Source organism: Mesoplodon densirostris, chromosome 2 (assembly GCF_025265405.1).
Source record: "Mesoplodon densirostris isolate mMesDen1 chromosome 2, mMesDen1 primary haplotype, whole genome shotgun sequence".
Classification (NCBI taxonomy): domain Eukaryota; kingdom Metazoa; phylum Chordata; class Mammalia; order Artiodactyla; family Ziphiidae; genus Mesoplodon; species Mesoplodon densirostris.
The window spans coordinates 133,314,573-133,386,661 of NC_082662.1; positions in this window are offsets into that span (position 1 = coordinate 133,314,573).

Consider the following 72,089-nt stretch of genomic DNA (forward strand, 5'->3'; position numbering starts at 1 on the left):
CTCTAAGAAATCCAAAGATGAGAAAGAGGCAACCAGCCACCCCTCCCCTGGTTGTTCTTTACTGCAGAAAATTTGATGGCCTGATCTGATCATTCATATGTAGGTATATCTTGGGCTCTTGGACCCACGCTAGGCATTGCGAGAGTCCTTGTGGACACTGAAATAGTACAGTCAACACTCAGATCCAAGAGGAATTCCCAGCAAGGGACCCACTTGTAGACAGAGGTGAAGGGCATGGCCCAGTACACCTGTATTAGACATAATCAGAGTGTAGGTGCAGAGGGGAGGGAGGGATTTCACTCTCTCCATGAGTACATCCTTCTCACCCCTGACTCTAGAAGACCTGAGGAAGGCTGTAGAAAAGGCCGCATAGGAGGTAAAAAATTTGTATACTGAAAACTACAGGACATTGCGGAAAGAAATTAAAGAAGAGACAAGTAATTGCAATGACATACCATGTTCATAGACTGGATTATTAAATACTGTTGGCTTTTCTATACTACATAAAGTGATGTACACATATATCGCAACAATCCACAAAATTCCATGTCATTATTATAGAAGGGGACAGAATCCTAAAATACTTGTGGAACTACCTCAAGGAGATAAAACAATCTTGAGAGCATAGAGCAATGATGGAGATTATCACTTCCTGAACTCAAAACACATAACAATTCCACAGTAGTCAAAACAGTCTGCTACGGGCATCAAGACAGTGAGATAGACCAATGAAATATAATAGAGAGACCCCAAATAAACACATATATATATTGCCAACTGATCTTGGCCAAGTTTCTAAGATTACCAAGTGAAGAAAGGATGGTCTCTTCAACAATCAACAGAATGAAAAGGCAACCTAAAGGATGGGAGGACATATGTGTAAACCTTGAATCTGAATAAGGGACCAATATCCAGATTATAAAAGAAACTACTACAAGGCAATTTCAGAAAAACAGCGGGCAAATAACTGGGTTTAAAAATGTGTAAAAAGCTTCACTAGACATTTCTCCATAAGGACATATAAGTGGTCAATCTACATATGAAAATTTGCTCAACATCACTAAGCATCAGGAAAATGGAAATCAAGCCACAAGGAGATATCACTCAAACCTCTTAGAATGTATATTATAAAAAGACAACTAGGGCTTCCCTGGTGGCACAGTGGTTGAGAGTCCGCCTGCCGATGCAGGGGACACATGTTCGTGCCCAGGTCTGGGAGGATCCCACATGCCACTGAGCGGCTTGACCCATGAGCCATGGCCGCTGAGCCTGTGCGTTTGGAGCCTGTGCTCCGCAACGGGAGACCTCACAACAATGAGAGGCCCGTGTACTGCAAAAAAAAAAAAAAAAAAAGAAAGAAAGAAAGAAGAAAAGAAAGAAAATAAATGGATGCTGGAAAAGATGAGAAGAGGTGGAAATTCTGTACCCTGTTTTGTACCCTGTAGTAATGTAAAATGTTGTAGCCAGTATGGAAAACAGAATGGAGGTCCCCCAAAAATTATTAAGAGAACTCTCAGAAAATCCAGCAATCACTCATTTAGGTTTATATACAAAGGAAATAAAACAAGAATGTCTAAGAGATATCTACAATCTCATGTCCATTCCAGCATTATACACAATACACAACATAGGAAAACTGCCTAGTGTCCATGGGAAGATGAATTAATAAAGAAAATGTGGTGTATACATACAGTGGAATGTCATTCAGTCTTTGAAAAAGAAGGAAATCCTGCCATTTGCAGCAACACGGAAGAACTTGGAGGACATTTGTAAGAGTGAAATAAGCCAGTCACAGAAGGTCAAAAACTGAAAGAAAACTCCGAGAAGCAGAGAGTAGAAGGGTGGTTCCAAGAGCTGGCAGGAGGTTGACATGGGAAGTCTCTGTTCAATGGTTAGAATGTGTTATTTGCAAAATGGAAAAGTTCTACACACATGCTGTACAACAAGGTGCATGTAGTCAACAGGACTGACTGGACATTTCAAAACTTGTTAAGAAGTTGGATTTCATCGTATGTGTACCTTTACAACAATAAACTATAAATATGTAAAACAAAAACAAAGTTGAAAAAGGGGAAAAAAGAAGAAAAATAAGGAAAGGGAGTCAACAGAGGGAAAGAAGAAAGGAGGAAGGGTCTCGAATGTACACAGGTATCAGGAGATAATGGGAGAGAAGCTCCTCTCCCCAGGCTTTAAAGAAGACATCTCTCCAGAGTTCACTCCAGCAAGAGGGGGATGTCCTTTCTCTTCCCCATTCAACCAGAAGTGCCAATAGCATCCTAAGTGTGGCCCAGGCTGTGCTCAGGTGTACACTTTTCCTTGATCTCTAAACCAGCCAACCCTGACTCCCCATGGCTCAGGTGCCCTTCCTGTACCTCCTTCCACTTCTCTAAAGCATTTCCCTCTTCAAGTCCATCCCGAGGCTCCAATTCTGTCCTCACACGTGGGGTCCACGGAGTGGGTCTCTGAGTTCTTAAAAGCCTCCCTGTGAGTAGCAGGCACTGAATCGCACACCAAGGTTCCCCTCAGCACCCTCAGGAAACTACGACCTAGGGATTGAGGATTTCTAGAACAACCTTACTCATAGACAGTCTCTTGGGTAAACAAGTGACATTTTACAATCAAGTATTTTCAGTTTTTTCTTTGCTGGGGAAAATATTGACACATATAAGGCAATCATATTCTATTAAAGAATGTATTTCTCAAAGGACTCACTATCGAAAAAAATTGTTAAGTATACATTTCCATGTTTTAATTGACTTTACTCCCAGACTTGTTTGCTTGCAAAAGCCTTCAGAAAATACCAAGAACCTACTTCATCTGGCAGTTTGCACAGCAACATGAGTGGAGATGCTCTTGTCACACTGCTTGGTTTCTCTGTCCCACCTTGCAAAGCACAACGTCTTGTCCGCCCTCCTGGGAAGGGAGTCAGCGCCCACCTTGAGCTCAATCCCTGGGGTAGATCTCTTGGTTCTGTCTTCACTGTATGCAGTGTTTCTTGCCCAGCACACAGAAACAGGACCGGCACAAGTGATGGAACACAGACTTTCCACAGGAGAAGGATATTTTGTTTCCTTAGCAGAGAATCCGATAGTGAATATTAGCCTCAACGGAGAAAGGTGGAGTGAATTTCCTCCATCTACTCCTGGAGGCTCCTTCTTTCTCGGACTCCTCCTGAACTGGGTGTGGCATGTGGGTACAAGCTTGGGCTCCCTGCAAAAGGAAGGAGGCCTGCCTAGCACTAGGTGCTTCAGGTAAGGGGGGAGGACTCATCCCGAGGCTCTAATAGGAAACAGTTAGAATGACGGAAGTGGCAGAGAGATGTATCATAACCATTCAGAATGCTATGAGACCTACTAAGAGATGAGATTTCTTATTAAATGAAGTTGTAGTGGACCCAGTAGTAGGCATGCTGAAAACCCAGTTTTGTTCACTAAGAATCCAGCCATGGAGCAACTAAGCCTGTGCACCACAACTACTAAGCCTGTGCTCTAGAGCCCACAAGTCAAGGCCAAGATGTGGGGTATTGGAAAATTTGTACACTGCCTGTGGGAATGTAAAATGGTGCAGCTATTATGAACAAGAGTATGGGGATTCCTTATAAAATTATAAACAGAAATATCCTATGATTCAGCAATCACAGTTCTGGGTATATATCCAAAGGAAATTAAATCAGTATCACAATGAGTTGAAATGAGGTTCATTGCAGCATTCTCCACAATAGCCTAGATATGCAACCAACTTCACAAAACAAGTAAGTGTCCTGTGCCTGAGCTAATCTTAGGTACTTCAAAACAACTCCGTAAGTCTCTTATCCCCTTAGAGAGGATGAAAACAATATTAGAGTTAAAAGTAACTTGTCCCAATTCCCTTAGTCTGGAATACTGAAACAAAAGTTCTACAGCAGGGGAAGCCTCATAAACACACAGCACCTGCCAGGGTTTACCCCAGCCTTGGAAGAACTGGGAAGGATAAGACCAAGGCAGGCCTGAGGAATGGTCAGAGTGTAGGCAGGACGGGAGTGTGGGGAGCAGGGGCTGGGCTGTCCGGATGGAGCAGTGGGTTGTAAGAAGAGCAGTGACCCTGGGTCCTGCTGCCCTGAGTCTTTGTCCTGGGCCTGGTGAATTCCAGGAGACCAGGTTAGCAGGGCTGTGAGAGCCAGTGTGTGAAGTGAGCCCAGCAGCCCCTTCACACAGTCCTCTAGAATTCCTGCCGGCCATGAAGGGTCTGTAGGGGCAGCTGGACGTGGAGCCCTCTCAAATGGAAGCATGTCAGCACATCAGCCTTGGGAGGTGCTGAGGCTGAAATGAGGAGACTGAGCACATGCAGTGATCCCAAAGCATGTGTTCTCTGACGCATCCACCTCTGGGAGCGCCCTTTCCATGAGGAATAAACAGTGAGGACAAACCTAAGGTGAAGCTACAAGTCCTGAAAGTGTAGAGGGAGAGAGATCAAGTCTCAACCAGCACCTGACACTCACTATAAGAACTTGTTCTCCAGTGTCAAGTGATTATGAGAGTTTTGTTCCCACTAGGATATGGCCATCAAACGTGAATGTAAAAAGGAAACCAAAATTCCTGGTGCAAAATACCCAGCAGATACCAAAGAGAAACGAACCTTTCATCTTTGGCAGTGAAAAAACAATGAAAGAGTAGTCTTGTGACAAAGAAAATTTCTGAATGGCAAAGCAAGAAAAGATGACTATAAGCACAGTACAGTCAAAAGACATGGACAAAATAACTCTATTATATCATTACTTTGGAAAGAACAAATCAGAATTCTACACATATTTCCTTCTGCTTCCTGATTTCATATTCACCTTCCTTAGTTTCTAAAGAACCGGGTGGAACCCAAGTGTTCTAGCAATTGTCTCGCTTTAGATCCTACCTGAGAGTTGTTCGCTACGTGAATCGTCATCAGCATCGCTGCTATGTATGCTCTCCACGATCCATTCTGTACAAACACAACCATGAGCATAAAGTTATTATACAAGTTGACCCACCCATTTCTCCTACTCGACTTGCTGGCTCACACAGAATACCCCTGGTCATCCCTCCAGGTTCTCAGACCTCCCCTGTGCTCTGTGCAGACAGAGTCCTTCAAAAAGATATTGATCACAGTTGAAAATTACAAATGAGGGAGAGATGCTGAGAAAATCACCTTTCGACCCCTCCCTTGTATAGACCCATTTATAGCTTTCACCGTCAACCTTACCAACCTGAAATTCCAGATGTTACAGGCACACTTGAAACATGGCTAGTGTGACCAAGCAATTGTGTGTTTTTTGCATTTTTTAATAGAATGAGTTAATTATTGTTTGAACTAAATTAATTATAAATAGACACATTTGCTTAGTGGCTACCACACTGGAAAGCTCAGCTCTAAGAAATCCAAAGATGAGAAAGAGGCAACCAACCACCCCTCCCCTGGTTGTTCTTTACTGCAGAAAATTTGATGGCCAGATCTGATCATTCGTATGTAGGTATATCTTGGGCTCTTGGACCCATGCCAGGCATGGGGAGATTCCTTATGGACACTGAAATAGTACAGTCAACACTCAGATCCAAGACGTATTCCCAGCAAGGGGCCCACTTGTGGACAGAGGTGAAGGGCATGGCCCAGTACACCTGAATTAGACATAATCCGAGAGTAGGTGGAGAGGGTAGGGAGGGATTTCACTCTCTGCATGAGTCCACCCTTCTCACCCCTCACTCTAGAAGACCTGAGGAAGGCAGTGGAAAAGGCCCCGTTGGAGGTGAAAAATTTGTATACTGAAAACTACAGGACATTGCTGAAAGAAATTAAAGAAGAGACAAGTAATTGGAATGACATACCATGTTCGTAGACTGGATTATTAAATACTGTTGGCATTTCTATACTACATAAAGTGCTGTACACATGTATTGCAACAACCCACAAAATTCCATGTAATTATTATAGAAGTGGTCACAATACTAAAATACATATGGAACCCCACCCAAGTAGATAAAATAATCTTGAGAGCAAAGAGCAATGATGGAGATTAACACTTCCTGAACACAAAACACATAAGAATGCCACAGTAGTCAAAACAGTCTGCTACTGGCATCAAGACAGTGTGATAGACCAATGCAATATAATAGAGAGATCCCAATTAAACGCACATATATATGGCCAACTGACCTTGGCCAAAGTTCTAAGATTACCAAGTGAAGAAAGGATAGTCTTTTCAACAATCAACAGAATGAAAAGGCAACCTATAGGATGGGAGGAAATATGTGTAAACCTTGTATCTGAATAAGGGACCAATATCCAGAATATATAAGAAATTATGACAAGTCAATTTCAAACAAACAGAGGGCAAATAACTGAGTTTCAAAATGGGTAAAAAGCTTCACTAGACATTTCTCCATAAAGACATACAAGTGGTCAATCTACATATGAAAATTTGCTCAACATCGCTAAGCATCAGGGAAAAGGAAATCAAGCCACAACGAGATAACACTCACACCTATTAGGATGTGTATTATAAAAAGACAATTAGGGCTTCCCCAGTGTCACAGTGGTTGAGAGTCTGCCTGCCGATGCAGGGGATACGTGTTTGTGCCCTGGTGTGGGAGGATTCCACATGCCACTGAGCGGCTGGGCCCATGAGCCATGGCCGCTGAGTCTTTTCGTTTGGAGCCTGTGCTCCGCAATGGGAGAGCCCACAAAAATGAGAGGCCCATGTACAGCAAAAAAAAAAAAAAAAAAAAAAAAAAAAGTAAGAAAATTACTTGATGCTGGCAAAGATGGGAAGAAGGGGAACTTCTGTACCCTGTTTTATACCCTGTAATAATGTAAAGTGGTGTAGCCATTATGGAAAACAGAATGGATGTCCCCCAAAAATTATTAAGAGAACTCTCATAAAATCCACCAGTCACTCATTTAGGTTTATATACAAAGGAGATAAAACAAGAATGTCCAAGAGATATCTACAATCTCATGTCCATTGCAGCATTATACACAATACACAACAAAGGAAAACTGCCTAGTGTCCATGGGAAGATGAATTAATAAAGAAAATGTAGTGTATACATACAGTGGAATGTCATTCAGTCTTTGAAAAAGAAGGAAATCCTGCCATTTGCAGCAACACGGAAGAACTTGGAGGACATTTTTAAGAGTGAAATAAGCCAGTCACAGAAGGTCAAAACTGAAAGAAAACTCCGAGAAGAAGAGAGTAGAATGGTGGTTCCAAGAGCTGCCAGGAGGTTGACATGGGAAGTCTCTGTTCAATGGTTAGAATGTGTTATTTGCAAAATGGAAAAGTTGTAGACACATGCTGTACAACAAGGTGCATGTAGTCAACAGGACTGCCTGGACATTTCAAAACTTGTTAAGAAGTTGGATTTCATCGTATGTGTACCTTTACAACAATTAAATATACATATGTAAAATAAATACACAGTGGAAAAAGGGGAAAAAAGAAGAAAAATAAGGAAAGGGAGTCAACAGAGGGAAAGAAGAAAGGAGGAAGGGTCTCGAAGGTACACAGGTATCAGGAGATAAAGGGAGAGAAACTCCTCTCCCCAGGCTTTAAAGAAGACATCTCTCCAGAGTTCACTCCAGCAAGAGGGGTATGTCCTTTCTCTTCCCCATTCAACCAGAAGTGCCAATAGCATCCTAAGTGTGGCCCAGGCTGTGCTCTGGTGTACACTTTTCCTTGATCTCTAAACCAGCCAACCCTGACTCCCCATGGCTCAGGTGCCCTTCCTGTATCTCCTTCCACTTCTCTAAAGCATTTCCCTCTTCAAGTCCAGCCCGAGGGTCCAATCCTGTCCTCACACGTGGGGTCCACTGGGCAGGTCTCTGAGTTCTTAAGAGCCTCCCTGTGAGTAGCAGGCACTGAATCGCACACCAGGGTTCCCCTCAGCACCATCAGCAAACTACGACCTAGGGATTGAGTATTTCTAGAACAACTTTACTCATACACAGTCTCTTGGGTAAACAAGTGACATTTTACAATCAAGCATTTTCAGTTTTTTCTTTGGTGGGGAAAATATTGACACGTATAAGGCAATCATAGTGTATTAAAGTATGTATTTCTCAAAGGACTCACTATCGAAAAAGAATTTTTAAGTATAACTTTACATGTTTTAATTGACTTTACTCCCATACTTGTTTGCTTGCAAAAGCCTTCAGAAAATACCAAGAACCTACTTCATCTGGCAGTTTGCACAGTAACATGAGTGGAGATGCTCGTGTCACCCTGCTTGGTTTCTCTGTCCCACCTTGCAAAGCACAACCTCCTCTCCGCCCTCCTGGGAAGGGAGCCAGTGCCCACCCTGAGCACAATCCCTGGGGTAGATGTCTTTGTTCTGTCTTCACTGTATGCAGTGTTCCTTTCCCAGCACACAGAAAGACGTCCGGCACAAATGATGGAAGACTGATTTTCCACAGGAGAAGGACATTTCATTTCCTTAGCACAGAATCCGATAGTGAATATTAGCCTCAAAGGAGAAAGGTGGAGTGAATTTCCTCCATCTACTCCTTGAGTCCCCTTCTTTCTCGGACTCCTCCAGAACTCGGTGTGGCATGTGGGTACATACATGGGCTCCCTGCAGAAAGAAGAGTTCTGCCTAGCACTAGGTGCTTCAGGTAAGGGGGGAGGACTCATCCTGAGGCTCTAATAGGAAACAGTTAGAATGAGGGAAGTGGCAGAGAGATGTATCATAACCATTCAGAATGCTATGAGACCTACTAAGAGACGAGATTTCTTATTAAATGAAGTTGTGATTGACCCAGTACTAGGGATGCTGAAACCCAGTTTGTTCACTAAGAATCCAGCCATGGAGCAACTAAGTCCGTGCACCCCAACTACTAAGCCTGTGCTCTGGAGCCCACAAGTCACAACTACTAAGCCCACGTGCCACAGCTATTGAAGCCCATGCACCTAGAGCCTGTGCTCTGGAACAACAGAAGCCACCAAAATGAGAACCCCGCACATTGCAAAGAAGACCCAACACAGCCAAAAGAAAAAAAAAAAAGAATCCAGTAAACATTTGCCTGGGTTGTGATAGGATTTGTTTTCCTGGTTAAATGAGGCTCACTTGGTATAAAATCAATGCACACACTGAAAGTGTACAGTTTATTTACTTTTATATCCATACCCATTCATGATGCAGTGGTAATGGGAATATTTTTTAGACTGTTGGCACCAGTAACAGTGATGTTTAGGGGAATATAAATCAAGGGAAAAACAACACAAAAAGTGCACATACATACACAGAATCATACCACTCATTTCACATACAGACACACCCAGTCTCATGCACACAAACCTACACCACCTAACCGTAATACAGCTTCTTCCTGGGACTATAGTAATTGCTTACATTATTTGTAAATTACTTTCTATCACCAGGACACCTACTCTCATTCCCAGCATAAATTTGGAATCAGTTTGCCCTCTACACTAAAACCAGCAAGAATGTCCCACTTTCTCATCGTCAAAGTTCTTTCTCCCCAAGTGACTGATTCCAGAATACATACTGTTTTCACGTTCTGTGAAGGCCACCTGCAATTACAGAAGAGAAAACCCTATGAGGATAAGATCACAGTGATGCTCAGGTCTTTTGTTCATTTACTGACAGTAGAAAACCTCATAAGAAACAGTGGTCCAGGGAACCCAGCAAGGGTTATCAGAGCAAACCTACTCAGGCTGAAAGGCAAGAACTTTGCTGGGAGGATGGAACTTCCAAGTCCCTTTAGGTTGGAAATTACAGAATTCTTTTCCTAGAGGAAAACTCACTGCAGGACAGAGAGCTCCATACTCTACAGGCTGTAATGGATGCTGTCAATTTTAATGTCCTGTGGAATCAGGCACCATGAGTTGGTCATAGACTCTCACTCCACATTCTCCCAACCAAGGGAACTGTATGTATCTGGAAGGAATACCCTGAAATATACATAACTCAATTCTATTGAAAGAGAATAAAGCAATATTTATATCTCAGGCCAGAAAAATTCCAGCTTACCTTGATTTTCCACGGAGGCTTTTCTTCTGTCCTATCACGGAACAGGTCATCCGCCACAACCTCAGAGAGACCTGGAGGGACACAGAGTAACTGTCAGGACACTGGTGATGCGGCTCAGGAATTACTCAGGGGCTTTCTTCTCGATGAGGACATGGGGTGGGGTGTATGGATGTGGGAGGTTAGTAAGTTTGGGCTGAGCTGGTGTTGGGCCATCCTCTTTTGGGGGATGAAGGAAGGCAAAGGACAAGAGGAAGGAAATGAAAACAGAGCTTTGGATTTCTAGCTAAGGGGAGCCTCATCAGAAGGGAAGGGTCGATCTAAAAAATGGTAAACACTAAAATGCATGCTCTGTTTCAATGACACAGACCCATGACCCATCCTGCCTCTTTTGAGTTTCTGCTAAATTGCCACTGTCTCTTGATTTTTCCCAGATCACTCTTTCCCCAGCATCCACAATGCAAGCTACTGCATTTGTCATGTCTTCTATTGTATAATATTTTATACTTGATTAACAGCAACCTCCATTAAAGGACTGAATTCAGTCCTAGACAAAATATGTTATATTTATTCACTAATCACTTGTCTTAAAGAAAATCAAATACACAAGATTTGGCAAAACTGAAATCCTACCATTTAGATACAGCCACTATCAATCGTATCATATTTTTCTCCCAGTCTTTGTTTTCTATACAATGTCTGTATGCCCACTGAGTCAGGGGCTGCCCATACTCTAGGGAGCTCTTCCATATGTGGGACACTTCGTTATGAAGAGGGAGCAAAGACTGAGCACAGCCTGTCTCTAACCCAGCTGTGCAGGAGAAGTGTACAGGCTAACAGTCAGGTTCCACTTTGAGTCCTTGGGTGTGGGCTACAAGAATTGACCAATGCTAAGGCTTATGTTAATGTTATCCAATACAATTAAATAGCTCCCTGATTCTTATCTGCTTTTGGCCTTGTTTAAGCAATGACACCAGCACTGACCGATATGACCTATACTGTATATATGGGGTCTCACACCTCTCAGAATCTGTGAGCTGACCAGGAGAATGCAGGTCCTGAGGTGAATTTCACATTAATGACTGTGCCAAAGTCAACTGATAAGCCCACCCATAGATGCCCTGGATTCTGTGACCACTAAGGCCACCTGATGGGCAAGGTCTGGACCTTTGGAGTTGCTAGGACTTCCAGCCATGGATACGGATGCAGGGACTCCCTTGCTCCATGACTGAGGATCCCTTAGCTGAGTGGTAAGTGCAGGTCAGGGATCCAGAGCATCCAAATTGGGGCCTACCCGTGGGTTCTCAGTTTGGCTTTTCCACTTAGGAGGTCAAGAGCTTAGAACATTTATCTCTGCAACATCTCCTTCTGAGGAAAAGGAATATTAAACAAATTTGGACAACAGCTGTGTTGAGGGAAGAACATGCAAACAACTTCACAAAACAACTAAGAGTCCTGTGCCTGCGCTAACCTTAGGTACTTCAAAACAACTCCATAAGTCCCTTAGCCCCTTAGAGAGGATGAAAGCCATATTAGAGTTAAAAGTAACTTGTCCCAATTCCCTTTGTCTGGAATACTGCAACAAAATTCGACAGCAGAAGAAGCCTCATAAACACACAGCACCTGCCAGAGTTTACCCCAGCCTTGGAAGAACTGGGAAGGATAAGACCAAGGCAGGCCTGAGGAAAGGTCAGAGGGTAGGCAGGACTGAGGTTTGGGCAGCATGGGCAGGGCTGTCCGGATGGAGCAGTGGGTTGTAAGAAGAGCAGTGACCCTGGGTCCTGCAGCCCTGAGTCTCTGTCCTGGGCCTGGTCAACCCCAGGAGACCAGGTCAGCAGGGCTGTGAAAGCAAGTGTGTGAAGCGAGCCCAGCAGCCCATTCACACAGTCCTCTAGAATTCCTGCCAGCCATGAAGGGTCTTTAGGGGCAGGTGGAAGTGGACCCCTCTCAAATGGAAGCATGAGAACACATCAGCCTTGGCGAAGTTCAGAGTCTGAGATGAGCTCAAGGAGACTGAACACATGCAGTGATCCCAGAGCACGTGTTCTGTGACTCATCCATCTCTGGGACTGTCCTTTACAAGAGGAACAAACAGTGAGGACAAAACATGAGGTGAAGCCACAAGTCCTAAAAGTGCAGAGGGAGACTGTTCACTTCTCAACCACCACCTCACCCTTTCTAGAAGAACTTGGTCTCAAGTTTCAAGGGCCCATGAGAGTTTTGACCCACAGGTTCTGTCCATCATAGGTCAATATGCAAAAGAAAACAAACTCTCCTGTGCACAATACCCTAGGTGTGCTAACCAGAAATCAAACTTCCATATTAGGCAGTGACAAGCTCAAGAAAGAGCAGCTCATGTGCAAAAGATCGTTTTTCATGAGCAAACCAAGAAAAGGTTATTATAGGGCACTGTCACGTCTAAGGATATAATTTCTCTCTATTGTATCATTAAAATATGAAAAAAACATGCCAGAACTCTACACATATTTTATTCTTCTTTCTAATTTCATATCCACCTTCCTCAGTCTCCAAAGCAGGAGATATAACCCTAAAGTTCCAGGCACCCTCTGCCATTAGATCCTACCTAAGTGTTGTTCTTACCTGTATCCTTTTCCTTATCACGGCCACAAATGCTATCCAAAGTCGATACTGTAGAAACACGAACATGAATTTACAAGTCTTATGGATACAGTAAAATGTGACTAATGTGACTGAGTAATTGGATATTTTATTGGTTTTCTTTTAATACACTGAGTAAATCATTGATTGAATTAAATAAATTATAACAGGCACAACTAGCTAGTTGCTACCACACTGTAATACACATCTCTCTCTCTCTCTCTCTCTCTCTCTCTCTCTCTCTCTCTCTCTCTCTCCATATATATACAAATATATATATATATATATATATATATATATATATATAAAATATATGGAGGATGTTACCACTGATCCCCTTGTTATTCTGCTCTGTATGGTCTACCCATTCAAGATGGCTGTTTGCTGATGGTTTATGAAATGAAAAACTTCTGCCCTGTGCAGGTGCATAGCCCAAGGGGTAAGAGGTATGTGTCCCTCTGCTGGTTTCCCTGGTAACCAATGAGCCCATCTGCTGTCAATTCCCCCTTTAACTGGTAGCCTGCCTATTCCGCCCAGAGTGAAGAATGCTGCTACTGCTGCTGCTGCCTTCTCCCTGCCATCGCCTATCTACACTGGGATGTCTCTCCAGGACTACTTTGCTTCTGATGTGAAAGATCTCCCATCTATTAAACCGTGAATGTCTCTGTCCCTGACTCCGGGCTCTTTATTTAGCCCTGAGGCTGAGCAAGTACAGGGCTTGCAGGCATGAGAGGTGCAGCCCAACACCTTCTGCAGGGCAGTTTGCTGGCCAGGTGTGAAGATTCATTTGTAGGTGTTTCCTAGGCTCATGCACACTTGCCAGGCACTCATGAGACCTTGGGGACACTGAAACAGTAATGTCAACACCCAGATCCTAGAGGAATTCCAGACAAGTGTTCCACGTGACGGGAGAGGTAATGAGCATGGCCCAGTGCACCTGTGCTAGACATAATCAGTGAGCAGGTGCAGAAGGGAGGGAGGGACATTCACTCCCTTAATGAGGCCATCCTTCTCACCACTGCCTCTGAACCATCCAGGGAAGGAAGGGACAAAATGCCCTTAGAAGGTAAATGGCCTGTACACTTAAAACTACAAACCACTGCTGAAAGTATTAAACAAGGAACAAATAATTGAAATGATATATCATATTCATAGACTGGAGACATATTATTGTTGACATTTCTACACTACCCAAAGGTAAGTATAAATTCATTTTAATACCTATCAAGATCCCAATGTCATTTTCAAAGAAATAAAAAAAAAAGATCCTAAAATACATATGGAACCACTAAGGACTCCAAACAGACAAAACAATCCTGAGAACAAAGAACATAGACTGAGGCTTCTCACTTCCTGACTTCAAAACACATTACAAAGCCACAGGAATCAAAACTGTATGGTACTGACATAGAAACAGATACATTGCCCTAAAGACCAGAATAAACAACCCCCAAGAAAACTCATAGATACATGGCCAAATGAAATTCACCAAGCTTCTAAGACAACAAATAGGGAAAGTATAGTTTTTTCAACAGTCAATAGGATGAAAATATAACTTACAGAAAGATTACAAACATATAACCGAAAAGGAGCTAATGTCCAAAACACCTAAGAAAAACACTACAACTCAAATGCAAAGTAAGTTAAAAAATTAAAAAGGGCAAATAACTGGGTTCAGAAATGTGCAAAGACTTAAATAAGACATTTCCTGAAAAAGACATACAAATGGCTAACAAATATAGGAAAAGGTTCTCAACCTCACTAATCATCAGGGCAATGCAAACCAACACCTCATACCTGTTAGGCTGTGTATTATAAACAAAAAAAATTAACAGTTTAAGGCCAAGATGTGGGGAATTGGAAACTTTGTACACTGCTGGTGGGAATGTAAAATGGTGCCGCTATTATGAAAAAGAGTATGGGGGTTCCTTTTAAAATTATAAACAGAAATATCATATGATTCAGCAATCACAGTTCTGGGTATATAGCCAAAGGAAATTAAATCAGTATCACAATGAGATGAACTTAGGTTCATTGCGGCATTCTCCACAATAGCCTAGATATGCAACCAACTTCACAAAAGAAGTAAGTGTCCTGTGCCTGAGCTAACCTTAGGTACTTCAAAACAACTCTGTAAGTCTCTTAGCCCCTTAGAGAGGATGAAAGCAATATTAGAGCTAACAGTAACTTGTCCCAATTCCCTTAGTCTGGAATACTGAAACAAAAGTTCTACAGCAGGGGAAGCCTCCTAAACACACAGCACCTGCCAGGGTTTGCCCCAGCCTTGGAAGAACTGGGAAGGATAAGACCAAGGCAGGCCTGAGGAAAGGTGAGAGGACTGGAGCAGGACTGGAGTGTGGGGAGCAGTGGCAGGGATGTCCAGGATGAAGCAGTGGGTTTTAAGAAGAGCAGTGACCCTGGACCCTGCTGCCCTGAGTCTCTGTCCTGGGCCTGGTGAATTCCAGGAGACCAGGTTAGCAGGGCTGTGAGAGCAAGTGTGTGAAGCGAGCCCAGCAGCCCCTTAACACAGCCCCCTAGAATTCCTTCCGGGCATGAAGGGTCTTCAGGGGCAGCTGGACGTGGAGCCCTCTCAAATGGAAGCATGTCAGCACATCAGCCTTGGGAGGTGCTGAGGCTGAAATGAGGAGACTGAGCACATGCAGTGATCCCAAGGCACGTGTTCTGTGACTCATCCACCTCTGAGAGTGCACTTTCCATGAGGAATAAACAGTGAGGACAAAAGTAAGGTGAAGCTACAAGTCCTGAAAGTGTAGAGGGAGAGAGTTCAAGTCTCATCCACCACCTGACACTCACTATAAGAACTTGTTCTCTAGTGTCAAGTGACTATGAGAGTTTTGTTCCCACTAGGATATGGCCATCATACGTGAATGTAAAAAGGAAACCAAAATCCTGGTGCAAAATACCCTCCCGGTATCAAACAGAAATGAACCTTTCATCTTTGGCAGTGAAAAAGCAATGAAAGAGTTGTCTTGTGAGAAAGACAATTTCTGAATGGCAAAGCAAGAAAAGATGACTATAAGCACAGTACAGTCAAAGGACATGGACACCATAACTCTATTATATCATTAAAATTTGGAAAGAACAAATCAGAATTCTACACATATTTCCTTCTTCTTCCTGATTTCATACTCACCTTCCTTAGTTTCTAAAGAACCGGGTGGAACCCAAGTGTTCTAGGAATTGTCTCGCTTTAGATCCTACCTGAGAGTTCTTCCCTACCTGAATCGTCATCAAAATCGCTGCTATGTATGCTCTCCACGATCCATTCTGTACAAACACAACCATGAGCATAAAGTTATTATACAAGTTGACCCACCCATTTATCCTACTCGAATTGCTGGCTCACACAGAAATGCCCTGGTCTTCTCTCCATGTTCTCAGAACTCCCCTATGCTCTGTGTAGACAGAGTCCTTCAATAAGATATTGATCACAGTTGAAAATTTCAAATGAGGGAGAGATGCTGAGAAAATCACCTTTCGACCCCTCCCTTCTATAGACCCATTTAGAGCTTTCACCGTCAACCTTACCAACCTGAAATTCCAGATGTTACAGACACACTTGAAACATGGCTAGTGTGACCAAGCAATTGTGTGTTTTTTGCATTTTTTAATAGAATGAGTTAATTATTGTTTGAACTAACTTAATTATAAATAGACACATTTGGTTAGTGGCTACCACACGGGAAAGCTCAGCTCTAAGAAATCCAAAGATGAGAAAGAGGCAACCAGCCACCCCTCCCCTGGTTGTTCTTTTTTTTTTTTTTTTTTTTTTTTTTTTTTTTTTTTTTTTTTTCAGTACGCGGGCCTCTCACTGCTGTGGCCTCTCCCGTTGCAGAGCACAGGCTCCGGACACACAGGCTCCGCAGCCATGGCTCGTGGGCCCAGCCGCTCCGCGGCATGTGGGATCTTCCGGGATCGGGGCATGAACCCGTGTCCCCTGCATCGGCAGGCGGACCCTCAACCACTGCGCCACCAGGGAAGCCCCCTGGTTGTTCTTTACTGCAGAAAATTTGATGGCCTGATCTGATCATTCGTATGTAGGTATATCTTGGGCTCCTGGACCCACACCAGGCATTGTGAGAGACCTTGTGGACACTGAATTAGTACAGTCAACACTCAGATCCAAGAGGAATTCCCAGCAAGGGGCCCACTTGTAGACAGAGGTGAAGGGCATGGCCCAGTACACCTGTATTAGACATAATCAGAGTGTAGGTGCAGAGGGGAGGGAGGGATTTCACTCTCTCCATGAGTACATCCTTCTCACCCCTGACTCTAGAAGACCTGAGGAAGGCAGTAGAAAAGGCCCCATAGGAGGTGAAAAATTTGTATACTGAAAACTACAGGACATTGCGGATAGAAATTAAAGAAGACACAAGTAATTGGAATAACATACCATGTTCATAGACTGGATTATTAAATACTGTTGGCATTTCTATACTACATAAAGGGATATACACATATATCGCAACAACCCACAAAATTCCATGTCATTATTATAGAAGTGGACAGAATCCTAAAATACATGTGGAACCACCTCAAGTAGATAAAACAATCTTGAGAGCAAAGAGCAATGAAGGAGATTATCACTTCCTGAACGCAAAACACATAACAATGCCACAGTAGTCAAAACAGTCTGCTACTGGCATCAAGACAGTGAGATAAACCAATGATATATAATAGAGAGACCCCAAATAAACACACATATATATGGCCAACTGATCTTTGCCAAGGTTCTAAGATAACCAAGTGAAGAAAGGATAGTCTCTTCAACAATCAACAGAATGAAAAGGCAACCTAAAGGATGGGAGGAAATATGTGTAAACCTTGTATCTGAATAAGGGACCAATATCCAGAATATATGAGACTAATACAAGTCAATTTCAGAAAAACTGCAGGCAAATAATTGAGCTTAAATATGGGTAAAAAAGTGCTTCCCTGGTGGCGCAGTGGTTGGGAGTCCGCCTGCCGATGCAGGGTACGTGAGTTCGTCCCCCAGCCCGGGAGGATCCCGCATGCCGCGGAGCGGCTGGGCCCGTGAGCCATGGCCAATGGCCCTGCATGTCCGGAGCCTTTTCTCCGCAATGGGAGAGACCACAACAGTGAGAAGCCCGCGTACCACCAAAAAACATAAAAAAACAAAAAAAATGTAAATATCTTCACTAGGCATTTTTCCATAAAGACATACAAGTGGTCAATCTACATATGAAAATTTGCTCAACATTGCTAAGCATCAGGGAAATGGCCATCAAGCCACAAGGAGGTATCGCTCACACCTCTTAGGATGTGTATTATAAAAAGACAATTAAGGGGCCTCCCTGGTGGCGCAGTGGTTAAGAGTCCGCCTGCCGATGCAGGGGATACGAGTTCGTGCCCCGGTCTGGGAGGATCCCATATGCCGCGGAGCGGCTGGGCCCGTGAGCCATGGCCGCTGAGCCTGTGCCTTTGGAGCCTGTGCTATGCAACGGGAGAGGCCACAACAGTGAGAGGCCCACATACCGCAAAAAGAAAAAAAAAAAAGACAATTAGGGCTTCCCTGGTGGCACAGTGGTTGAGAGTCCGCCTGCCAAAGCAAGGGACACATGTTCGTGCCCCGGTCTGGGAGGATCCCACATGCCGCTGCGTGGCTGGACCCATGAGCTATGGCCACTGAACCTGTGCGTTTGGAGCCTGTGCTCCACAACGGGAGAGCCCACAACAATGAGAGGCCCGTGTACTGCCAAAAAAAAAAAAAAAAAAAAAAAAGAAAAGAAAAGAAAGAAAATTAATGAATGTGCCAAAGATGTGAAGAAGTGGAACTTCTGTACCCTGTAGTAATGTGAAATGGTGTAGCCATTATGGAAAACAGAATGGAGGTCCCCCAAATATTATTAAGAGAACTCTCATAAAATCCAGCAATCACTCATTTAGGTTTATATACAAAGGAGATAAAACAAGAATGTCCAAGAGATATCTACAGTCTCATGTCCATTGCAGCATTATACACAATACACAACATAGGAAAACTGCCTAGTGTCCATGGGAAGATGAATTAATAAAGAAAATGTGGTGTATACATACAGTGGAATGTCATTCAGTCTTTGAAAAAGAAGGAAATCCTGCCATTTGCAGAAACACGAAAGAACTTGGGGACATTTGTAAGAGTGAAATAAGCCAGTCACAGAAGGTCAAAAACTGAAAGCAAACTCCGAGAAGCAGAGAGTAGAAGGGTGGTTCCAAGAGCTGCCAGGAGGTTGACATGGGAAGTCTCTGTTCAATGGTTACAATGTGTTATTTGCAAAATGGAAAAGTTCTACACACATGCTGTACAACAAGGTGCATGTAGTCAACAGGACTGACTGGACATTTCAAAACTTGTTAAGACGTTGGATTTCATTGTATGAGTACTTTTACAACAATAAAATATACATATGTAAAATAAATACAAAGTGGAAAAAGGGGAAAAAAGAAGAAAAATAAGGAAAGGGAGTCAACAGAGGGAAAGAAGAAAGGAGGAAGGGTCTCGAATGTACACAGGTATCAGGAGATATTGGGAGAGAAGCTCCTCTCCCTAGGCTTTAAAGAACACATCTCTCCAGAGTTCACTCCAGCAGGAGGGGGATGTCCTTCCTCTTCCCCATTCAACTAGAAGTGCCAATAGCATCCTAAGTGTGGCCCAGGCTGTGCTCAGGTGTACACTTTTCCTTGATCTCTAAACCAACCACCCCTGACTCCCCATGGCTCAGGTGCCCTTTCTGTATCTCCTTCCACTTCTCTAAAGCATTTCCCTCTTCAAGTCCAGCCCGAGTCTCCCATCCTGTCCTCACACGGGGGATCCACTGGGCAGGTCTCTGATTTCTTAAGAGCCTCCCTGTGAGTAGCAGGCACTGAATCGCACACCAGGGTTCCCCTCAGCACCATCAGCAAACTACGACCTAGGGATTGAGGATTTCTAGAATAACTTTACTCATACACAGTCTCTTGGGTAAACAAGTGACATTTTACAATCAAGCATTTTCAGTTTTTTCTTTGGTGGGGAAAATATTGACACATATAAGGCAATCATATTCTATTAAAGTATGTATTTCTCAAAGGACTCACTATCGAAAAAGAATTTTTAAGTATAACTTTCCATGTTTTAATTGACTTTACTCCCATACTTGTTTGCTTGCAAAAGCCTTCAGAAAATACCAAGAACCTAATTCATCTGGCAGTTTGCACAGCAACATGTGTGGAGATCCTCTTGTCACAGTGCTTGGTTTCTCTGTCCCACCTTGCAAAGCACAACCTCCTGTCCGCCCTCCTGGGAAGGGAGTCAGTGCCGACCCTGAGCTCAATCCCTGGGGTAGATCTCTTGGTTATGTCTTCACTGTATGCAATGTTTCTTGCCCAGCACACAGAAACAGGGCTGGCACAAGTGATGGAAGACAGACTTTCCACAGGAGAAGGACATTTCATTTCCTAGGCACAGAATCCGATAGTGAATATTAGCCTCAAAGGAGAAAGGTGGAGTGAATTTCCTCCATCTACTCCTGGAGGCTCTTTCTTTCTCGGAATCCTCCAGAACTGGGTGTGGCATGTGGGTACAAGCATGGGCTCCCTGCAAAAGGAAGGAGGCCTGCCTAGCACTAGGTGCTTCAGGTAAGGGGGGAGGACTCATCCCGAGGCTCTAATAGGAAACAGTTAGAAAGAGGGAAGTGGCAGAGAGATGTATCATAACCATTCAGAATGCTATGAGACCTACTAAGAGATGAGATTTCTTATTAAATGAAGTTGTAATTGACCCAGTAGTAGGGATGCTGAAACCCAGTTTTGTTCATTAAGAATCCAGCCATGGAGCAACTAAGTCCGTGCACCACAACTACTAAGCCTGTGCTCTAGAGCCTGCAAGTCACAACTACTGAGCCCACGTGCCACAACTATTGAAGCCCATGCACCTAGAGCCCATGCTCTGGAACAACAGAAGCCACCGAAATGAGAAGCCCATGCACTGCAACGAAGACCCAACACAGCCAAAAAATAATAATAATAATAATAATCCAGTACACATTTGCCTGGGTGGTGATAGGATTTGTTTTCCAGGTTAAATGAGGCTCACTTGGTATAAAATCAAAGCACACACTGAAAGTGTACAGTTTATTTACTTTTATATCCATACCCATTCATGATGCAGTGGTGATGGGAATATTGTCTAGAAAGTTGGCACCCGTAACAGTGATGTTTAGGGGAACATAAATCAAGGGAAACACAACACAAAAAGTTCACATACACACACAGAATCATACCACTCATTTCACATACAGACACACCCAGTCTCATGCACACAAACCTACACCACCTAACCGTAATACAGCTTCTTCCTGGGACTATAGTAATTGGTCACATTACTTGTAAATCACTTTCTATCACCAGGATTCCTACACTCATTCCCAGCACAAATTTGCAATCAAGTTGCCCTCTACACTAAAACCAGCAAGAATGTCCCACTTTCTCATCTTCAAAGTTCTTCCTCCCCAAGTGACTGATTCCAGAATACATACCGTTTTCACGTTCTGGGAAGGCCACCTGCAATTACAGAAGAGAAAACACTATGAGGATAAGATCACAGTGATGCTCAGGTCATTTGTTCATTTGCTGACAGTAGAAAACCTGATAAGAAACAGTGGTCCAGGGAACCCAGCAAGGGTTATCAGAGCAAACCTACTCAGGCTGAAAGGCAAGAACTTTGCTGGGAGGATGGAACTTCCAAGTCCATTTAGGTTGGAAATTACAGAATTCTTTGCCTAGAAGAAAAATTGCTGCAGGAGAGAGAGCTCCATACTCTACAGGCTGTAATGGATGCTGTCAATTTTAATGTCCTGTGGAATCAGGCACCATGAGTTGGTCATAGACTCTCACTCCACATTCTCCCAACCAAGGGAATTGTATGTATCTGGAAGGAATACCCTCAAATATACATAACTCAATTCTATTGAAAGAAAAATAAAGCAATATTTCTATCTCAGGCCAGAAAAAATCCAGCTTACCTTGATTTTCCATGGAGGCTTTTCTTCTGTCCTATCACGGTGCAGGTCATCCGCCACATCCTCAGGGAGACCTGGAGGGACACAGAGTAACTGTCAGGACACTGGTGATGCGGCTCAGGAATTACTCAGGGGCTTTCTTCTCGATGAGGACATGGGGTGGGGTGTATGGATGTGGGAGGTTAGTAAGTGTGGGCTGAGCTGGTGTTGGGCCATCCTCTTTTGGGGGAAGAAGGAAGGCAAAGGACAAGAGGAAGGAAATGAAAACAGAGCTTTGGCTTTCTAGCTAACGGGAGCCTCATCAGAAGGGAAGGGTCGATCTAAAAAATGGTAAACACTACAATGCATGCTCTGTTTCAATGACACAGACCCATGACCCATCCTGCCTCTTTTGAGCTTCTGCTAAATTGCCACTGTCTCTTGATTTTTCCCAGATCACTCTTTCCCCAGCATCCACAATGCCAGCTACTGCATTTGTCATGTCTTCTATTGTATAATATTTTATACTTGATTAACAGCAACCTCCATTACGGGACTGAATTCAGTCCTAGACAAAATATGCTATATTTATTCACTAATCACTTGTCTTAAAGAAAATCAAATACACAAGATTTGGCAAAACTGAAATCCTACCATTTAGATACAGCCACTATCAATCGTATCATATTTTTCTCCCAGTCTTTGTTTTCTATACAATGTACGTATGCCCACTGAGTCAGGGGCTGTCCATACTCTAGGGAGCTGTTCCCTAAGTGGGACACTTCGTTATGAAGAGGGAGCCCGGACTGAGCACAGCCTGTCTCTAACCCAGCTGTGCAGGAGAATTGTACAGGCTAACATTCAGGTTCCACTTTGAGTCCTTGGGTGTGGGCTACAGGAATTGACCAATTCTAAGGCTTATGGTAATGTTATCCAATACAATAAAATAGCTCCCTGATTCTTATCTGCTTTTGGCCTTGTTTAAGCAATGACACCAGCACTGACTGATCTGACCTGTACTGTATATATGGGGTCTCACACCTCTCAGAATCTGTGAGCTGACCAGGAGAATGCAGGAGATAACCTTAGGTACTTCAAAACTTCTCTGTAAGTGTCTTAGCCCCTTAGAGCAGATGAAAGTAATATTAGAGTTAAAAGTAACTTGTCCCCGCCGCCGCCGCCGCGGCCCGCCGCCGCAGCCGCGGGGCCTGTGTGCGAGCGCGGGTCACTGTCCGCCCCGCCTTCCGGGGGACCTGTGCACCCCGCCACTGCCGGGGTCCCGAGACCCGGGGACGGCTTTCCCGGGAAAGCGCACGGAGCGCCATGGGCTGCTGCAACGTCACGCCGGCCTCTGCCGCCGCAGGCCCGCCACACACTGCGCGCCCCTCCCTTCCCTCTGCCTGAGTGAGCCAGAGCCCCCGCATCAGCGGCTCCTTTAAACCCGTCCTGTCTGAGCGAAGAACGGACGCCCTCCGGCGACCTACGCACAGAGGCGGGGCCAGGTCCAAGGCTGTGACCCGGGAGCTGTGAGAGCAGAGTCAGGGAAATCTCTCTGTGCAGCCTCGGAGGCAGCGGATTCAAGCTCCACGGTCCATTTGATGTGCCCTGCGTCTGTGGAGTGCATGAATGGACAGCGAATCATCCCAAATTGAGGAAGTGGACTTTGAGGACAAGATTTAAGACTTTCCCCCCTTTTCCTCTTTTTACAACGAATTATTCCAAAGTAAGGAGGTGGACTTAGAGAGCAAGATTTCAGACTTCTTGCCCTTTTCCTCTTTTTACAACGAATTATCCCAAATTGAGGAGGTGGGCTTGGAGAGCAAGATTTTTGATTTTTCCCCCTGCTCTCTTTTTGTGAATGTGTATGTGTAATCTTCTGTGTAAGATTCTCTCTGTATAGCTTTGCTTCCACCATATGTCCCAGGGTTCTATCGGTCCGTTTTTTTTTTCCAATAATTACTTTCTAATTTTAATAACGCTACTATATTTCATACTTTATTCTATTTTACTTTACCTGCTCTTTCTTTTTTTCCTACCTTCCCTTCCTCCCTCCCTCCCTCTGCTCTTCCTTTCCTTCTTTCTTTTTCTTTCCTCCCTCCCTCCCACCCTTCTTCTTTCCACTTTCTTTTTCTTTCCTTCCTCCCTCCCTCCCTCCTGTCTTTCTTTCTTTCTTTCCTTCCTCCCTCCCTCCCTCCCTTCTTCCATTCACTCTTCCTTTTGCTTTCATTCCTCCCTCCCTCCCTCCTTTCTTTCCTTCTTTCTTTCCATCCTTCCTCACTCCCTCCCTCCTTTCTTTCTTTCTTCCTTCCTTCCTTCCTTTCTTCCCTTCTTCCTTTCTTTCCCTCTCTCTTTCTTTCTTCTACTAATTATTTCTTTCTGCTTTTTCTCCCTGTTATTCTGAGCTGGGTGGATGAAAGGCTCTTGGTGCTACAGCCAGGAGCCAGTGCTGTGCCTCTGAAGTGGGAGAGCCAACTTCAGGACACGGGTCCACAAGAGACCTCCCAGCTCCACATAATATCAAGCAGCGAAAATCTCCCAGAGATCTCCATCCCAACACCAGCACCCAGCTTCAGTCAACGACCAGCAAGCTACAGTGCTGGTCACCCTATGCCAAGCAACTAGCAAGGCAGGAACACAACCCCACCCATTAGCAGAGAAGCTACCTAAAAACATAATAAGGCCATAGGCACCCCAAAACACACCACCAGACGTGGACCTGTCCACAAGAAAGACAAGATCGAGCCTCAACCACCAGAACACAGGCATTAGTCCCCCCCCACCAGGAAGCCTACACAACCTACTGAAACAACCTTAGCCACTGGGGTCAGACACGAAAAACAACAGGAACTACGAATCTGCAGCCTGCAAAAAGGAGACCCCAAACACAGTAACATAAGCAAAATGAGAAGGCAGAAAAACACACAGAAGGTGAAGGAGCAAGATAAAAACCTACCAGACCTAACAAATGAAGAGGTAATAGGCAGTCTACATGAAAAAGAATTCAGAATAATGATGGTAAAGATGATCCAAAATCTTGGAAATATAATAGACAAAATGCAAGAAACAGTTAACAAGGACCTAGAAGAACTAAAGATGAATCAAGCATCGATTAAAAACACAATACATGAAATAAAAAATACTCTAGATGGGATCAATAGTAGAATAACTGAGGCAGAAGAACGGATAAGTAAGGTGGAAGATAAAATAGTGGAAATAACTGGTGCAGAGCAAAATAAAGAAAAAAGAATGAAAAGAACAGAGGACAGTCTCAGAGACCTCTGGGACAACATTAAACGCACCAACATTTGAATTATAGGGGTTCCAGAAGAAGAAGAGAAAAAGAAAGGGACTGAGAAAATATTTGAAGAGATTATAGTTGAAAACTTCCCTAATATGGGAAAGGAAATAGTTAATCAAGTCCAGGAGGCACAGAGAGTCCCATACAGAATAAATCCAAGGAGAAATACACCAAGACACATATTAATCAAACTGTCAAAAATTAAACACAAAGAAATCATATTAAAAGCAGCAAGGGAAAAGCAACAAATAACACACAAGGGAATCCCCATCAGGATAACAGCTGATCTCTCAGCAGAAACTCTACAAGCCAGAAGGGAGTGGCAGGACATAATTAAAGTGATGAAGGAGAGAAACCTGCAGCCAAGATTACTCTACCCAGCAAGGATCTCATTCAGATTTGATGGAGAAATTAAAACGTTTACAGACAATCAAAAGCTGAGAGAGTTCAGCACCACCAAACCAGCTTTACAACAAATGCTAAAGGAACTTCTCTAGGCAAGAAACACAACAGAAGGAATATACCTACAATAACGAACCCAAAGCAATTAAGGAAATGGGAATAGGAACATACATATCAATAATTACCTTAAATGTAAATGGACTAAATGCTCCCACCAAAAGACACAGAGTGCCTGAATGGATCCAAAAACAAGACCCATATATATGCTGTCTACAAGAGACCCACTTCAGACCTAAAGACACATACAGATTGAAAGTAAGGGGATGGAAAAAGATATTCCATGCAAATGGAAATCAAAAGAAAGCTGGAGTAGCAATTCTTATATCAGACAAAATAGACTTTAAAATAAAGACTATTAGAAGAGACAAAGAAGGACACTACATAATGATCAAGGGATCAATCCAAGAAGAAGATATAACAATTGTAAATATTTATGCACCCAACATAGGAGCACCTCAATACATAAGGCAAATACTAACAGCCATAAAAGGGGAAATCGACAGTAACACAATCATAGTAGGGGACTTTAACACCCCACTTTCACCAATGGACAGATCGTCCAAAATGAAAATAAATAAGGAAACACAAGCTTTAAATGATACATTAAACAAGATGGACTTAGTTGATATTTATAGGACATTTCATCCAAAAACAACAGAATACATATTTTTCTCAAGTGCTCCTGGAACATTCTCCAGGATAGATCATATCTTGGGTCACAAATCAAGCCTTGGTAAATTTAAGAAAATTGAAATTGTGTCAAGTATCTTTTCCGACCACAATGCTATCAGACTAGACATCAATTACAGGAAAAGATCTGTAAAAAATACAAACACATGGAGGCTAAACAATACACTACTCAATAACGAAGTGATCACTGAAGAAATCAAAGAGGAAATTAAAAAATACCTAGAAACAAATGACAATGGAGAGACAACGACCCAAAAGCTATGGGATGAAGCAAAAGCAGTTCTAAGGGGGAAGTTTATAGCAATACAATCCCACCTTAAGAAACAGGAAACATTTCGAGTAAACAACCTGACCCTGCACCTAAAGCAATTAGAGAAAGAAGAACAACAGACCCCCAAAGTTAGCAGAAGGAAAGAAATCATAAAGATCAGATCAGAAATAAATGAAAATGAAATGAAGGAAACGATAGCAAAGATCAACCAAACTAAAAGCTGGTTCTTTGAGAAGATAAACAAAATTGACAAACCATTAGCCAGACTCATCAAGAAAAGAAGGGAGAAGACTCAAATCAATAGAATTAGAAATGAAAAAGGAGAAGTAACAACTGACACTGCAGAAATACAAAAGATCATGAGAGATTACTACAAGCAACTCTATGCCAATAAAATGGACAACCTGGAAGAAATGGACAAATTCTTAGAAATGCACAACCTGCCAAGACTGACTCAGAAAGAAATAGAAAATATGACTAGACCAATCACAAGCACTGAAATTGAAACTGTGATTAAAAATCTTCCATCAAACAAAAGCCCAGGACCAGATGGCTTCACAGGCGAATTCTATCAAACATTTAGAGAAGAGCTAACACCCATCCTTCTCAAACTCTTCCAAAATATAGCAGAGGGAGGAACACTCCCAAACTCATTCTACGAGACCACCATCACCTTGATACCAAAACCAGGCAAGGATGTCACAAAGAAAGAAAACTACAGGCCAATATCACTGATGAACATAGATGCAAAAATCCTCAACAAAATACTAGCAAACAGAATCCAACAGCACATTAAAAGGATCATACACCATGATCAAGTGGGGTTTATTCCAGGAATGCAAGGATTCTTCAATATACGCAAATCAATCAATGTGATACACCATATTAACAAGTTGAAGGAGAAAAACCATATGATCATCTCAATAGATGCAGAGAAAGCTTTTGACAAAATTCAACACCCATTTATGATAAAAACCCTGCAGAAAGTAGGCATAGAGGGATCTTTCCTCAACATAATAAAGGCCATATATGACAAACCCACAGCCAACATTGTCCTCAATGGTGAGAAACTGAAACCATTTCCACTAAGATCAGGAACAAGACAAGGCTGCCCACTCTCACCACTCTTATTCAACCTAGTTTTGGAAGTTTTAGCCACAGCAATCAGAGAAGAAAAGGAAATTAAAGGAATCCAAATCGGAAAAGAAGAAGTAAAGCTGTCATTGTTTGCAGATGACATGATACTATACATAGAGAATCCTAAAGATGCTACCGAAAAACTACTAGAGCTAATCAATGAATTTGGTAAAGTAGCAGGTTACAAAATTAATTCACAGAAATCTCTGGCATTCCTGTACACTAATGATGAAAAATCTGAAAATGAAATCAAGAAAACACTCCCATTTACCATTGCAACAAAAAGAATAAAATATCTAGGGATAAACCTACCTAAGGAGACAAAAGACCTGTATGCAGAAAATTATAAGACACTGATGAAAGAAATTAAAGATGATACAAACAGATGGAGAGATATACCATGCTCCTGGATTGGAAGAATCAATATTGTGAAAATGACTCTACTACCCAAAGCAATCTACAGATTCAATGCAATCCCTATCAAACTACCACTGGCATTTTTCACAGAACTAGAACAAAAAATTTCAAAATTTGTTTGGAAAAACAAAAGACCCCGAATAGCCAAAGCAATCTTGAGAACGAAAAAAGGAGCTGGAGGAATCAGGCTCCCTGACTTCAGACTATACTACAAAGCTACAGTAATTAAGACAGTGTGGTACTGGCATAAAAACAGAAAGATAGATCAGTGGATCAGGATAGAAAGCCCAGAGATAAACCCACGCACATATGGCCAACTTATCTTTGATAAAGGAGGCAGGAATGTACAGTGGAGAAAGGACAGCCTCTTCAATAAGTGGTGCTGGGAAAACTGGACAGGGACATGTAAAAGTATGAGATTAGATCATTCCCTAACACCATACACAAAAATAAGCTCAAAATGGATTAAAGACTTAAATGTAAGGCCAGACACTATCAAACTCTTAGAAGAAAACATAGGTAGAACACTCTATGACATAAATCACAGCAAGATCCTTTTGGACCCACCTCCTAGAGAAATGGAAATAAAAACAAAGATAAACACATGGGACCTAATGAAACTTCAAAGCTTTTGCACAGCAAAGGAAACCATAAACAAGACCAAAAGACAACCCTCAGAATGGGAGAAAATATTTGCAAATGAAGCAACTGACAAAGGATTAATCTCCAAAATTTATAAACAGCTCATGCAGCTCAATAGCAAAAAAACAAACAACCCAATCCAAAAATGGGCAGAAGACTTAAATAGGCATTTCTCCAAAGAAGATATACAGACTGCCAACAAACACATGAAAGAATGCTCAACATCATTAATCATTAGAGAAATGCAAATCAAAACTACAATGAGATATCATCTCACACCAGTCAGAATGGCCATCATCAAGAAATCTAGAAACAATAAATGCTGGAGAGGGTGTGGAGAAAAGGGAACACTCTTGCACTGCTGGTGGGAATGTGAATTGGTACAGCCACTATGGAGAACAGTATGGAGGTTCCTTAAAAAACTAAAAATAGTACTACCATATGATCCAGCAATCCCACTACTAGGCATATACCCTGAGAAAACCATAATTCAAAAAGAGACATGTACCAAAATGTTCATTGCAGCTCTATTCACAATAGCCCGGAGCTGGAAACAACCTAAGTGTCCATCATCGGATGAATGGATAAAGAAGATGTGGCACATATATACAATGGAGTATTACTCAGCCATAAAAAGAAACGAAACTGAGCTATTTGTAATGAGGTGGATAGACCTAGAGTCTGTCATAGAGAGTGAAGTAATTCAGAAAGAGAAAGACAAATACCGTATGCTAACACATATATATGGAATATAAGAAAAAAATGTCATGAAGAACCTAGGGGTAAAACGGGAATAAAGACACAGACCTACTTGAGAATGGACTTGAGGATATGGGGAGGGGGAAGGGTAAGCTGTGACAAAGCGAAAGAGAGGCATGGACATATATACACTACCAAACGTAGGGTAGATAGATAGTGGGAAGCAGCCGCAGAGCACAGGGAGATCAGCTCGGTGCTTTGTGACTGCCTGGATGGGAGGGATGGGGAGGGTGGGAGGGAGGGAGATGCATGAGGGAGGGGATGTGGGAACAGATGTATATGTATGACTGATTCACTTTGTTATAAAGCAGAAACTAATAAAAAATAGAAAAAAAATCCTAAAAAAAAAAAAAGTAAATTGTCCCAATTCCCTTATTCTGGAATCCTGAAACAAAATGCTACAGCAGAGGAAGCCTCATAAACACACAGCACCTGCCACGGTTTACCCCAGCCTTGGAAGAACTGGGAAGGATAAGACCAAGGCAGGCCTGAGGAAAGGTCAGAGGGTAGGCAGGACTCGGGTGTGGGGAGCAGGGGCAGGGCTGTCTGGACGGAGCAGTGGGTTGTAAGAAGAGCAGTGACCCTGGGTCCTGCTGCCCTGAGTCCGTGTCCTGGTCCTGGTCAACTACAGGAGACCAGGTCAGCAGGGCTGTGAAAGCAAGTGTGTGAAGAAGCCCAGCAAACCCTTCACATAGCCCTCTAGAATTTCTGCTGCCCATGGAGGGTGTCTAGGGCAGCTGGAGGTGGACCCCTCTCAAATGGAAGCATGTCAGCACATCAGCCTTGGGGAAGTGCAGTGGCTGAGATGAGCTCAAGGAGCCTGAACACATGCAATGATCCCAGAGCACGTGTTCTGTGATGCATCCATCTCTGGGTCTGTCCTTTATAAGAGGAACAAACAGTGAGCACAAAACATGAGGTGAAGCCACAAGTCCTGAAAGTGCAGAGGGAGACCGTTCACTTCTCATCCACCAACTCACCCTTTCTAGAAGAACTTGGTTTCAAGTTTCAAGGGCCCATGGGAGTTTTGACGCACAGGTTCTGTCCATCATAGGTCAATATGCAAAAGAAAACAAACTCTCCTGTGCACAATACCCTAGATGTGCTAAGCAGAAAACCAACTTCCATATTAGGCAGTGACAAGCACAAGAAAGAGCAGCTCATGTGCAAAAGATCAGTTTTGATGAGCAAATCAAGAAAAGGTGATTATAGAGCACAGTCACATCTAAGGACACAATTTCTCTCTATTGTATCATTAAAATGTGAAAAAAACAAGTCAGAACTCTACACATATTTCATTCTTCTTTCTGATTTCATATCCACCTTCCTCAGTCTCCAAAGCAGGAGATATAACCCTAAAGTTCCAGGAACCCTCTGCCATTAGATCCTACCTAAGTGTTGTTCCTACCTGTATCATTTTCTTTATCATGGCCACAAATGCTATTCAAAGTCAATTCTATAGAAACACGAACATGAATTTACAAGTCTTATGGATACAGTAAAATGTGACTAATGTGACTGAGTAATTGGATATTTTATTGATTTTCTTTTAATACACTGAGTTAATCATTGATTGAATTAAATAAATTATAACAGGCACAACTATCTAGTGGCTACCACACTGTAATACACATCCCTCTCTCTCTCTCTCTCTCTCTCTCTCCATATATATACATATATATATATATATATATATATATATATATATATATATATATATATATATAATATATGGAGGATGTTACCACTGATCCCCTTGTTATTCCGCTCTGTATGGTCTACCCATTCAAGATGGCTGTTTGCTGATGGTTTACGAAATGAAAATCTTCTGCCCTGTGAAGGTACATAGCCCAAGGGGTAAGAGGTATGTGTCCCTCTGCTGGTTTCCCTGGTAACCGATGAGCCCATCTGCTGTCAATTCCCCCTTTAACTGGTAGCCTGCCTATTCCGCCCAGAGTGAAGAATGCTGCTACTGCTGCTGCTGCGTTCTGCCTGCCATCGCCTATCTACAGTGGGATGTCTCTCCAGGACTACTTTGCTTCTGATGTGAAAGGTCTCCCATCTATTAAACCATGAATGTCTCTGTACCTGACTCCGGGCTCTTTCTTTAGCCCTGAGCCTGAGCAAGTACAGGGCTTGCAGGCGTAAGAGGTGCAGCTAAACACCTTCTGCAGGGCAGTTTGCTGGCCAGGTGTGAAGATTCATTTGTAGGTGTTTCCTAGGCTCATGCACACTTGCCAGGCACTCATGAGACCTTGGGGACACTGAAACAGTAATGTCAACACCCAGATCCTAGAGGAATTCCAGACAAGTGTTCCACGTGACGGGAGAGGTAATGAGCATGGCACAGTGCACCTGTGCTAGACATAATCAGTGAGCAGGTGCAGAAGGGAGGGAGGGACATTCACTCACTTCATGAGGCCATCCTTCTCACCACTGCCTCTGAACCATCCAGGGAAGGAAGGGACAAAATGCCCTTAGAAGGTAAATGGCTTGTACACTGAAAACTACAAACCACTGCTGAAAGTATTAAACAAGGAACAAATAATTGAAATGATATATCATATTCATAGACTGGAGACTTATTATTGTTGACATTTCTACACTACCCAAAGGTAAGTATAAATTCATTTTAATACCTATCAAGATCCCAATGTCATTTTCAAAGAAAAAAAAAAAAAAACGATCCTAAAATACATATGGAACCACTAAGGACTCCAAACAGACAAAACAATCCTGAGAACAAAGAACATAGACTGAGGCTTCTCACTTCCTGACTTCAAATCACATTACAAAGCCACAGGAATCAAAACTGTATGGTACTGACATAGAAACAGATACATTGCCCTAAAGACCAGAATAAACAACCCCCAAGAAAACTCATAGATACATGGCCAAATGAAATTCACCAAGCTTCTAAGACAACAAATAGGGAAAGTATAGTTTTTTCAACAGTCAATAGGATGAAAATATAACTTACAGGAAGATTACAAACATATAACCGAAAAGGAGCTAATGTCCAAAACACCTAAGAAAAACACTACAAATCAAATGCAAACTAAGTTAAAAAATTAAAAAGGGCAAATAACTGGGTTCAGAAATGTGCAAAGACTTAAATAAGACATTTCCTGAAAAAGACATACAAATGGCTAACAAATATAGGAAAAGGTTCTCAACCTCACTAATCATCAGGGCAATGCAAAACAACACCTCATACCTGTTAGGCTGTGTATTATAAACAAAAAAATTAACAGTTTAAGGCCAAGATGTGGTGAATTGGAAACTTTGTACACTGCTGGTGGGAATGTAAAATGGTGCCGCTATTATGAAAAAGAGTATGGGGGTTCCTTTTAAAATTATAAACAGAAATATCATATGATTCAGCAATCACAGTTCTGGGTATATAGCCAAAGGAAATTAAATCAGTATCACAATGAGATGAACTTAGGTTCATTGCGGCATACTCCAGAATAGCCTAGATATGCAACCAACTTCACAAAAGAAGTAAGTGTCCTGTGCCTGAGCTAACCTTAGGTACTTCAAAACAACTCTGTAAGTCTCTTAGCCCCTTAGAGAGGATGAAAGCAATATTAGAGCTAACAGTAACTTGTCCCAATTCCCTTAGTCTGGAATACTGAAACAAAAGTTCTACAGCAGGGGAAGCCTCCTAAACACACAGCACCTGCCAGGGTTTGCCCCAGCCTTGGAAGAACTGGGAAGGATAAGACCAAGGCAGGCCTGAGGAAAGGTGAGAGGACTGGAGCAGGACTGGAGTGAGGGGAGCAGGGGCAGGGATGTCCGGATGGAGCAGTGGGTTTTAAGAAGAGCAGTGACCCTGGGTCCTGCTGCCCTGAGTCTCTGTCCTGGGCCTGGTGAATTCCAGGAGACCAGGTTAGCAGGGCTGTGAGAGCCAGTGTGTGAAGCGAGCCCAGCAGCTCCTTCACACAGCCCTCTAGAATTCCTTCCGGGCATGAAGGGTCTTTAGGGGCAGCTGGACGTGGAGCCCTCTCAAATGGAAGCATGTCAGCACATCAGCCTTGGGAGGTGCTGAGGCTGAAATGAGGAGACTAAGCACAAGCAGTGATCCCAAGGAACATGTTCTGTGACTCATCCACCTCTGGGAGTGCACTTTCCATGATGAATACAGAGTGAGGACAAAAGTAAGGTGAAGCTACAAGTCCTGAAAGTGTAGAGGGAGAGAGTTCAAGTCTCATCCACCACCTGACACTCACTATAAGAACTTGTTCTCTAGTGTCAAGTGACTATGAGAATTTTGTTCCCACTAGGATATGGCCCTCATATGTGAATGTAAAAAGGAAACCAAAATCCTGGTGAAAAATACCCTCCCAGTATCAAACAGAAATGAACCTTTCATCTTTGGCAGTGAAAAATCAATGAAAGAGTTGTCTTGTGAGAAAGACAATTTCTGAATTGCAAAGCAAGAAAAGATGACTATAAGCACAGTACAGTCAAAGGACATGGACACCATAACTCTATTATATCATTAAAATTTGGAAAGGACAAATCAGAATTCTACACATATTTCCTTCTTCTTCCTGATTTCATACTCACCTTCCTTAGTTTCTAAAGAACCGGGTGGAACCCAAGTGTTCTAGGAATTGTCTCGCTTTAGATCCTACCTGAGAGTTCTTCCCTACCTGAATCGTCATCAAAATCGCTGCTATGTATGCTCTCCACGATCCATTCTGTACAAACACAACCATGAGCATAAAGTTATTATACAAGTTGACACACGCATTTCTCCTACTCGACGTGCTGGCTCACACAGCATTGCCCTGGTCTTCCCTCCATGTTCTCAGACCTCCCCTGTGCTCTGTGCAGAGTCCTTCAATAAGATATTGATCACAGTTGAAAATTTCAAATGAGGGAGAGATGCTGAGAAAATCACTTTTCGACCCCTCCCTTCTATAGACCCATTTAGAGCTTTCACCGTCAACCTTACCAACCTGAAATTCCAGATGTTACAGACACACTTGAAACATGGCTAGTGTGACCAAGCAATTGTGTGTTTTTTGCATTTTTTAATAGAATGAGTTAATTGTTGTTTGAACTAAATTAATTATAAATAGACACATTTGGTTAGTGGCTACCACACTGGAAAGCTCAGCTCTAAGTAATCCAAAGATGAGAAAGAGGCAACCAGCCACCCCTCCCATGGTTGTTCTTTAGTGCAGATAATTTGATGGCCAGATCTGATCATTCGTATGTAGGTATATCTTGGGCTCTTGGACCCACACCAGGCATTGCGAGAGACCTTGTGGACACTGAAATAGTACAGTCAACACTCAGATCCAAGAGGAATTCCCAGCAAGGGGCCCACTTGTAGACAGAGGTGAAGGGCATGGCCCAGTACACCTGTATTAGACATAATCAGAGAGTAGGTGCAGAGGGAAGGGAGGGATTTCACTCTCTCCATGAGTACATCCTTCTCACCCCTGACTCTAGAAGACCTGAGGAAGGCAGTAGAAAAGGCCCCATAGGAGGTGAAAAATTTGTATACTGAAAACTACAGGACATTGCGGAAAGAAATTAAAGAAGAGACAAGTAATTGGAATGACATACCATGATCATAGACTGGATTATTAAATACTGTTGGCATTTCTATACTACATAAAGGGATGTACACATATATCACAACAACCCACAAAATTCCATGTCATTATTATAGAAGTGGACAGAATTCTAAAATACATGTGGAACCACCCCAAGTAGATAAAACAATCTTGAGAGCAAAGAGCAATGATGGAGATTATCACTTCCTGAACTCAAAACACATAACAATGCCACAGTAGTCAAAAGAGTCTGCTACTGGCATCAAGACAGTGAGATAGACCAATGAAATATAATAGAGAGACCCCAAATAAACACACATATATATGGCCAACTGATCTTTGCCAAGGTTCTAAGATAACCAAGTGAAGAAAGGATAGTTCTTCAACAATCAACAGAATGAAAAGGCAACCTAAAGGATGGGTGGAAATATGTGTAAACCTTGTATCTGAATAAGGGGCCAATATCCAGAATATATGAGACTAAAACAAGTCAATGTCAGAAAAACTGCAGGGAAATAATTGAGCTTAAATATGGGTAAAAAAGTGCTTCCCTGGTGGCACAGTGGTTGGGAGTCCGCCTGCCGATGCAGGGTACGTGGGTTCGTCCCCCAGCCCGGGAGGATCCCGCATGCCGCAGAGCGGCTGGGACCATGAGCCATGGCCGATGGGCCTGCACGTCCGGAGCCTTTTCTCCGCAATGGGAGAAACCACAACAGTGAGAGGCCAGCGTATCACCAAAAAAAAAAAGGGTAAAAATCTTCACTAGGCATTTTTCCATAAAGACATACAAGTGGTCAATCTACATATGAAAATTTGCTCAACATTGCTAAGCATCAGGGAAATGGAAATCAAGCCACAAGGAGATATCACTCACACCTCTTAGGATGTGTATTATAAAAAGACAATTAGGGCTTCACTGGTGGCACAGAGGTTGAGAGTCCGCCTGCCGATGCAAGGGACACATATTCGTGCCCCGGTCTGGGAGGATCCCACATGCCGCTGCGCGGCTGGGCCCATGAGCCATGTCCGCTGAGCCTGTGCCTTTGGAGACTGTGCTCCACAACGGGAGAGCCCACAACAATGAGAGGTCCGTGTACTGCAAAAAAAAAAAAAAAAAAGAAAAAAGAAAAGAAAAGAAAAGAAAGAAAATTAATGGATGTGCCAAAGATGTGAAGAAGTGGAACTTCTGTACCCTGTAGCAATGTAAAATGGTGTAGCCATTATGGAAAACAGAATGGAGGTCCCCCAAATATTATTAAGAGAACTCTCATAAAATCCAGCAATCACTCATTTAGGTTTATATACAAAGGAGATAAAACAAGAATGTCCAAGAGATATCTACAGTCTCATGTCCATTGCAGCATTATACACAATACACAACATAGGAAAACTGCCTAGTGTCCATGGGAAGATGAATTAATAAAGAAAATGTGGTGTATACATACAGTGGAATGTCATTCAGTCTTTGAAAAAGAAGGAAATCCTGCCATTTGCAGAAACACGAAAGAACTTGGAGGACATTTGTAAGAGTGAAATAAGCCAGTCACAGAAGGTCAAAAACTGAAAGAAAACTCCGAGAAGCAGAGAGTAGAAGGGTGGTTCCAAGAGCTGGCAGGATGTTGACATGGGAAGTCTCTGTTCAATGGTTAGAATGTGTTATTTGCAAAATGGAAAAGTTCTAGACACATGCTGTACAACAAGGTGCATGTAGTCAACAGGACTCACTGGAGATTTCAAAACTTGTTAAGACGTTGGATTTCATTGTATGAGTACTTTTACAACAATAAAATATACATATGTAAAATAAATACAAAGTGGAAAAAGGGGGAAAAAGAAGAAAAATAAGGAAAGGGAGTCAACAGAAGGAAAGAAGAAAGGAGGAAGGGTCTCGTATGTACACAGGTATCAAGAGATAATGGGAGAGGGCCTCCCTGGTGGCGCAGTGGTTGAGAGTCCGCCTGCCGATGCAGGGGACACGGGTTCGTGCCCCGATCCCGGAGGATCCCACATGCCGCGGAGCGGCTGGGCCCGCGAGCCATGGCCGCGGGGCCTGTGTGTCCGGAGCCTGTGCTCCGCAGCGGGAGAGGCCACAGCAGTGAGAGGCCCGCGTACAGCAAAAAAATTAAAAAAAAAAAAAAAAAAAAAAAAAAAAAAAAAGAGATAATGGGAGAGAAGGTTCTCTCCCTAGGCTTTAAAGAAGACATCTCTCCAGAGTTCACTCCAGCAGGAGGGGGATGTCCTTTCTCTTCCCCATTCAACCAGAAGTGCCAATAGCATCCTAAATGTGGCCCAGGCTGTTCTCAGGTGTACAATTTTCCTTGATTTCTAAACCAACCACCCCTGACTCCCCATGGCTCAGGTGCCCTTCCTGTATCTCCTTCCACTTCTCTAAAGCATTTCCCTCTTCAAGTCCAGCCCGAGGCTCCAATCCTGTCCTCACACGTGGGGTCCACTGGGCGGGTCTCTGAGTTCTTAAGAGCCTCCCTGTGAGTAGCAGGCACTGAATCGCACACCAGGGTTCCCCTCAGCACCATCAGCAAACTACGACCTAGGGATTGAGGATTTCTAGAACAACTTTACTCATACACAGTCTCTTGGGTAAACAAGTGACATTTTACAATCAAGCATTTTCAGTTTTTTCTTTGGTGGGGAAAATATTGACACATATAAGGCAATCATATTCTATTAAAGTATGTATTTCTCAAAGGACTCACTATCGAAAAAGAATTTTTAAGTATAACTTTGCATGTTTTAATTGACTTTACTCCCATACTTGTTTGCTTGCAAAAGCCTTCAGAAAATACCAAGAACCTACTTCATCTGGCAGTTTGCACAGCAACATGTGTGGAGATCCTCTTCTCACAGTGCTTGGTTTCTCTGTACCACCTTGCAAAGCACAACCTCCTCTCCGCCCTCCTGGGAAGGGAGCCAGTGCCCACCCTGAGCTCAATCCCTGGGGTAGATCTCTTGGTTCTGTCTTCACTGTATGCAGTGTTTCTTGCCCAGCACACAGAAACAGGGCCGGCACAAGTGATGGAAGACAGACTTTCCACAGGAGAACGACATTTCATTTCCTTAGCACAGAATCCGATAGTGAATATTAGCCTCAAAGGAGAAAGGTGGAGTGAATTTCCTCCATCTACTCCTGGAGGCTCCTTCTTTCTCGGATTCCTCCAGAACTGGGTGTGGCATGTGGGTACAAGCATGGGCTCCCTGCAAAAGGAAGGAGGCCTGCCTAGCACTAGGTGCTTCAGGTAAGAGGGGAGGACTCATCTCGAGGCTCTAATAGGAAACAGTTAGAAGGAGGGAAGTGGCAGAGAGATGTATCATAACCATTCAGAATGCTATGAGACCTACTAAGAGATGAGATTTCTTATTAAATGAAGTTGTAATTGACCCAGTAGTAGGCATGCTGAAACCCAGTTTTGTTCATTAAGAATCCAGCCATGGAGCAACTGAGTCCGTGCACCACAACTACTAAGCCTGTGCTCTAGAGCCCGCAAGTCACAACTACTGAGCTCAAGTGCCACAACTATTGAACCCCATGCACCTAGAGCCCATGCTCTGGAACAACAGAAGCCACCGAAATGAGAAGCCCGTGCACTGCAACGAAGACCCAACACAGCCAAAAAATAATAATAATAATAGTAATCCAGTAAACATTTGCCTGGGTGGTGATAGGATTTGTTTTCCAGGTTAAATGAGGCTCACTTGGTATAAAATCAAAGCACACACTGAAAGTGTACAGTTTATTTACTTTTATATCCATACCCATTCAACATGCAGTGGTGATGGGAATATTTTCTAGAAAGTTGGCACCACTAACAGTGATGTTTAGGGGAAGATAAATCAAGGGAAACACAACACAAAAAGTTCACATACACACACAGAATCATACCACTCATTTCCCATACAGACACACCCAGTCTCATGCACACAAACCTACACCACCTAACCGTAATACAGCTTCTTCCTGGGATTATAGTAATTGGTCACGTTACTTGTAAATCACTTTCTATCACCAGGACCCCTACTCTCATTCCCAGTACAAATTTGGAATCAGTTTGCCCTCTACACTAAAACAAGCAAGAATGTCCCACTTTCTCATCTTCAAAGTTCTTCCTCCCCAAGTGACTGATTCCAGAATACATACCATTTTCACGTTCTGGGAAGGCCACCTGCAATTACAGAAGAGAAAACACTATGAGGATAAGATCACAGTGATGCTCAGGTCTTTTGTTCATTTGCTGACAGTAGAAAACCTCATAAGAAACAGTGGTCCAGGGAACCCAGCAAGAGTAATCAGAGCAAACCTACTCAGTCTGAAAGGCAAGAACTTTGCTGGGAGGATGGAACTTCCAAGTCCATTTAGGTTGGAAATTACAGAATTCTTTTCCTAGACGAAAAATCGCTGCAGGAGAGAGAGCTCCATACTCTACAGGCTGTAATGGATGCTGTCAATTTTAATATCCGGTGGAATCAGGCACCATGAGTTGGTAATAGACTCTCACTCCACATTCTCCCAACCAAGGGAATTGTATGTATCTGGAAGGAATACCCTCAAATATACATAACTCAATTCTATTGAAAGAGAAATAAAGCAATATTTCTATCTCAGGCCAGAAAAAATCCAGCTTACCTTGATTTTCCACGGAGGCTTTTCTTCTGTCCTATCACGGTGCAGGTCATCCGCCACAACCTCAGGGAGACCTGGAGGGACACAGAGTAACTGTCAGGACACTGGTGATGCGGCTCAGGAATTACTCAGGGGCTTTCTTCTCGATGAGGACATGGGGTGGTGTGTATGGATGTGGGAGGTTAGTAAGTGTGGGCTGAGCTGGTGTTGGGCCGTCCTCTTTGGGGGATGAAGGAAGGCAAAGGACAAGAGGAAGGAAATGAAAACAGAGTTTTGGCTTTCTAGCTAATGGGAGCCTCATCAGAAGGGAAGGGTCGATCTAAAAAATGGTAAACACTAAATTGCATGCTCTGTTTCAATGACCCAGACCCATGACCCATCCTGCCTCTTTTGAGTTTCTGCTAAATTGCCACTGTCTCTTGATTTTTCCCAGATCACTCTTTCCCCAGCATCCACAATGCCAGCTACTGCATTTGTCATGTCTTCTATTGTATAATATTTTATACTTGATTAACAGCAACCTCCATTAAAGGACTGAATTCAGTCCTAGATAAAATATGCTATATTTATTCACTAATCACTTGTCTTAAGGAAAATCAAATACACAAGATTTGACAAAACTGAAATCCTACCATTTAGATACAGCCACTATCAATCGTATCATATTTTTCTCCCAGTCTTTGTTTTCTATACAATGTATGTATGCCCACTGAGTCAGGGGCTGCCCATACTCTAGGGAGCTCTTCCATATGTGGGACAGTTCGTTATGAAGAGTCAGCAAAGACTGAGTACAGCCTGTCTCTAACCCAGCTGTGCAGGAGAAGTGTACAGGCTAACAGTCAGGTTCCACTTTGAATCCTTGGGTGTGGGCTACAGGAATTGACCAATGCTAAGGCTTATGGTAACGTTATCCAATACAATAAAATAGCTCCCTGATTCTTATCTGCTTTTGGCCTTGTTTAAGCAGTGATACCAGCACTGACAGATATGACCTGTACTGTATACATGGAGTCTCACACCTCTCAGAATCTGTGAGCTGACCAGGAGAATGCAGGTCCTGAGGTGAATTTCACATTAATGACTGTGCCAAAGTCAACTGATAAGCCCACCCATAGCTGCCCTGGATTCTGTGACCACTAAGGCCACCTGATGGGCAAGGTCTGGACCTTTGGAGATGCTAGGACTTCCAGCCCAGGATACGGATGCAGGGACTCCCTTGCTCCATGACTGAGGACACCTTGGCTAAGTGGTAAGTGCAGGTCAGTGATCAAGTGCATCCACATTGGGACCCACCCCTGGGTTCTCAGTATGGCTTTTCCACATAGGAGGTCAAGAGCTTAGAACATTTATCTCTGCACCATCTCCTTCCGAGGAAAAGAAGTATTAACCAAACCTGGGCAACAGCTGTGTTGAGGGAAGAACATGCAAACAACTTCACAAAACAAGTTACGGTCCTGTGCCTCAGCTAACCTTAGGTACTTCAAAACTACTCCGTAAGTATCTTAGCTCCTTAGAGCAGATGAAAGTAATATTAGAGTTAAAAGTAACTTTTCCCAATTCCCTTATTCTGGAATACTGAAACAAAATGCTACAGCAGAGGAAGCCTCATAAACACACAGCACCTGCCAGGGTTTACCCCAGCCTTGGAAGAACTGGGAAGGATAAGACCAAGGCAGGCCTGAGGAAAGGTCAGAGGGTAGGCAGGACTGGGGTGTGGGGAGCAGGGGCAGGGCTGTCTGGACGGAGCAGTGGGTTGTAAGAAGAGCAGTGACCCTGGGTCCTGCTGCCCTGAGTCTGTGTCCTGGGCCTGGTCAACTACAGGAGACCAGGTCAGCAGGGCTGTGAAAGCAAGTGTGTGAAGAAGCCCAGCAGCCCATTCACACAGCCCTCTAGAATTTCTGCTGCCCATGGAGGGTGTCTAGGGCAGCTGGAGGTGGACCCCTCTCAAATAGAAGCATGTCAGCACATCAGCCTTGGGGAAGTCCAGTGGCTGAGATGAGCTCAAGGAGACTGAGCACATGCAATGATCCCAGAGCACGTGTTCTGTGACTCATCCATCTGTGGGTCTGTCCTTTATAAGAGGAACAAACAGTGAGCACAAAACATGAGGTGAAGCCACAAGTCCTGAAAGTGCAGAGGGAGACAGTTCACTTCTCATCACCCACCTCACCCTTTCTAGAAGAACTTGGTCTCAAGTTTCAAGGGCCCATGAGAGTTTTGACCCACAGGTTCTGTCCATCATAGGTCAATATGCAAAAGAAAACAAACTCTCCTGTGCACAATACCCTAGATGTGCTAAGCAGAAAACAAACTTCCATATTGGGCAGTGACAAGCACAAGAAAGAGCAGCTCATGTGCAAAAGATCAGTTTTGATGAGCAAATCAAGAAAAGGTGATTATAGAGCACAGTCACATCTAAGGACACAATTTCTCTCTATTGTATCATTAAAATGTGAAAAAACAAGTCAGAACTCTACACATATTTCATTCTTCTTTCTGATTTCATATCCACTTTCCTCAGTTTCCAAAGCAGGAGATATAACCCTAAAGTTCCAGGAACCCTCTGCCATTAGATCCTACCTAAGTGTTGTTCCTACCTGTATCCTTTTCTTTATCATGGCCACAAATGCTATTCAAAGTCAATTCTGTAGAAACACGAACATGAATTTACAAGTCTTATGGATACAGTAAAATGTGACTAATGTGACTGAGTAATTGGATATTTTATTGGTTTTCTTTTAATACACTGAGTTAATCATTGACTGAATTAAAAAATTATAACAAGCACAACTAGCTAGTGGCTACCACACTGTAATACACATCTCTCTCTCTCTCTCTCTCTCTCTCTCTCTCTCTCTCTCTCTCTCTCCATATATATACATATATATATATATATATATATATATATATATATATGTATATATATGTATATATATATAATATATGGAGGATGTTACCACGGCTCCCCTGGTTATTCCCCTCTGTATGGTCTACCCATTCAAGATGGCTGTTTGCTGATGTTTTACCAAAGGAAAAACTTCTGCCCCGTGAAGGTACTTAGCCCAAGGGGTAAGAGGGATGCCTCCCTCTGCTGATTTCCCTGGTAACCGATAAGCCCATCTGCTGTCAATTCCCCCTTTAACTGGTAGCCTGCCTATTCCGCCCAGAGAGAAGCATGCTGCTACTGCTGCTGCTGCCTTCTGCCTGCCATCGCCTATCTACAGTGGGATGTCTCTCCAGGACCACTTTGCTTCTGACGTGAAAGATCTCCCATCTATTAAATCATGAATATCTCTGTCCCTGACTCCGGGCTCTTTCCTTAGCCCTGAGGCTGAGCAAGTACAGGGCTTGCAGGCGTGAGAGGTGCAGCCCAACATCTTCTGCAGGGCAGTTTGCTGGCCACATTTGATGATTCCTTTGTAGGTGTTTCCTAGGCTCATGCACACTTGCCAGACACTCATGAGACCTTGGGGACACTGAAACAGTAATGTCAACACCCAGATCCTAGAGGAATTCCCGACAGGTGTTCCACTTGAGGGGAGAGGTAATGAGCATGGCCCAGTGCACCTGTGCTAGACATAATCAGCGAGCAGGTGCAGAAGGGAGGGAGGGACATTCACTCACTTCATGAGGCCATCCTTCTCACCACTGCCTCTGAAAAATCCAGGGAAGGAAGGGACAAAATGCCCTTAGAAGGTAAATGGCCTGTACACTGAAAACTACAAACCACTGCCGAAAGAATTAAAAAAGGAACAAATCATTGAAATGACATATCATAATCATAGACTGGGGACTTATTATTGTTGACATTTCTACACTACCCGAAGGTAAGTATTAATTCATCGTAATACCTATCAAAATCCCAATGTCATTTTCAAAGTAAAAGAAAAAAAACGATCCTAAAATACATATGGAACCACTAAGGACTCCAAACAGAGAAAACAATCCTGAGTACAAAGAACATAGATGGAGGCTTCTCACTTCCTGACTTCAAAACACATTACAAAGCCACAGGAATCAAAACTGTATGGTACTGGCATAGAAACAGATATACAGGCCTAAAGACCAGAATAAATAATCCCCAAGAAAACTCATAGATACATGGCCAAATGAAATTCACCAAGCTTCTAAGACAACAAATAGGGAAAGTATAGTTTTTTCAACAGTCAATAGGATGAAAATATAACTTACAGAAAGTTTACAAACATATATCAGAAAAGGAGCTAATGTCCAAAACATCTAAGAAAAACAGTACAACTCAAATCCAAACTAAGTTAAAAAATTAAAAAGGGCAAATAACTGGGTTCAGAAATGTGCAAAGATTTAAATAAGACATTTCCCAAAAAAGACATACAAATGGCTAACAAATAGAGGAAAAGGTTCTCAACCTCACTAATCATCAGGGCAATGAAAATCAACACCTCATACCTGTTAGGCTTTGTATTATAAAGAAAAAAATTAACAGTTTAAGGCCAAGATGTGGGGAATTGGAAACTTTGTACACTGCTGGTGGGAATGTAAAATGGTGCCGCTATTATGAAAAAGAGTATGGGGGTTCCTTATAAAATTATAAACAGAAATATCATATGATTCAGCAATCACAGTTCTGGGTATATAGCCAAAGGAAATTAAATCAGTATCACAATGAGATGAACATAGGTTCATTGCAGCATTCTCCACAATAGCCTAGATATGCAACCAACTTCACAAAAGAAGTAAGTGTCCTGTGCCGGAGCTAACCTTAGGTACTTCAAAACAACTCCGTAAGTCTCTTAGCCCCTTAGAGAGGATGAAAGCAATATTAGAGTTAAAAGTAACTTGTACCAATTCCCTTAGTCTGGAATACTGAAACAAATGTTCTACAGCAGGGGAAGCCTCATAAACTCACAGCACCTGCCAGTGTTTACCCCAGCCTTGGAAGAAGTGGGAAGGATAAGACCAAGGCAGGCCTGAGGAAAGGTCCAAGGGTAGGCAGGACTGGAGTGTGGGGAGCAGGGACAGGGCTGTCCGGATAGAGCAGTCGGTTGTTAGAAGAGCAGTGACCCTGGGTCCTGCTGCCCTGAGTCTCTGTCTTGGGCCTCTTCAATTCCAGGAGACCAGGTTAGCAGGGCTATGAGAGCCAGTGTGTGAAGCGAGCCCAGCAGCCCCTTCACACAGTCCTCTAGAATTCCTGCTGGCCATGAAGCGTCTGTAGGGGCAGCTGGAAGTGGAACCCTCTCAAATGGAAGCATGTCAGCACATCAGCCTTGGGAGGTGCTGAGGCTGAAATGAGGAGACTGAGCACATGCTGTGATCCCAAAGCATGTGTTCTGTGACTCTTCCACCTCTGGGAGTGCAGTTTCCTTGAGGAATAAACAGTGAGGACAAAAGTAAGGTGAAGCTACAAGTCCTGAAAGTGTAGAGGGAGAGAGTTCAAGTCTCATCCACCACCTGACACTCACTATAAGAACTTGTTCTCCAGTGTCAAGTGACTATGAGAGCTTTGTTCCCACTAGGATATGGCCATCATACGTGAATGTAAAAAGGAAACCAAAACCCCTGGTGCAAATACCCTCCAGGTACCAAACAGAAACGAAGCGTTCATCTTTTTCAGTGAAAAAGCAATGAAAGAGTAGTCTTGTTAGAAAGCAAATTTCTGAATGGCAAAGCAAGAAAAGAAGCACAGTACAGTCAAAGGTCATGAATACAATAACTCTATTATATCATTAAAATGTGGAAAGAACAAATCAGAATTCTACACATATTTTCTTCTGCTTCCTGATTTCATATTCACCTTCCTTAGTTTCTAAAGAAGTGGGTGGAACCCAAGTGTTCTAGGAAGTGTCTCGCTTTAGATCCTATCTGAGAGTTGTTCGCTATGTGAATCGTCATCAGCATCGCTGTTGTGTATGCTCTCCAAGATCCATTCTGTACAAACACAACCATGAGCATAAAGTTTTTATACAAGGTGACCCACCCATTTATTCTACTCGACTTGCTGGCTCACACAGCATCACCCTGGTCTTCCCTCCAGGTTCTGAGAACTCCCCTGTGCTCTGTGCAGACAGAGTCCTTCAATGAGATATTGATCACAGAGGAAAATTGCAAATGACGGAGAGATGCCGAGAAAATCACCTTTCGACCCCTCACTTCTATAGACCCATTTATAGCTTTCACCGTCAACCTTACCAACCGGAAATTCCAGATGTTACAGACACACTTGAAACATGGCTAGTGTGACCAAGCAGTTGTGTGGTTTTAGCATTTTTTAATAGAATGACTTAATTATTGTTTGAACTAAATTAATTATAAATATACACATTTGGTTCGTGGGTACCACACTGGAAAGCTCAGCTGTAAGATATCCAAAGATGCGAAAGAGGCAACCAGCCACCCTTCCCCTGGTTGTTCTTTACTGCAGAAAATTTGATGGCCTGATCTAATCATTTGTATGTAGGTATATATTGGGCTCTTGGACCCAAGCCACCCATTGGGAGAGTCCTTGTGGACACTGACATATTACAGTCAACACTCAGATCCAAGAGGAATTCCCAGCAAGGGGCCCACTCGTAGACAGAGGTGAAGGGCATGGCCCAGTACACCTGTATTAGACATAATCAGAGAGTAGGTGCGAGGGGAGGGAGGGATTTCACTCTCTCCATGAGTCCATCCTTCTCACCCCTGACTCTAGAAGACCTGAGGAAGGCAGTGGAAAAGGCCCAGTAGGAGGTGAAAAATTTGTATACTGAAAACTACAGGACATTGCGGAAAGAAATTAAAGAAGAGACAAGTAATTGGAATGACATACCATGTTCATAGACTGGATTATTAAATACTGTTGGCATTTCTGTATTACATAAAGTGATGTACAAATATATCGCAATAACCCACAAAATTACATGTCATTATTATAGAAGAAGACAGAATCCTAAAATACATATGGAACCGCACCCAAGTAGATAAAACAATCTTGAGAACAAAGAGCAATGATGGAGATTAACACTTCCTGAACTCAAAACACATAACAATGCCACAGTAGTCAAAACAGTCTGCTACTGGCATCAAGACAGTGAGATAGACCAATGAAATATAATAGAGAGACCTCAAATAAACGCACATATATATTGCCAACTGATCTTGGCCAAGGTTCTAAGATAACCAAGTGAAGAAAGGATAGTCTCTTCAACAATCAACAGAATGAAAAGGCAACCTATAGGATGGGAGGAAATATGTGTAAACCTTGTATCTGAATAAGGGACCGATATCCAGAATATATAAGAAACTACTACAAGTCAATTTCAGAAAAACAGCGGGCAAATTACTGAGTTTAAAAATGGGTAAAAAGCTTCACTAGATATTTCTCCATAAAGACATACAGGTGGTCAATCTACATACGAAAATTTGATCAACATCGCTAAGCATCAGGGAAATGGAAATCAAGCCACAAGGAGATATCACTCACACCTGTTAGGACGTGTATTATAAAAAGACAATTAGGGCTTCCCTGGTGGCACAGTGGTTGAGAGTCCACGTGCCGAAGCAGGGGACACGTGTTCGTGCCCCGGTCTGGGAGGATTCCACATGCTACTGAGCGGCTGGGCCCATGAGCCATGGCCACTGAGCCTGTGCGTTTGGAGCCTGTGCTCCACAACGGGAGAGCCCACAACAATGAGAGGCCCATGTACTGCAAAAAAAAAAAAAAAGAAAGAAATTTAATGGATGCTGGCAAAGATGTGAAGACGTGGAACTTCTGTACCCTGTTTTGTACCCTGTAGTAATGTAAAATGGTGTAGCCATTATGGAAAACAAAATGGAGGTCCCGCAAAAATTATTAAGAGATCTAACATAAAATCCAGCAGTCACTCATTTAGGATTATATACAAAAGAGATAAATCAAGAATGTCCAAAAGATATCTACAATCTCATGTCCATTGCAGCATTATACACAATACACAACATAGGAAAACTGCCTAGTGTCCATGGGAAGATGAATTAATAAAGAAAATGTGGTGTATACATACAGTGGAATGTCATTCAGTCTTTGAAAAAGAATGAAATCCTGCCATTTGCAGCAACAAGAAAGAACTTGGAGGACATTAGTAAGAGTGAAATAAGCCAGTCACAGAAGGTCAAAAACTGAAAGAAAACTCCGAGAATCAGAGAGTGGAAGGGTGGTTCCAAGAGCTGGCAGGAGGTTGACATGGGAAGTCTCTGTTCAAGGTTAGAATGTGTTATTGGCAAAATGGAAAAGTTCTAGACACTTGCTGTACAACAAGGTGCATGTAGTCAACAGGACTGCCTGGACATTTCTAAACTTTAGGGGAATATAAATCAAAGGAAACACAACAAAAAATGTTCACATACACACACAGAATCATACCACTCATTTCACATACAGACACACCCAGTCTCATGCACACAAACCTACACTACCTAACCTTAATACAGCTTCTTCTTGGGACTATAGTAATTGGTCACATTACTTGTAAATCACTTTTATCACCAGGACCCCTACTCTCATTCCCAGCACAAATTTGGAATCTGTTTGCCCTCTACACTAAAACCAGCAAGAATGTCCCACTTTCTCATCTTCAAAGTTCTTCCTCCCCAAGTGACTGATTCCAGAATACATACCGTTTTCACCTTCTGGGAAGGCCACCTGCAATTACAGAAGAGAAAACACTATGAGGATAAGATCGCAGTGATGCTCAGGTCTTTTGTTCATTTGCTGACAGTAGAAAACCTGATAAGAAACAGTGGTCCAGGGAACCCAGCAAGGGTTATCAGAGCAAACCTACTCAGGCTGAAAGGCAAGAACTTTGCTGGGAGGATGGAACTTCCAAGTCCATTTAGGTTGGAAATTACAGAATTCTTTTCCTTGAGGAAAAATAGCTGCAGGAGAGAGAGCTCCGTACTCTACAGGTTGTAATGGATGCTGTCAATTGTAATGTCCTGTGGAATCAGGCACCATGAGTTGGTCATAGACTCTCACTCCACATTCTCCCAACCAAGGGAATTGTACGTATCTGGAAGGAATACCCTCAAATATTCATAACTTAATTCTATTGAAAGAGAAATAAAGCAATATTTCTATCTCAGACCAGAAAAAATCCAGCTTACATTGATGATCCACGGAGGCTTTTCTTCTGTCCTATCATGGTGCAGGTCATCCGCCACATCCTCAGGGAGAGCTGCAAGTACACAGAGTAACTGTCAGGACACTGGTGATGCGGCTCAGGAATTACTAAGGGCCTTTCTTCTCGATGAGGACATGGGGTGGTGTGTATGGATGTGGGAGGTTAGTAAGTGTGGGCTGAGCTGGTGTTGGACCATCCTCTTTGGGGGATGAAGGAAGGCAAAGGACAAGAAGAAGTAAGTGAAAACAGAGCTTTGGCTTTCTAGCTAAGGGAAATCTAATCAGAAGGGAAGGGTCGATCTAAAAAATGGTAAACACTAAATTGCATGCTCTGTTTCAATGACACAGACCCATGACCCATCCTGCCTCTTTTGAGCTTCTGCTCAATTGCCACTGTCGCTTGATTTTTCCCAGATCACTCTTTCCCCAGCATCCACAATGCCAGCTACTGCATTTATCATGTCTTCTGTTGTATGATATTTTATACTTGATTAACAGCAACCTCCATTAAAGGACTGAATTCAATCCTAGACAAAATATGCTACATTTATTCACTAATCACTTGTCTTAAAGAAAATCAAATACACAAGATTTGACAAAACTGAAGTCCTACCATTTAGATACAGCCACTATCAATCGTATCATATTTTTCTCCCAGTCTTTGTTTTCTATACAATGTACGTATGCCCACTGAGTCAGGGGCTGTCCATACTCTAGGGAGCTGTTCCATAAGTGGGACACTTCGTTATGAAGAGGGAGCCCGGACTGAGCACAGCCTGTCTCTAACCCAGCTGTGCAGGAGAAGTGTACAGGCTAACAGTCAGGTTCCACTTTGAGTCCTTGGGTGTGGGCTACAGGAATTGACCAATTCTAAGGCTTATGGTAATGTTATCCAATACAATAAAATAGCTCCCTGATTCTTATCTGCTTTTGGCCTTGTTTAAGCAATGACACCAGCACTGACAGATATGACCTGTACTGTATACATGGGGTCTCACACCTCTCAGAATCTGTGAGCTGACCAGGAGAATGCAGGTCCAGAGGTGAATTTCACATTAATGACTGTGCCAAAGTCAACTGATAAGCCCACCCATAGCTGCCCTGGATTCTGTGACCACTAAGGCCACCTGATGGGCAAGGTCTGGACCTTTGGAGATGCGAGGACTTCCAGCCAAGGATACGGATGCAGGGACTCCCTTGCTCCATGACTGAGGATCCCTTGGCTGAGTGGTAAGTGCAGGTCAGGGATCCAGAGCACCCACATTGGGACCCACCCCTGGGTTCTCAGTTTGGCTTTTCCACTTAGGAGGTCAAGAGCTTAGAACATTTATCTCTGCACCATCTCCTTCTGAGGAAAAGGAATATTAACCAAATCTGGGCAATAGTTGTGTTGAGGGAAGAACAAGGTAGTGTACAGACAGTGTGCAGTGGTGATGAGCTTTGTTGACAGGTGAATTGTGCTGTGTAAGAGGGAAATATCTCCTCAGGAAACACACACACGCTCACGCGTGCAGGTTCACAATCACACCACATAGACCCCAACCACATAGACACATGGACCCCACCCCAACCCTGATACACACAAAACCACATCATCTAAATGATGCAGTTACTTCCAAGACCATAGAACTTGGGCATGGCTCTTTACTGGAAAAACACTCTCTAGCTCTACACCCCCAGCCCTCATCCCTGTAGGGACCCTGAATCAGGGTGTCTCTCCAAGCAAAGCCAGCAAGAGAGTCCCACCTTCTTCATCATCTAGATTGTTCCTCAGCACAGGGGTGAACTCTGAATACATACCGTTTTTGTTTGCTGTCCAATCCACCTGTGATTAGAGAAGAGAAAACAGTGTAAGGATCTCAGCATCCTGTGCTCTGTGGACACAGGTATTTCATCTCTTTTTTTGTCCTCAGAAAACCAAATGGGAAACGGTTGTTGAGTCAATGGCCCCAAAAGAAACCAGAGAAGACAGCTGTGGGAAAGGCTGGAGCTTTGCCTGGAAGATCTCTCAGGTCCACTTTGAGGAGCAAATACAAAAGTCTATTTCAAGGAGGGAAATTTTCTGCTGAGGAAAGTGTGTTTGACTCTACAGTTTCTAACTGGTGTTGCCATTTTTTAAATGGCCTTTTGAATGAGTTATCTGTTGGGAAAGACCTTCACTCAGCATTCATCCAACCAAGCAAAATTGTATACATCAGCTGTCTTGAACATTGTAGATCTTCAGATCTGAAATCAATTGGAAAAGAAAGAAATGAAGCAAACTTTTAATCTCTGATAAATAAGGGGAGCTTACCCTGGAGGTAGCAGGAGCCACTTTGATTGTCCTCACATGGGGCAGTTTCTCCAACAGGTCCTCAGGGGGCTCTAGGAGGACACAGAGTAAGTGTCAGGACACTGGTGATGCTGCTCAGGAATTACTCAGAGAGCCTCGTTAATGTGGACACAGGGTGGGAGTGTATGGATGCAGGTGGTTACTGAGTGTGGACTGAGGTGCTGTTGGACAAACCTCGCTGGTGGGTGGAGGAAGGCAAAGGGGAGGAACATTTCAGAAATGAGGAAGAGAACCTTTAGCTTTCTAGCTGTAGGGAACCTAATCAATTTGAAAGTGTCAGTCTGAAAAAGCTTAAACACTAACATTGCATTATGTTTCAGTATAGAGTCCCACGGCCCCTCTGCCTATTTCAAAGTCCCTCCAAATCCCCCTTCTTCTTGAAATGTTACAAGACTCTTTCAGCTTCCTTCTAATCAAATATATTGTTCCTTCATTCATCGTCCATTCTGTTGGATTTTTGACTTATTTTATTGTGATGAAATATACATATTTATGCTTTTCATAATTTTGAAGTATACAGTTCACTAGCATTTCTTGCTTTCACAATGCTGTCTACCCATCAACACAATCTACATCTTAATCTTTTTCATCATTTCAACGTAACCTCTGTACCCATTAAATCATAATCCACCTTACTCCTGCCTCCTGACCTTGGTAATTTCTACTTCTGGTGTCTGTGAGTTTGCCTACACTAGGTACCTCATACAAGTGGAATCATATAATATTTGTCTTTCTGTGCCTGCCTTATTTCACTAACAATAATATATTTTTTAAATTATTTGGATCATTCATTTTGTAGCATAAGTCAATCTTTAATTCCTTTTTATGGTTGAAAATTATTCCATTCGGTGTATATATCACATTTTATTTATCCATTCATCACCTCATGGACTTTGGATTGTTTCTATCTTTTGGCTACTAAGAATAATGCGACTGTGAACATTAGTGTACACATTTCTGTATGGCACCATAATGGTGACAAATAATATTGTACATATTTCAAATATCATTGAATATAACAACACAAGGTGTGACTCTGAGGTGAACTATGGACTTTTCATTAGTAAAAATATACTTACATTGTTTCACTAATTGTAACAAATGTACTTCACCTATGCTATATATTATTAATAGCTGAAACTGGAGTGATAGGATACAGGAATTTTCTGTATTGCATGTACATGTTTTATGTCAATATATTCCTGTTCTAAATAATGTCTAATAATTTAAAGAAATCTCAAAACATGGTTTCAGGGAGGGATGTGTTGTTGGTGACGTTCAAAAATCAGCTAATGTCTAAACCATAACTAGAGACCATCTTCCCTTTTAAACATGAACCAAATGTTGAATTTTAAATGCATGCTGCAGAGCACAGGGAGAACAGCTCGGTGCTTTGTGACCGCCTGGATGGGTGGGATGGGGAGGGTGGGAGGGAGGGAGATGCATGAGGGAAGGGATGTGGGAACAGATGTATATGTATGACTGATTCACTTTGTTATAAAGCAGAAACTAATAAAAAAAAATAAAATTCAAAAAATAAATAAATAAATAAATAAATAAATAAATAAATAAATGCATGTTTACTTCCATGGTTAAAACAGTACCAGCTGGCTTAGTAAGTTTCAATTTGAACACATGGAATAAAAGAAGAATACTGCTTAATATTTCATAGCTCTTTCTTAAATATGAGGCACTGAATCAACTAGAATAATTATTCTTGAGTGAACTGAACGAGACATTTTCCACAGTACCTTCAGCTGGGTCATTTATAGGGTGCATCCTAAAATGTGGCCGGATGCGGATCTTTTTCAGCCAGCCTGGGGTTGATATTCTTGACCTCTGATGATTGTTTCTTCTTCTCACAATCTGGGAGCAGCATCCTGGGAAATGCATTACAATAGAGACAACTATTGACATCTTGCTGGCAGAAGACCATGGGGAAATTAGCAATAATTTATTCACAGTTCAATCCTTTGGTCCCTTTCCTCACCAGCGGCCCAAGAGCCTCCTGAATCAAAGTTGGACGTAGGAAGATCTTGAAGTTTGGTATGCAGTGAAAACACCCAAGAGACAGGTTTTGTGGGCAAATATCTTTATTTAACTGAGAATGTCTAGAAACTCAGCAAACCATTGGGACCATGACTGATGGACTGGATTCAAATCCCGTTTAGAAGAAGCATGTACTTGGGAAAGATATGTAGATCCCTCTTTGCCTCAGTACCCTGTTCTGAGATGTAGAAATGTTAATATGGCCTACATTTAGCATTATGTCACGTGGCCAAAAATGATTGAATACAGGTAAAATGTTTGAAAAATAAAGGACCGGTGCTTCACAAATGCTCTATAAGTGTTCAATCCTGAATGATGGCAAGAAGCAGCTGGATATTTCGTAGCTGTTGGAAGGAGAGAAGGGATTTGACGGCTCCATGTAAAGGGGGATTCAAGCTTACTCCTCAGCTTTTTAATGGGAACAATGCTTTACAGCTTATGGAGAATATCCATTATCATGTCTGACACCCAGCCCTGTTGGGGGTGAAGGGGAGGGCAAAGTGGGGGCTGTAACCCATATGTTATGGTGGAGGGTGTGGAAATTTAGAGAGATAAGTGACTGCCCAAGAGTCACAACCATGATGAATGATGGATCACGGACAGGACAGACAGAGCCAGTGCCTACCCTGAGCTCAATCCCTGGGGTAGATCTCTTGGTTCTGTCTTCACTGTATGCAGTGTTCCTTGCCCAGCACACAGAAACAGGGCCGGCACAAGTGATGGAAGACAGACTTTCCACAGGAGAAGGGCATTTCGTTTCCTTAGCACAGAATCCGATAGTGAATATTAGCCTCAAAGGAGAAAGGTGGAGTGAATTTCCTCCATCTACTCCTGGAGGCTCCTTCTTTCTCGGATTCCTCCAGAACTGGGTGTGGCATGTGGGTACAAGCATGGGCTCCCTTCAAAAGGAAGGAGGCCTGCCTAGCACTAGGTGCTTCAGGTAAGGGGGGAGGACTCATCCCGAGGCTCTAATAGCAAACAGTTAGAATGAGGGAAGTGGCAGAGAGATGTATCATAACCATTCAGAATGCTATGAGACCTACTAAGAGATGAGATTTCTTATTAAATGAAGTTGTAATTGACCCAGCAGTAGGCATGCTGAAACCCAGTTGTGTTCATTAAGAACCCAGCCATGGAGCAACTAAGTCCGTGCACCGCAACTACTAAGCCTGTGCTCTAGAGCCCGCAAGTCACAACTACTGAGCCCACGTGCCACAACTATTGAAGCCCATGCACCTAGAGCCCGCGCTCTGGAACAACAGAAGCCACCGAAATGAGAAGGCCGCACAGGGCAACAAAGACACAACACAGCCAAAAAAAAAAAAAAAAAAAAAGAATCCAGTAAACATTTGCCTGGGTGGTGATAGGATTTGTTTTCCAGGTTAAATGAGGCTCACTTGGTATAAAATCAATGCACACATTGAAAGTGTACAGTTTATTTACTTTTATATCCGTACCCATTCATGATGCAGTGGTGATGGGAATATTTTCTAGAAAGTTGGCACCAGTAACAGTGATGTTTAGGGGAACATAAATCAAGGGAAACACAACACAAAAAGTTCACATACACACATAGAATCATACCACTCATTTCACATACAGACACACCCAGTCTCATGCACACAAACCTACACCACCTAACCGTAATACAGCTTCTTCCTGGGACTATAGTAATTGGTCACGTTACTTGTAAATCACTTTCTATCACCAGGACCCCTACTCTCATTCCCAGCACAAATTTGGAATCAGTTTGCCCTCTACACTAAAACCAGCAAGAATGTCCCACTTTCTCATCTTCAAAGTTCTTCCTCCCCAAGTGACTGATTCCAGAATACATACCGTTTTCACATTCTGTGAAGGCCACCTGCAATTACAGAAGAGAAAACACTATGAGGATAAGATCACAGTGATGCTCAGGTCTTTTGTTCATTTGCTGACAGTAGAAAACCTGATAAGAAACAGTGGTAGAGGGAACCCAGCAAGGGTTATCAGAGCAAACCTACTCAGGCTGAAAGGCAAGAACTTTGCTGGGAGGATGGAACTTCCAAGTCCATTTAGGTTGGAAATTACAGAATTCTTTGCCTAGAAGAAAAATCGCTGCAGGAGAGAGAGCTCCATACTCTACAGGCTGTAATGGATGCTGTCAATTGTAATGTCCTGTGGAATCAGGCACCATGAGTTGGTCATAGACTCTCACTCCACATTCTCCCAACCAAGGGAATTGTATGTATCTGGAAGGAATACCCTCAAATATTCATAACTTAATTCTATTGAAAGAGAAATAAAGCAATATTTCTATCTCAGACCGGAAAAATCCAGCTTACCGTGGGGATTGACGGAGGCTTTTCCTCTGTCCTATCACGGTGCAGGTCATCAGCCACATCCTCAGGGAGAGCTGGAGGGACACAGAGTAACTGTCAGGACACTGGTGATGTGGCTCAGGAATTACTCAGGGGCTTTCTTCTCGATGAGGACATGGGGTGGTGTGTATGGATGTGGGAGGTTAGTAAGTGTGGGCTGAGCTGGTGTTGGGCCATCCTCTTTGGGGGATGAAGGAAGGCAAAGGACAAGAAGAAGGAAGTGAAAACAGAGCTTTGGCTTTCTAGCTAAGGGGAATCTAATCAGAAGGGAAGGGTCGATCTAAAAAATGGTAAACACTAAAATGCATGCTCTGTTTCAATGACACAGACCCATGACACATCCTGCCTCTTTTGAGCTTCTGCTCAATTGCCACTGTCGCTTGATTTTTCCCAGATCACTCTTTCCCCAGCATCCACAATGCCAGCTACTGCATTTATCATGTCTTCTGTTGTATGATATTTTATACTTGGTTAACAGCAACCTCCATTAAAGGACTGAATTCAATCCTAGACAAAATATGCTATATTTATTCACTAATCACTTGTCTTAAAGAAAATCAAATACACAAGATTTGACAAAACTGAAGTCCTACCATTTAGATACAGCCACTATCAATCGTATCATATTTTTCCCCCAGTCTTTGTTTTCTATACAATGTACGTATGCCCACTGAGTCAGGGGCTGTCCATACTCTAGGGAGCTGTTCCATAAGTGGGACACTTCGTTATGAAGAGGGAGCCCGGACTGAGCACAGCCTGTCTCTAACCCAGCTGTGCAGGAGAAGTGTACAGGCTAACAGTCAGGTTCCACTTTGAGTCCTTGGGTGTGGGCTAAAGGAACTGACCAATTCTACGGCTTATGGTAATGTTATCCAATACAATATAATAGCTCCCTGATTCTTATCTGCTTTTGGCCTTGTTTAAGCAATGACACCAGCACTGACAGATATGACCTGTACTGTATACATGGGGTCTCACACCTCTCAGAATTTGTGAGCTGACCAGGAGAATGCAGGTCCAGAGGTGAATTTCACATTAATGACTGTGCCAAAGTCAACTGATAAGCCCACCCATAGCTGCCCTGGATTCTGTGCCCACTAATGCCACCTGATGGGCAAGGTCTGGACCTTTGGAGATGCGAGGACTTCCAGCCAAGGATACGGATGCAGGGACTCCCTTGCTCCATGACTGAGGATCCCTTGGCTGAGTGGTAAGTGCAGGTCAGGGATCCAGAGCACGCACATTGGGACCCACCCCTGGGTTCTCAGTTTGGCTTTTCCACTCAGGAGGTCAAGAGCTTAGAACGTTTATCTCTGCACCATCTCATTCTGAGGAAAAGGAATATTAACCAAATCTGGGCAACAGCGGTGTTGAGGGAAGAACAAGGTATTGTACAGACAGTGTGCAGTGGTGATGAGCTTTGTTGACAGGTGAATTGTGCTGTGTAAGAGGGAAATATCTCCTCAGGAAACACACACACGCTCATGCATGCAGGTTCACAATCACACCACATAGACCCCAACCACATAGACACATGGACCCCACCCCAACCCTGATACACACAAACCCACATCATCTAAATGATGCAGTTACTTCCAAGACCATAGAACTTGGGCACGGCTCTTTACTGGGAAATCACTCTCTAGCTCTACACCCCCAGCCCTCATCCCTGTAGGGACCCTGAATCAGGGTGTCTCTCCAAGCAAAGCCAGCAAGAGAGTCCCACCTTCTTCATCATCTAGATTGTTCCTCAGCACAGGGGTGAACTCTGAATACATACCGTTTTTGTTTGCTGTCCAATCCACCTGTGATTAGAGAAGAGAAAACAGTGTAAGGATCTCAGCATCCTGTGCTCTGTGGACACAGGTATTTCATCTCTTTTTTTTCTCCTCAGAAAACCAAATGGGAAACTGTTGTTGAGTCAATGGCCCCAAAAGAAACCAGAGAAGACAGCTGTGGGAAAGGCTGGAGCTTTGCCTGGAAGATCTCTCAGGTCCACTTTGAGGAGCAAATACAAAAGTCTATTTCAAGGAAGGAAATTTTCTGCTGAGGAAAGTGTGTCTGACTCTACAGTTTCTAACTGATGTTGCCATTTTTTAAATGGCCTTTTGAATGAGTTATCTGTTGGGAAAGACATTCACTCAGCATTCATCCAACCAAGCAAAATTGTATACATCAGCTGTCTTGAACATTGTAGATCTTCAGATCTGAAATCAATTGGAAAAGAAAGAAATGAAACAAACTTTTAATCTCTGATAAATAAGGGGAGCTTACCCTGGAGGTAGCAGGAGCCACTTTAATTGTCCTCACATGGGGCAGTTTCTCCAACAGGTCCTCAGGGGGCTCTAGGAGGACACAGAGTAAGTGTCAGGACACTGGTGATGCTGCTCAGGAATTACTCAGAGAGCCTCATTAATGTGGACACAGGGTGGGAGTGTATGGATGCAGGTGGTTACTGAGTGTGGACTGAGGTGCTGTTGGACAAACCTCGCTGGTGGGTGGAGGAAGGCAAAGGGGAGGAACATTTCAGAAATGAGGAAGAGAACCTTTAGCTTTCTAGCTGTAGGGAACCTAATCAATTTGAAAGTGTCAGTCTGAAAAAGCTTAAACACTAACATTGCACTATGTTTCAGTATAGAGTCCCACGGCCCCTCTGCCCATTTCAAAGTCCCTCCAAATCCCCCTTCTTCTTGAAATGTTACAAGACTCTTTCAGCTTCCTTCTAATCAAATATGTTGCTCCTTCATTCATCGTCCATTCTGTTGGATTTTTGACTTATTTTATTGTGATGAAATATACATATTTATGCTTTTCATAATTTTGAAGTATACAGTTCACTAGCATTTCTTACTTTCACAATGCTGTGTACCCATCAACACAATCTACATCTTAATCTTTTTCATCATTTCAACGTAACCTCTGTACCCATTAAATCATAATCCACCTTACTCCTGCCTCCTGACCTTGGTAATTTCTACTTCCGGTGTCTGTGAGTTTGCCTACACTAGGTACCTCATACAAGTGGAATCATACAATATTTGTCTTTCTGCGCCTGCCTTATTTCACTAACAATAATGTATTTTTTATATTATTTGGATCATTCATTTTGTAGCATAAGTCAATCTTTAATTCCTTTTTATGGTTGAAAATTATTCCATTCGGTGTATATATCACATTTTATTTATCCATTCATCACCTCATGGACTTTGGATTGTTTCTATCTTTTGGCTACTAAGAATAATGCGACTATGAACATTAGTGTACACATTTCTGTATGGCACCATAATGGTGACAAATAATATTGTACATATTTCAAATATTATTGAATATAACAACACAAGGTGTGACTCTGAGGTGAACTATGGACTTTCCATTAGTAAAAATATACTTACATTGTTTCACTAATTGTAACAAATGTACTTCACCTATGCTATATATTATTAATAGCTGAAACTGGAGTGATAGGATACAGGAATTTTCTGTATTGCCTGTACAACTTTTATGGCAATATAATCCTGTTCTAAATAATGTCTAATAATTTAAAGAAATCTCAAAACATGGTTTCAGGGAGGGATGTGTTGTTGCTGACGTTCAAAATTCAGTTGATGTCTAAAGCATAACTAGAGACCATCTTCCCTCTTAAACATGAACCAAATGTTGAATTTTAAATGCATGCCGCAGAGCACAGGGAGATCAGCTCGGTGCTTTGTGACTGCCTGGAGGGGTGGGATGGGGAGGGTGGGAGGGAGGGAGATGCATGAGGGAAGGGATGTGGGAACAGATGTATATGTATGACTGATTCACTTTGTTATAAAGCAGAAACTAATAAAAAAAATAAAATTCAAAATAAATAAATAAATAAATAAATGCATGTTTACTTCCATGGTTAAAACAGTACCAGCTGGCTTAGTAAGTTTCAATTTGAACACATGGAATAAAAGAAGAATACTGCTTAATATTTCATAGCTTTTTCTTCAATATGAGGCACTGAATCAACTAGAATAATTATTCTTGAGTGAACCAAATGAGACATTTTCCACAGTACCTTCAGCTGGGTCATTTGTATGGTGCATCCTAAAATGTGGCCGGATGTGGATCTTTTTCAGCCAGCCTGGGGTTGATATTCTTGACCTCTGATGAGTGTTTCTTCTTCTCGCATTCTGGGAGCAGCATCCTGGGAAATGCATTACAATAGAGACAACTATTGACATCTTGCTGGCAGAAGACCATGGGGAAATTAGCAATAATTTATTCACAGTTCAATCCTTTGGTCCCTTTCCTCACCGGCTGCCCAGCAGAGCCTCCTGAATCAAAGTTGGACTTAGGAAGATCTTGCAGTTTGGTATGCAGTTAAAACACCCAACAGACAGGTTTTGTGGGCAAATATCTTTATTTAACTGATAATGTCTAGAAACTCAGCAATCCATTGGGACCATGAATGATGGACTGGATTCAAATCCCGTTTAGAAGAAGCATGTACTTGGGAAAGATATGTAGATCCCTCTTTGCCTCAGTTCCCTGTTCTGAGATGTAGGAATGTTAATATTGCCTAAGTTTAGCATTATGTCATGTGTCCAAAAATGATTGAATATAGGTAAAATGTTTGAAAAATAAAGGACCGGTGCTTCACAAATGCGCTATAAGTGTTCAATCCTGAATGATGGCAAGAAGAAGCTGGACATTTCGTAGCTGTTGAAAGCAGAGAAGTGATTTGACGGCTCCAAGTAAAGGGGGATTCAAGCTTACTCTTCAGCTTTTTATGGGAACAATGCTTTGCAGCTCATGGAGAATATCCATTATCATGTCTGACACCCAGCCCTGTTTGGGGTGAAGGGGAGGGCAAAGTGGGGGCTGTAACCCATATGTTATGGTGGAGGGTGTGGAAATTTAGAGATAAGTGACTGTCCAAGAATCACAACCATGATGAATGATGGATCTGGGACAGGACAGACCCCTGGACCCCTGAGCCAGGAGTTCCCCTCACTCTCTCTCTCAAATTCTCCTGCCCCAAGTTTTCTGTGGGTGAGAGCTGATGTCCTGAAGGAGCTGCCTGAGCCTAGAAAGGAACCCAAATCCTTACCCTACTTTTCGTCTCTATATTTCAATCCCTCATTCAAAATACATCAGTTTCTTACGAACAAAGCTCCCCTGAAGGACCACAGGAATTCCAACTGTGTCCGTTCTCCCCAGCCTCTTCATACCATCAACTATCTCACAAGCATCCTTCACAATGACCAGCTCACCATGCTGAGTGACCAGTGGTCTGTTACATTCCTAGGTTGCCTCAGAGCTCAAAACCTCTAAGCAAAAGGCCACATGATGGCTCTACCAAGAATCAGCTTCCCTTCAATTGACCACGTTTGGATGAATAGTTACCATGAATTAACTGGGGAGGTGGCCATCTCTGCTGGGCTTTGGTAGCTTAGTTAAGTCTGTGATGCTCAAAGTCTCCCTGACAATTGATCTGAGCACCCATTCGAGCAGCCTGGACCAAGGGCTTGCTAAGAATGGGCAAGCGTTCAAGTCTTTCCTCACTAATATTCCGGCTCTATAAACTCATCATTTTCTAGACCCTGTAGTGGAAGGCAATAGAATCCCACATTCTTTTTGAAAGTCATCTCCATACTCAGAGGCTGGAGACCCCACCCCAGGATTCTCCTTGAGAATCACCAGACAGACCCTCCTTCCCTCAGTGACCAAATGTTCATTCCACTAATGTGATGGCACTGGCCCTTCTCACCAAACTCCCTGGCAGCCGCCAAACAGCCAGTGATCTTGTCCACAGCAACCCATGGAAATCCAACCAGTGAATCCCAGGTTCTTTCCTTTATAAAACTCTCTGGATTTAGACCTTGAGTATTTGGTTTCAGATTGACAGCTACATTTAGAAGAGCTGAGCTGTAATTCCCCTTTCCTCCTATAATGACCATTGCTGAGGAGATATGAAGATTCTCCTGCTTCAGTAAAAGCATAATGAGTGAGTTCCCTTTATCTGTTCTCTGGTAGAGTGTGTACAAAATTGGCATTTGGAGATAGTATGTTTTTCTAAATTTAGGAAAATATTTAAGGCAGCTGGCTTGATAGAAGAATCAAAAATATAACTTAAGTAATATAACAAACTATAAAATATATTTATAACTGTAGATAAATGTGGTAGAAATCAAAAAAGAAAACAAAAAAGATGAGGAACATATATCAGTAAAAGTTAACCAGCACATTTGAAGGAACAGCCTTCAGAGGATGAATATGAACCTACCTCCAGAACAATTCAGATTGTCCATTTTCAAAGTCTCAAGGGGTGAGAGTGAGAGCTTCTCATCTGTCACCATATGTGAACCTCTCAGTTCACAGAATGGCAGTTGGAATGGAATGCCAAGATGTGCATTATCATATTACCATAGTGACAGGTCACAATAGAACTTTCAGAATGAACTGGACTCTGCACAGGATGGGTCCAACTGCTGTTGTCTAGAAAGTGTGTTTCCAAGGACAAGTTTGGCTCTTCAGAGTAAACAGTTTATTTCCGAAGTTGAATCTCAGGCGCACAATTTACTCTCTCATTAAGAAAATAATTTATATGGGAGAAAATGATCTGCCCCCCCAAATACAGTTGATAGTGCACATTTCAGGGTGAAGATGGACAAAGGTAACACGTTGAGAATAAAAAGAGGTTCTATTCTTGACTGAAATATCATCCTGTTGCTGAACGCAAGTCCATGTGCCTGACAAACAGTGAGGCCAAACAATACCAACATGTCGAGCTTGGAGCATTGGAGCAGAGAAAGGTTTACTGCAGGGCCATGTGAGGAGATGGGCGGCTCATGCCTTAGAAAACCCTGAACTCCCCAAAAGCTTTCAGCAAAGCCCTTTCATGGGAAAGGTAAGGGAGGGGTGTGGTTAGTTGCTTCAAACTTCTAAGGTCAGATCCTCTTTTCTTGAGGTCAGGTCATGGTCAGGTCATGATGTTCCTGTAAGCCTCCACCAAAACAAATGTTACTCTCTGTACTGACAAGAAAGGGCAAGGTCCCGAGGCTCAACTCTTGCTCTCCAGAGTCCAGGTCCTGGCCAAGAGGAGGGGGTCTGTGTGCAGGCTGGTTACCCTGCCCGGGAGTGTCCGTCCATCAACCAGTCTGGGTTCTCCCACCAGTGCCCAGGTCTGCTTGAAGAAGCAGATCTCAGGTGGCGGTGCCCTCCAGGCCAGGTCCCCAGACCCTGCCCAGCCTTCATCACTGAGGGAGCCAGGCGCCCAGAACCCTGCCGGCCCTCAGGCTTTTCCTTTAAACTGGAGAGAATCATTTGTAGCAAATACCAGTCAGGTGAATTCCCAGCTGCCAACAACTGCCCTTTGACGAGAACAGCCCAACCACAGAGGCGGACCTGAAGTAATGATGTGTAAAGTCCTTGCAGCTGAACCTTGACCTCTGGCCTCTTCCTGGGGTGGACAACTGATCAAAGCTGGACCAAGTTTTGAAACTTGAGCAGAGAGTCTGAAGCCGGTTGAAGCTCTTACCTGGATGACAGTGTCCGTGTACTGCAGGTGCTGAGGCCTCTGTGCACCACGACCCATGGGGACCGCTGCTGCCATTAGGTCGCCGAGGCAGGGACGGGGTGGGGGGGGTAGGTTCACGCCTGCCCCGCCCCTATTACAATCTCCACCCATTTCTACTCTTCCTCCCCACACTTTTCTAGATAAAATAATTTAAAATGTAAGATTTAATCTTATTATAAACAAAGTTAAGTTTTCATGTCTAATGTCCAGTTGTATTCTTAGTGTCCTATAAATTCGGTTTTTCTCCTCACAGAAATTAATATTTTTGCCACGTATTGCAAGTATATTTCCAATTTGTCACTGTCTTTTTATCAGTTACTCTTATTTTTATCATGAAGACATTTATTTTATTTTCAAAAATCAGTAATTCAAATATTTTTATTTGTTACTTTTGGCTGTGAGAAAGGTAAGGAGGAAAAATAGTATGACTAATATTCATATTAAGGACTAAATACTCCTTTAAGAAAATATTTTACTAATTAGGAAAATAACTACAGGTTATGTTACATTGGTTCTGCCTTCAAGGTGCCCACACTCTAGTGCCATGAAGATATAAATCAAATTTAGAGCCCAATAATAATAAATAGCTCAATCCAGGTGACTTGTAACACCCATTGCAATGTTTGCACTTCAAACTGTTTTATGTGATTCCCTGATTATATTATATGGTAACCTAATAAATGATCTCAAATCCATTAGATAAAAGGCATGATAAAAAATTAAGAAATAGACTTAGTAAAATAAAGGGTACCATGGCAAAATAATGTGTTTCCCTTGATTTATAAACCCGTTAATCTTGAATGAACATTTTGGTAACATTTCATCTGGTTTGTGAGTCCATTTTACAAGTATAAGCAGTTCACTTGGAGGAATTTTGTTGATTCCTGCTGGGTTTAAAACTTCAGTTAACTGACTACCATTCTATTTCTCATGAGAGCTAGCTTAACTTCTTCCATTTTTCTTCATAATTCTCATCTTTGAGAGAAGGAACATGTTGGTTGGAATAATTTTGCATCCCAGTAGGAGCAATTATACATTTTCTCATGTGATTGATACTGCACGCAAGTCTATTGGTGATCAGTAACCTGTGCCTTGTAATTCCTTTAATTTCATTTATATTCAGCTGGGAAAGGAGCCAGATTTCTCCTGGCTTCCACACACTCGCTGATGGTTAGACAATAAATAAGATTTTTATTTTCTTTCCTGTACTTGTAGGCTTGTCGGCTATAACACTTTCTTCTTTTTGCAGCATTTTCTGTCACTATCTTTATTTTTAAATTAAGTGTATTTTATTTTGGGCAAAGTACCCCTTCAGCTTCAACAGAGAAGTTTCACTCTGCAGTATTTTTGTTACTATTCAGTCATATTATTTTAAACTTTATTATTTCTTCTGTCATCTAAGGGTTACTTACAAGAGTAAGTTTATTTCTCCCTAACTTCAGATGTGGTTGTTCCTTAGTAATCCCTTTATATCAAATACCAGCTTAATTGCGTTCTGGTCAAGAATGTGTTCTTTAGGATACATCATAGGTCAATATGCAAAAGAAAACAAACTCTCCTGTGCACAATACCCTAGATGTGCTAAGCAGAACACAAACTTCCATATTAGGCAGTGACAAGCACAAGAAAGAGCAGCTCATGTGCAAAAGATCACTTTTGATAAGCAAATCAAGGAAAAGTGATTATAGAGCACAGTCACGTCTAAGGACACAATTTCTCTCTATTGTATCATTAAAATGTAAAAAAAAACAAGTCAGAACTCTACACATATTTCATTCTTCTTTCTGATTTCATATCCACTTTCCTCAGTCTCCAAAGCAGGTGATATAACCGTAAAGTTCCAGGAACCCTCTGCCATTAGATCCTACCTAAGTGTTGTTCCTACCTGTATCCTTTTCCTTATCACGGCCACAAATGCTATCCAAAGTCGATTCTGTAGAAACACGAATATGAATTTACAAGTCTTATGGATACATTTAAAATGTGACTTATGTGACGGAGTAATTGGATATTTTATTTTGTTTTATATTAATACACTGAGTTAATCATTGATTGAATTAAATAAATTATAACAGGCACATCTAGCAAGTGGCTACCACACTGTAATACACATCCATCTTTCTCTCTCTCTCCATATATATATATATATATATATATATATATATATATATATATATATGTATAAAGTATATGGAGGATGTTACCACGGCTCCCCTGGTTATTCCCCTCTGTATGGTCTCCCCATTCAAGATGGCTGTTTGCTGATGGTTTACCAAAGGAAAATCCTCTGCCCCGTGAAGGTACTTAGCCCAAGGGGTAAGAGGGATGTGTCCCTCTGCTGGTTTCCCTGGTAACCGATAAGCCCATCTGCTGTCAATTCCCCCTTTAACTGGTAGCCTGCCTATTCCGCCCAGAGTGAAGAATGCTGCTACTGCTGCTGCTGCGTTCTGCCTGCCATCGCCTATCTACAGTGGGATGTCTCTCCAGGACCACTTTGCTTCTGATGTGAAATATCTCCCATCTATTAAACCATGAATGTCTCTGTCCCTGACTCCGGGCTCTTTCCTTAGCCCTGAGGCTGAGCAAGTACAGGGCTTGCAGGCGTGAGAGGTGCAGCACAACACCTTCTGCAGGGCAGTTTGCTGGCCAGATTTGATGATTCCTTTGTAGGTGTTTCCTAGGCTCATGCACACTTGCCAGACACTCATGAGACCTTGGGGACACTGAAACAGTAATGTCAACACCCAGATCCTAGAGGAATTCCCGACAGGTGTTCCACTTGACGGGAGAGGTAATGAGCATGGCCCAGTGCACCTGTGCTAGACATAATCAGTGAGCAGGTGCAGAAGGGAGGGAGGGACATTCACTCACTTCATGAGGCCATCCTTCTCACCACTGCCTCTGAAAAATCCAGGGAAGGAAGGGACAAAATGCCTTTAGAAAGTAAATGACCTGTACACTGAAAACTACAAACCACTGCCGAAAGAATTAAACAAGGAACAAATCATTGAAATGACATATCATATTCATAGACTGAAGACTTATTATTGTTGACATTTCTACACTACCCAAAGGTAAGTATTAATTCATCGTAATACCTATCAAAATCCCAATGTCATTTTCAAAGTAAAAGAAAAAAGAATCCTAAAATACATATGGAACCACTAAGGATTCCAAACAGAAAAATCAATCCTGAGAACAAAGAACATAGATGGAGGCTTCTCACTTCCTGACTTCAAAACACATTACAAAGCCACAGGAATCAAAACTGTATGGTACTGACATAGAAACAGATACATAGGCCTAAAGACCAGAATAAATAACCCCCAAGAAAACTCATAGATACATGGCCAAATGAAATTCACCAAGCTTCTAAGACAACAAATAGGGAAAGTATAGTTTTTTCAACAGTCAATAGGATGAAAATATAACTTACAGAAAGATTACAAACATATATCAGAAAAGGAGCTAATGTCCAAAACATCTAAGAAAAACACTACAACTCAAATGCAAAGTAAGTTAAAAAATTCAAAAGGGTAAATAACTGGGTTCAGAAATGTGCAAAGATTTAAATAAGACATTTCCTGAAAAAGACATACAAATGGCTAACAAATAGAGGAAAATGTTCTCAACCTCACTAATCATCAGGGCAATGAAAATCAACACCTCATACCTGTTAGGCTTTGTATTATAAAGAAAAAAATTAACAGTCTAAGGCCAAGATGTGGGGAATTGGAAACTTTGTACACTGCTGGTGGGAATGTAAAATGGTGCCGCTATTATGAAAAAGAGTATGGGGGTTCCTTATAAAATTATAAACAGAAATATCATATGATTCAGCAATCACAGTTCTCGGTATATATCCAAAGGAAATTAAATCAGTATCACAATGAGATGAACATAGGTTCATTGCAGCATTCTCCACAATAGCCTAGATATGCAACCAACTTCACAAAACAAGTAAGTGTCCTGTGCCTGAGCTAACCTTAGGTACTTCAAAACCACTCCGTAAGGCTCTTAGCCCCTTAGAGAGGATGAAAGCAATATTAGAGTTAAAAGTAACTTGTACCAATTCCCTTAGTCTGGAATGCTGAAACAAAAGTTCTACAGCAGGGGAAGCCTCCTAAACACATAGCACCTGCCAGGGTTTACCCCAGCCTTGGAAGAACTGGGAAGGATAAGACCAAGGCAGGCCTGAGGAAAGGTCCAAGGGTAGGCAGGCCTGGAGTGAGGGGAGCAGGGGCAGGGCTGTCTGGATGGAGCAGTGGGTTGTAAGAAGCGGAGTGACCCTGGGTCCTGCTGCACTGAGTCTCTGTCCTGGGCCTGGTCAATTCCAGGAGACCAGGTTAGCAGGGCTGTGAGAGCCAGTGTGTGAAGCGAACCCAGCAGCCCCTTCACATAGTTCTCTAGAATTCCTGCCGGCCATGAAGGGTCTTTAGGGGCAGCTGGACGTGGAGCCCTCTCAAATGGAAGCATGTCAGCACATCAGCCTTGGGAGGTGCTGAGGCTGAAATGAGGAGACTGAGCACATGCAGTGATCCCAAAGCATGTGTTCTGTGACTCATCCATCTCTGGGAGTGCGCTTTCCATGAGGAATAAACAGTGAGGACAAAAGTAAGGTGAAGCTACAAGTCCTGAAAGTGTAGAGGGAGAGAGTTCAAGTCTCATCCACCACCTGACACTCACTATAAGAACTTGTTCTCCAGTGTCAAGTGACTATGAGAGTTTTGTTCCCACTAGGATATGGCCATCATACGTGAATGTAAAAAGGAAACCAAAATCCCTGGTGCAAAATACCCTCCAGGTACCAAACAGAAACGAAGCTTTCATCTTTGGCAGTGAAAAAGCAATGAAAGAGTAGTCTTGTGAGAAAGCAAATTTCTGAATGGCAAAGCAAGAAAAGATGACTATAAGCACAGTACAGTCAAAGGACATGGATACAATAACTCTATTATATCATTAAAATTGGGAAAGAACAAATCAGAATTCTACACATATTTCCTTCTGCTTCCTGATTTCATATTCACCTTCCTTAGTTTCTAAAGAAGTGGGTGGAACCCAAGTGTTCTAGGAATTGTCTCGCTTTAGATCCTAACTGAGAGTTGTTCGCTATGTGAATCGTCATCAGCATCACTGCTATGTATGCTCTCCAAAATGCATTCTGTACAAACACAACCATGAGCATAAAGTTATTATACAAGTTGACCCACCCATTTCTTCTACTCGACTTGCTGGCTCACACAGCATCACCCTGGTATTCCCTCCAGGTTCTCAGACCTCCCCTGTGCTCTGTGCAGACAGAGTCCTTCAATAACATATTGATCACAGTTGAAAATTGCAAATGAGGGAGAGATGCTGAGAAAATCACCTTTCGACCCCTCACTTCTATAGACACATTTAGAGCTTTCACCGTCAACCTTACCAACCTGAAATTCCAGATGTTACAGACACACTTGAAACATGGCTAGTGTGACCAAGCAATTGTGTGTTTTTTGCATTTTTTAATAGAATGAGTTAATTATTGTTTGAACTAAATTAATTATAAATAGACACGTTTGGTTAGTGGCTATCACACTGGAAAGCTCAGCTCTAAGAAATCCAAAGATGAGAAAGAGGCAACCAGCCACCCCTCTCCTGGTTGTTCTTTACTGCAGAAAATTTCTTGGCCTGATCTGATCATTCATATGTAGGTATATCTTGGGCTCTTGGACACACACCAGGCATTGGGAGAGTCCTTGTGGACACTGAAATAGTACAGTCAAAACTCAGATCCAAGAGGAATTCCCAGCAAGGGGCCCACTTGTAGACAGAGGTGAAGGGCATGGCCCAGTACACCTGTATTAGACATAATCAGAGAGTAGGTGCAGAGGGGAGGGAGGGATTTCACTCTCTCCATGAGTCCATCTTTCTCAACTCTGACTCTAGAAGACCTGAGGAAGGCAGTGGAAAAGGCCCCGTAGGAGGTGAAATATTTGTATACTGAAAACTACAGGACATTGCGGAAAGAAATTAAAGAAGAGACAAGTAATTGGAATGGCATACCATGTTCATAGACTGGATTATTAAATACTGTTGGCATTTCTGTACTACATAAAGTGATGTACACATATATCGCAACAACCCACAAAATTCCATGTCATTATTATAGAAGTAGACAGAATCCTAAAATACATATGGAACCGCACCCAAGGAGATAAAACAATCTTGAGACCAAAGAGCAATGATGGAGATTAACACTTCCTGAACTCAAAACACATAAGAATGCCACAGTAGTCAAAACAGTCTGCTACTGGCATCAAGACAGTGAGATAGACCAATGAAATATAATAGAGAGACCCCAAATAAATGCACGTATATATGGCCAACTGATCTTGGCCAAGGTTCTAAGATTACCAAGTGAAGAAAGGATAGTCTCTTCAACAATCAACAGTATGAAAAGGCAACCTATAGGATGGGAGGAAATATGTGTAAACCTTGTATCTGAACAAGGGACCAATATCCAGAATATATAAGAAACTACTACAAGTCAATTTCAGAAAAACAGCGGGCAAATAAGTGTGTTTAAAAATGGGTAAAAAGCTTTACTAGACATTTCTCCATAAAGACATACAGGTGCTCAATCTACATATGAAAATTTGCTCAACATCGCTAAGCATCAGGGAAATGGAAATCAAGCCACAAAGAGATACCACTCACACCTGTTAGGATGTGTATTATAAAAAGACAATTAGGGCTTCCCTGGTGGCACAGTGGTTGAGAGTCCAGCTGCCGAAGCAGGGGACACGTGTTCGTGCCTCGGTCTGGGAGGATCCCACATGCCACTGAGCGGCTGGGCCCATGAGCCATGGCCACTGAGCCTGTGCGTTTGTAGCCTGTGTTCTGCAACGGGAGAGCCCACAACAATGAGAGGCCCGTGTACTGCAAAAAAAAAAAAAAAAAAAAAAAAAAAAAGAAGAAAAGAAAGAAAATATATGGATGCTGGAAAAAATGTGAAGAAGTGGAACTTATGTACCCTGTTTTGTACCCTGTAGTAATGTAAAATGGTGTAGCCATTATGGAAAACAGAATGGAGGTCCCCTAAAAATTATTAAGAGAACTAGCATAAAATCCAGCAGTCACTCATTTAGGTTTATATACAAAGGAGATAAAACAAGAATGTCCAAGAGATATCTACAATCTAAAGTCCATTGCAGCATTATACACAATACACAACACACAACATAGGAAGACTGCCTAGTGTCCATGGGAAGATGAATTAATAAAGAAAATGTGGTGTATACTTACAGAGGAATGTCATTCAGTCTCTGAAAAAGAAGGAAATCCTGCCATTTGCAGCAACACGAAAGAACTTGGAGGACATTTGTAAGAGTGAAATAAGCCAGTCACAGAAGGTCAAAAACTGAAAGAAACCTCTGAGAATCAGAGAGTGGAATGGTGGTTCCAAGAGCTGGCAGGAGGTTGACATGGGAAGTCTCTGTTCAAGGTTAGAATGTGTTATTTGCAAATTGGAAAAGTCCTAGACACTTGCTGTACAACAAGGTGCATGTAGTCAACAGGACTGCCTGGACATTTCAAAACTTTATGGGAACATAAATCAAGGGAAAAACAACATAAAAAGTTCACATACACACACAGAATCATACCACTCATTTCACATACAGACACACCCAGTCTCATGCACACAAACCTACACCACTTAACCGTAATACAGCTTCTTCTTGGGACTATAGTAATTGGTCACATTACTTGTAAATCACTTTCTATCACCAGGACCCCTACGCTCATTCCCAGCACATATTTGGAATCTGTTTGCCCTCTACACTAAAACCAGCAAGAATGTCCCACTTTCTCATCTTCAAAATTCTTCCTCCCTAAGTGACTGATTCCAGAATGCATACCGTTTTCACGTTCTGGGAAGGCCACCTGCAATTACAGAAGAGAAAACACTATGAGGATAAGATCACAGTGATGCTCAGGTCTTTTGTTCATTTGTTGACAGTAGAAAACCTGATAAGAAACAGTGGTCCAGGGTACCCAGCAAGGGTTATCAGAGCAAACCTACTCAGGCTGAAAGGCAAGAACTTTGCTGGGAGGATGGAACTTCCAAGTCCATTTAGGTTGGAAATTACAGAATTCTTTTCCTAGAGGAAAAATCGCTGCAGGAGAGAGAGCTCCGTACTCTACAGGCTGTAATGGATGCTGTCAATTTTAATGTCCTGTGGAATCAGGCACCATGAGTTGGTCATAGACTCTCACTCCACATTCTCCCAACCAAGGGAATTGTATGTATCTGGAAGGAATACCTTCAAATATTCATAACTTAATTCTATTGAAAGAGAAATAAAGCAATAATTCTATCTCAGAACAGAAAAAATCAAGCTTACCTTGATGATCCACGGAGGCTTTTCTTCTTTCCTATCACGGTGCAGGTCATCCACCACATCCTCAGGGAGAGCTGCAGGGACACAGAGTAACTGTCAGGACACTGGTGATGCGGCTCAGGAATTACTCAGGGGCTTTCTTCTCGATGAGGACATGGGGTGGTGTGTATGGATGTGGGAGGTTAGTAAGTGTGGGATGAGCTGGTGTTGGGCCATCCTCTTTGGGGGATGAAGGAAGGCAAAGGACAAGAGGAAGGAAGTGAAAACAGAGCTTTGGCTTTCTAGCTAAGGGGAGCCTCATCAGAAGGGAAGGGTCGATCTAAAAAATGGTAAACACTAAAATGCATGCTCTGTTTCAATGACACAGACCCATGACCCATCCTGCCTCTTTTGAGCTTCTGCTAAATTGCCACTGTCTCTTGATTTTTCCCAGATCACTCTTTCCCCAGCATCCACAATGCCAGCTACAGCATTTATCATGTCTTCTGTTGTATGATATTTTATACTTGATTAACAGCAACCTCCATTAAAGGACTGAATTCAATCCTAGACAAAATATGCTACATTTATTCACTAATCACTCGTTTTAAAGAAAATCAAATACACAAGATTTGACAAACCTGAAGTCCTCCCATTTAGATACAGCCACTATCAATCGTATCATATTTTTCTCCCAGTCTTTGTTTTCTATACAATGTACGTATGCCCACTGAGTCAGGGGCTGTCCATACTCTAGGGAGCTGTTCCCTAAGTGGGACACTTCGTTATGAAGAGGGAGCCCGGACTGAGCACAGCCTGTCTCTAACCC